The sequence below is a fragment of the Trachemys scripta genome, chromosome 5 (assembly GCF_013100865.1).
Source record: "Trachemys scripta elegans isolate TJP31775 chromosome 5, CAS_Tse_1.0, whole genome shotgun sequence".
In the NCBI taxonomy this organism is placed as follows: Eukaryota; Metazoa; Chordata; order Testudines; family Emydidae; genus Trachemys; species Trachemys scripta.
This window is the reverse complement of record NC_048302.1, coordinates 52,192,758-52,264,846: the sequence shown is the minus strand read 5'-3', so window position 1 is coordinate 52,264,846 and position 72,089 is coordinate 52,192,758. Positions and strand designations below refer to the sequence as shown.

Genomic DNA, 72,089 nt, shown 5'->3' with positions numbered 1-72,089 from the left:
GGAGCATCAAACTGATATGCTCCGGCATATGGTTGAGCTGCAGGAAAGGCAGCAGGAGCAGAGACCACCACTACAGCCCCTGTGTAACCAGCAGCCCTCCTCCCCAAGTTCCATAGCCTCCTCACCCAAACGCCCAAGAACGCGGTGTGGGGGCCTCCGGCCACTCCACCCCAGATGATTGCCCAAGCATCAAAAGGCTGGCCTTCAGTAAGAGTTAAAGTTTTAAAGTTTTAAACTGCAGTGTGTCCTTGTCCTTCCCTCCTCCCCCACCCCTCCCAGGCTACCTTGGCAGTTATCCCCCTAGTTGTGTGATGAATTAATAAAGAATGCATGAATGTGAAGTAACAATGACTTTATTGCCTCTTGAAGCGGTGCTCGAAGGGGAGAGGGGAGAGTAGTTAGCTTACAGGGAAGTAGAGTGAACCGGGGGATGGGGGGAGGGTTCATCAAGGAGAAACAAACAGAAGTTTCACACCATAGCCTGGCCAGTCACAAAACTGGTTTTCAAAGCTTCTCTGATGCGCACCGTGCCCTGCTGTACTCTTCTAACCGCCCTGGTGTCTGGCTGTGCGTAACCAGCGTCCAGGCAATTTGCCTCAACCTCCCACCCCACCATAAATGTCTCCCCCTTACTCTCACAGATATTGTGGAGCGCACAGCAAGCAGCAATAACAATTGGAATATTGGTTTCGCTGAGGTCTATCCGAGTCAGTAAACTGTGCCAGTGCATTTTTAAACGTCCAAATGCACATTCTACCACCATTCGGCACTTGCTCAGCCTATAGTTGAACAGGTCCTGACTCCTGTCCAGGCTGCCTGTGTATGGCTTCATGAGCCATGGCATTAAGGGATAGGCTGCATCCCCAAGGATAACGATAGGCATTTCAACATCCCCAATGGTTATTTTCTGGTCCGGGAAGAAAGTCCCTTCCTCCAGCTTTTGAAACAGACCAGAGTTCCTGAAGACACGAGCATCATGTACCTTTCCCGGCCATCCCACGTTGATGTTAGTGAAATGTCCCTTGTGATCCACCAGGGCTTGCAGCAGCATTGAAAAGTACCCCTGCTCTCATCCTGGTATTCTGGCGCTTCAGGGCAGGGGAAAGCAAGTCACAAAGTTCCATGAAAGTGCCCTTACGCATGCGAAAGTTTCGCAGCCACTGGGAATCGTCCCACACCTGCAACACGATGTGGTCCCACCAGTCTGTGCTTGTTTCCCGGGCTCAGAATTGGCGTTCCATGGCATGAACCTGCCCCAGTAACACCATGATTTCCACATTGCTGGGGCCCATACTTAGTGAGAGGTCTATGTCCATGTCAATTTCTTCATCACTCTCGTCGCCGCGCTGCAATCCCCTCCTCGCCTGGTTTTGCTTTGGCATGTTCTGGCTCTGCATATACTCCAGGACAATGCGCGTGGTGTTCATAGTGCTCATAATTGCCACAGTGATCTGAGCGGGCTCCATGATCCCAGTGCTATGGTGTCTGGGCTGAAAAAAGGCACGAAACTATTGTCTGACGGAGGGAGGGGCGAGTGACGACATGGCTTACAGGGAATTAAAATCAACAAAGGTGGCTGTGCATCAGGAACACAAACAACTGTCACACAGAATACCCCCCGCCCCCAAAGATTGAACTCAAAACCCTGGGTTTAGCAGGCCGTTGATTTCATGGAGGGAGGGGGAAGCAAATGAATACAGAACAAATCTGGTCCATCTATCTTTTACATCTTAGGCTGGCAGCAGACAGTACAGCATGACCGATAGCCATTGGCATCTTCTGGGTGCTTGGCAGAAGATGCTGCATTACGATTGCTAGCCATCATCGTCAAGACGGTTCAACAGGACTGCCGGCAGGACTGAGTCTCCAGGAGACAAAACATGTCTGCCCAGGTGCCTCTGACCGAACTCACTGAGGAATACAATGATGATGGATACCAGTCGTAATACACCATCTACTGCCAAAAGGCAAAGAGCCGCTGCTGTATAGCAATGCAGCCCCACGTCTGCCAGCACCCAGATAGCCGATGACGGCTACCAGTCATACCGCACCGTCTACTGCCAAAAAGCTATTAACTGCTGCTGTGTAGCAATGCAGTACCACGTCTGCCGGACCCAGATGACATATGGTGAGGGTGAGCTGAGCTGAGCAGGGGCTCCATGCTTGCCATGGTACGTCATCTGCACAGGTAACCCAGGTAAAAAGGCACGAATCGATTGTCTGCGAATCCATTGTTGCTCTGATGGAGGGGGAGGGGCCTGACGACATGAACCCAGAACCCCCCGCGACACTGTTTTTGCATCATCAGGCATTGGGATCTCAACCCAGAATTCCAATGGGCAACGGAGACTGCGGGAACTGTGGGATAGCTACCCACAGTGCAACGCTCTGGAAGTCGACACTAACCTCGGTACTGTGGACACGGTCTGCCGACTTAATGCACTTAGAGCATTTTATGTGGGGACACACACAATCGACTGTATAAAAACGATTTCTATAAAACCGGCTTCTATAAATTCGACCTAATTTCGTAGTGTAGACATACCCTAAGCAAGCACATGTCCACCTAAGTTATATTAATGACTATCATTTCTGTTCTACCACAAATCAGCACACTTTTGTAACTATTATCATGCCTGTTCTAGTTTTCACTCCCAGTGTATAGTGCTGATAATTCATGACAACAGCATATGCTAGCATTGCTCCAGCCTGCCTCACAGCAGGAAAACCTTACTGTTTCTGGCCATTACTGCAGCTTCATGACTCAGTTCAGTGTTTCTTTCTTCTTTCATTCTCTCTTAGGCACACTTACATAAGGCCTAATCCTGCCACCTTTACTCAGGCCTTGAATTCCTACCTCCCCAAACTAAGAAATGTGACATTTTATGACTTAGTTTGAAAACCTTGCAGACTGAGGCCTGGCCTACGTTACAGTTAGGTCAATGTAAGCCACCTTGTGTCGATCTAGTTGTGCACGTGTCTACACTAAAATTTGTCTCCCACCTATGTAAATGCCCCATTACACCAACATAGTAACACCATCTCCCTGATTGGTGTTGAGCCATGGTCAATGTACTGAGGTTGATGCAGAGCAAGTGTCGATACTGCATGACCTATCTTGACCCTAACAGTCCTCCAACAGCTGTCGCACAATGCCTAACATTGACTGCTCTGGTTGCAATTGTGAACTCCACTGCCCAGGAGTCATGTAGTCTGGAAGGTCCCCCCCAACCTCCCTTAAAGACCCTTGAATTTTTGAAATGCCTTTTCCTGATTTCCCAGTATGGTGAGCACACCTAGCAGCTCTCCATTGTTGTGTGTAACTGCCTAGCTAACCATACTGGCTACACGCTCCAGTTTGGAGTAGACAGGAGATATTGGATCTCCTGGGCTGTGGAGAGAAGAGGCTGTGCAAACACAGCTACAGGCCAGGATGCAGAAGGGGTATGATAAGGATCAGCAGCAGTGCCATGTGAAAGTCAAGATGGCTAAGCATGCCAGAAGGCTAGGGAGGCCAACAATCGATCCAGTGCTGAGCCGCAGACCTGTGCTTTTACAAAGAGCAGCATGCCATACTTGGTGGAGACCCCACCACCTTCCAGTCCACTGTCAATACCTCTGAGGAGCCTGAGCCACAAGCCCCTGGTGTGAACAGCGAGGAGGATGTGGAGGAAGAAGATGGAGGACAGGCGATGGAGGGGTCCAGTTGTGCAGGAAACCAGGACCTGTTTCAGACTCGACTGCAGTCCACTCAGTCCTGGCAGTTGAGTACTGATGAGCTTGATGTTGGAGAAGTATCTGTGGGTAAGCGTGAAAATTTATTGTCCATTATATTGATGGTACCCTGAGCTAAACAGTACACAGCTATCAACTTTTCATTAATTTACTTGTACTAGCAGAGGTAGCAGTACAACAAACAGAGGTAGCCTTGTTATCTGCTTTGCATTGCTCTGCAGAGTTAGGCAAGTGGGACCAGGCAGACCAGTTAGTTTATTTGCACAGGGATGTCCCTTGAATCCTCCTGAGAGATCTCGATGAAACTTTCATGGAGGTTCTTTGCTATCCTCTCCTGGAGGTTTCTAGGGATGGCAGCTTTATTTCTTCCTTGGTGGTAGGACACTTTCCCTCACCAGTCAGTGATAACTTTGGCAGGCATCATTGTAGTACACAGACTAGTAGCATATGGGCCCGGGTGGCTTCGGGACGCCAGCAGCAGCTGCGTTCTCTCTGCCTTTATTACCCACAGGAGTGAGATCAGCTAAAATCACCACCAACTGTGGAAAACAGTGTCAGTATCCAGTGCCATTGCCCTCTATTCATAGTTCATGTGACTGAGCAATTCCCTCCTCATTTTCCTCACCTCTGGTAGGCCATGCTCACCATGGCTGGTGCAGTGAGTGGCACCGTGCACAGGAACTCCCAAGCAGAAGTGCCAATGAACAGGTCTTGTTTAAAATTTTAGGAGAGCAAGGGAGGGGAGTTCTGAATCTAAATTCGCTTTCCGTTATGACTATACTGACAGTGGTACCTCTGTGTGTTTTATCTGCAGCGGCTGCTTTTATGGCCTTGAAGGGTCCCCCCTTTACCCCCGTGGAATGCCTGAGCCAGATAAGGAGGAGAAAGACAAGGACTTGGGATGACATGTTCATGAAATCCAGCAAGCCACTGCTGCATCAAACTGTGAGCACAGAGCCTGGAAGGTAAACATTGCAGACAGCCTGGAGAAGGACAGGAGTCCTGATGCACTTAGCAACCAGGCTCCAAATTGGATAGAAGCAGCCCTGAGTTTCTGCTGCCCTAGCTGAAACTAGGTTAGAAGGGACCTCATATATGGTGACAGACGTTGAGGTTTTTAGCAGGGATGTGCACTAATTAAATAGGAACTTTAGAGATTTCACAACAGTACAAAGAAAAGAGGCCCTGTGCACTTTCTTTATGTCCCAACTGGAGGCAAAGATATTAATAATAGCAATGATATGCATAGAGGAAGTCAGAGAGCTCTACCTACATACTATTTAAAAACGTACATGTGAAGCAGCTTAAATTAGTTCTTCTAGATTTAAGATGAGGAAATTGAGTAGCAACTTTTTTAATGGGCAACTGACTAACCCAGAAACCCAAACTCAAAACATGAGTGCCCCAGCCTATTCTAGCCTATTTTGAATGTCACTAGGCTCATCTGGAAAATAACAGTCCAACCTGACTCCTCCATTGAATCTTACTTTAATATCCAGTATTCAGTTACAGTAGTGACATTTCCTTAGGCAGTCAGAAAAAGTTGCCTTTTAAAATGCCTTTTATTATAGAATATGTCCTGCTGAGAATGGAATTCTTGGAATGTTTTACATAGAAAGATTCTATAGATCACAAAATGTGCCTAACACCTTTAAAGATATACTTGCAAACTGAGTCAGACTTCAAAGACATATCATTCACACTTCGAATATGTTGCAGCTGTTTTCTATGTCCCTAACTGCCTGATCAGGAGCAATTACTAAATACCTTCCCCTATAATTTCTAAGAGGAGCTATGATATAAGCATAGGACTGGGAGCCAGGAACTCCTGAGCTCAAATCCTAACTTTGTCACTGACCTGCTATGTGGCTTTGGTCAAATCACTGTACCTCCGTTTTCCCCAATGACAAGATTATTTACCTCTCTCCTGCTTCAGGGTGTTGTGAAGATTAATCAATCAATCATAGAATCATAGGACTGGAAGGGACCTCAAGAAGTCATCTAGTCCAGTCCCCTGCACTCACTTATAATGTTCATATAATACTTCAAAGATGAAATGATATAAGTGCTTACTATTATTAATTGAGCACCTCTGTCAAATAAACGGTTTTCATACTCAGACCAAGCATGAAAAGTGTTATTTTTACTAAAGCAATAACAGCTTAAAAACAAAAACAACGAGGAGTCCTTGTGGCACCCTAGAGACTAACAAATTTATTTGGGCATAAGCTTTTGTGGGCTAGAACCCACTTCATCAGATGCATGGAGTGGAAAATATAGGAGCAGGTATAAATACATGAAAAGATGTGAGTTATCTTACCAAGTGTGAGGTCAATCTCACAAGACAATTCAATTGACAGCAGGATACCAAGGGAGGAAAAATAACTTTCGAAGTGGTAATGAGAGTGGCCCATTTCATACAGTTGACAAGAAGGTATGAGTAACAGTAGGGGGAAATTAGTATTGAGGAAATTAGATTTAGGTTGTGTAATGACCCAACCACTTCCAGTTTTTATTCAGGCCTAATCTGATGGTGTCCAGTTTGAAAACAGGAATTTTGTATAGAACCTCTATCATCACTAGTGAAATACTACTAACTCTAACCTATTTTAATGGTTTTGTGTCACTACTTATCCCCAGTAAGGACTTTGGATTCAAGTGCATTTATGTTCGTACATGTACCTTAGATTGAAAGTCTGCTCTTTGTTGTTTTATTTGTACTCTGCTGGAGTCTCCTTTCTTCTTGTTTTTAGCAGCAGGGCTAGTTCCAGTGCAGCTGTCAGCCTAGGATTCCTCAGGTTTCTAACCTTCACTTGATCGGTTTTTCATTTCACTGTAAATTGGTTTTAAATTAGACTTTTCTGGTGCTGTACTTTAGGGTAGGCATTGCTCCAGTCAGACAATAGATTTCTGTCAGATAGTGCTGTTTGAGGTATTTCTGTTTTTTTGGGTGGGTATTTTTGTTTGTTTGTTTTTAATTCCAATTCTCATTTTAAACAAAACTATTACAAAGATTAAGCAAAACTTAGACAGGACACTTACAATGAAGTTATTCATACAAAAGACAAATACTATAAGAAGCTATAACCATATTATCATTATCCTTACCAAAAAATGAGTAGTTCTACCTTTCACTCAGTATCCAATGGTGATGGGCAGCTGAGACAATTTCCTCTATTACTGAGTAGTAAGTGATCAATTATGAGTCCCCCAGGAGCCCATTGTGGCAGAGTCAGCGGGTTACATTGTCCAACTATTCATTTATTGATGGGTTTTGATTTGTAAAATATTTTTATTCAGCACTTTACAATCCACCCTAACAGTAACAACAGAGCCAAAGGCCACACACACAGACACAGTTAAGAGTCAAAGTTAAGTATTTAAATCAGGGCTTATGCTTTATGAACAACAGATGACAGTCAACATTTTATTCAGTGGCATACAATATATGTGCTCTAAAAAAATAATTCAACTAATTTCCCTTTTCAGGTCAAGCCCAGAAGCTCATCTTAATGATTTCAGTTTGGTGAGCTTCAGACTTTTCTCGAAAGGCGAGGGACAATCTCTAATGTTATTCATGATCTTTTCTAGAGGCAGACAAGTGTTGATTCCATTAGCCCCATGGAAGAAATCTTTGCACCAGTAGTACATGATGAAAATTCTAGCTATTGCGAGAACAATGGCTAAGAACATTTTCTCTTATTTACTCAGGTAATGTGAAAACAGGCTGCTCAGAAACAAAGCTGTAGTTGTAACATACTCCGTACAGTGGCAGATTAGCCACTGGACCAATGGGACCTGCACCCAGGGGCCCCTGCCAATTGGGAGGGGGGCGGAAAAATGGGCGTCCCCACCTGCTCTGCCCGCCCGGCACCCCTGCTGGGGAAGCCCCCACACCCAACCCCGCTCCCCAGCAGGAGTGCCAGGCAGGAGGGCAGGGCAAATCCTGCACCCTGACCCCATTTCCCTGTCAGGAGTGCTGGGGATAGGGGGAGGGGAGAGGGGGGACTGCAGGCAGAAGGGGAGGGGAGGGGTGGGACCCCCACTTGCTCTGGCTCAGGGCCCCACAAAAAGGTAATCCACCTCTGACTCTGTACTTCCAGTAAATCTTCCAAGAACCTCGAAACTTTCCTTCAGAAAAACAGTTCCCAATTTCTGTCTTACCATATATCATAATTAACATTCCTTTTATGTAGCCTAACTGTTGCTATAGAAACTGAATAAAATGAAATAGAACAAATCAGTGTCTTGTATTAATTGAAGGTTCTTTTCTTAGTATCACCAACCCCAAAAGGCTCAAAAATCTTGAGACAGTATCCTGCCAAAATCATGGGATTTCAAAAATATATATTTTTTTTCTGCCTTCTGATTTTTGAACTGGCCCCACCCATTCCTGTGTCTATGTGACCATTGGTGTTGCCCACTCTCACAAACTTGAGTATGGTGATTTTAACAAGAGCTCTCAGTCCTACATCTGCCCGCAGGGCTGGGTTTAGGGGCAGGCAACCCAGGCGATCACATGGAGTGCCCAGCTTGGAGGCCTCAGGATGGGCTGGGCTCAGGATGCTGTTTTTGTTCTTAGTGACAAAAAGGGAAAATAGAATCCTAGCGTGCAAATTTATCATCTTATATGACAGGAATAAATCATGCATGCAAATCATGCAAAGTCGTGAAATGGGCTACAAATGCAATAAAACAGAAGGTATTCAAAAGTTTAACAAATGGAGGGGGGCTCTGAAGACGCTCCTCGCAAGCGGTGCCATTTGGTCTAGGGCTTGCCCTGTCTGCCCATCCCCCTCTCCAGCAATTAATTTTGCCCCCCCATCAATGATATCCCCCCATTTCCCACATCAGTTCTGCCTCCAAATCTGCTTGCCACATTGTTTCTGCCTGTCCCTCTGACCCCACATCTTCCCCTTGCCTGTCAACCTCACCTCTGTTTGGGAGCAGCAGGTCACCTTTTTGACAGGTGAGGCACAAATCACAGAATAGTTATTTCCACCCCCAGCCAATGTATAATTTAATAGCTATTAAAAGCTTATCTTAGTTTACAGTGAAGCAGCAGGAGATGGACCTGGAGCAGGAGCCGCCACCATTGGCTCCTCGAACACAGGGCCCATCCTATGAAGGAGGGACCTCGGGAGCCCCCGCAAACCCCCTGCAGTCCAGGCTTAATTGCTACAATCCTGCTGTGGCCTCACCAAGCTGTGATTACTGCAGCAACACCCCTATGAAGTGACATCTGGGCATGATAACTTGCCATGGTAACAAGGCAGCTTCATGAGGCACCATTAACTATACCGAGATTTGAGCCTCAGGCAGCACTCCATTCTTCAAACTTTCTGGTGTTGCCTTTTGCTACTGGAGAGAGAGGGAGAGAGAGAGAGGTGTGACACTTAAATCAAATCACAATTTGTCCTTAAATCTGTATATATTTATCAATTAAAATTAAAAAAAATATGCCACATGCCTTTGGTAGCTTTTGGGAATTCTTGGTTAGGTTGTGCCTCACTTCCCAGGGCTGAGGGAGCCACCCCTCCCTCTACTCCTTCTGCAGCCCCAGAGGCTTTACAGGTCCTCTGCCAGACCAGAGGGGCAGCTGCAGTGGAGTCCCCCTTCCCAGGCTGGGTGATGGAGGGAGGAGAAGCAGAGGAATAGTCCCACTGTCCACTGGCTAAGTCCTAAACTACTGGGCTCTTTCTGCTCCATCTGCCCTCTTCGCCTTCTGTGGGGACGGGGTCAGCTCCTGAAAGGACAGGGAGACAGATTTGCCTGCAGCAGCAGCCCTGTCAGGGGTCACTTTCAATCTTCAGCATCATCTTGTGGTGAAACCAAGTGATAAGCAAGTTTGCCTCAGTTTCCCTCCTTTGATGGACCGATCACTATCTAGCTTGCTTGTTGATTTTTTGTCATGACCTCAGCCCTCTGGCTGGGTCGCTGGTAGTCCTTCCCCATCTCAAGGTAGTATAGAGTCCAGTATATCAGGAGGTTGATGGCGCTAGATGAAGGCCAGTCTCTGGCCTCTTCAAGTTAGCTCGCTTGTTCAAGGCTCCATAAACCCCCTTTGCCAGGAATGGGAATCTAGCCCCGCCACTCTGCCAGGCTCCAGGCCAGGGACCCTGTATGAAGTAGTTAGCACTAGTTTTTCCCAACCCTTTACTGTTTCCATGGTCTGCTTCCTACTGTGCCTCCTGGAGATTTTTCTTCAGAGTCACACTCTGTGGTCCTCTCTTAGTGGCAGTCTGACTTCTCCTCAGCGTGCAGCTAAAGGGTCCTGCTCTCAGCCTCTCTGGCAGTTGCCTCACACATTTACCCTGCAGCCTTTTGTCTCCTCAGCTGTTGTGAGCCCCCAATCAGCTCCAGCTGAGAAGGCAGTCAGTTTCCATATTAATGGTTTCACAGCTGAGACAGCATGGGGCCTGTACACCCCTCCGGGTGACAAGCCCTGAATGGCAGCTCTTTGGGGCAGTAGGGAAGTCAGCCAACCTGAGGGGTTTTCTCCTAGGCAGAGCTAAAATTCCCAAAAGGACTGGAGCGTCTCACATCATTGCTAGACTGGCTCCAGCCCTGGCCAAACTAGCCATTTCTTCACATGTCACCCAATACTGTAATTTCTTAGGTAAACTCCCATTGAATTCAATGGGATTTTTGGATGAGTGAATGAGTGAAGTTAAGGGTCTATTCAGGGGCCCTTCATATGCAGATCTCTCCTTCCTGTCAGAAAGGAGCTTAGCTACCTTTGTGGCAGCTCAGTACAGGGTTGGGATCCACATGGGGGGAAGGGCCAAGCTGACATGCTGTGACAGAAATGGAGCAGCCCTGTGATAATTTATAAACACTTTAGTGACTGGTTAGCAGCAGGGCCGGCGCAACCCGTTAGGCAACCTAGGCGGCAGCCTAGGGTGCTAACATTTGGGGGGAGGCGACGGCCTAGGGTGCTAACATTTGGGGGGTTGTGACCGCGGTGGCTGGATCTTTGGCCACCCCGATCGTCGTCGGTATTTCGGGGGCAGGACCTTCTGCTGCCTCTGATGGGGGCAGCATTTTGGGGGCGGGACCTTCTGCTGCCTAGGGCGGCAAAAAAGCTGGCGGCGCTCCTGGTTAGCAGGGTTGTGTGTCTTGTATGACTATTCAACAGCAAAAACCACGTTAACACAGAGGTAAGGTTGCTTGGTGGTATGTCATCCCATGCAGAATGCTAAGTTGAGCAAAACTCAAAACTTCTAAAAACCAGGAAAGGACAGCTAAGGTTGCCTATTCAACCTTAATTCTGTCCTCTTTCAGTAATGCCCCAACACACATACCTTTATTCTGCCAACCCCATATTTTCTGAAATGTACAAGCTCTTCACCGCCTTTTACAACCCACTCATTCTCAGCCACAGGATTCCTTCTAACACTACCAAAGGACAAAAATGGGGGGTGGGAGTGGGAATAGTGGCGCATGCCACCTTACCTCTATTTTCCTAGATCAATGCTTCAATATGTCCCTGCTCCTATCCCCCCCAGTCCTTCTGCCATTCATCCCCACATCCTCCTTCCCACTGTCCTATCTCTCCACACCCCCTAACCCTCCCTCACCTGAGCCCCCAACCTCTTACCCCTCCCCTCCCACCCATCCTCATTTATCCCCCTCCCCATGCTTCAGTCCCAAACCTCTACTCCCCAAACTGATTCTTCCACCCCTTAATATCCTTCCCAGGAAGCATTAATATGTTTAATTTCCCCCTCAAAAATATTTTGATTACCTATCCCCCCAAAATAAAATTGCCACCCATGACTCACCAATTGTAGCAACCTCCAGGCACTCAGTCCAAAACTCCATTTGTTTTAGGTGGGGGCTTCTGATCAATTTATCCATAGTTATGTTAATTAAAGGGTGAGTTCACACCCATCAGTCTCAATGAGGTCTGTGATTCATCCAGTCATTAGTACCTCTCAGTTTAGGGTTGCCAACCCTCCAGGATTGGCCTGGAGTCTCCCTGAATTGGAATCGATCTCCCAGTAACTACTGAAAGCAATCCAGGAGATTTTAATAGGCTATTTTAAGAAAACGACATTAAGTCATGTTGGGGAAAATATCTCCTGGAATAACTTCAGTCTGAGTTGGCAACTCTATCTCAGTTTAACAGTAGAAGGCAGCAGAAAGAAACTATTTTGGGGCAAGGGGCTGTAACTTGGGAACCTCGCAGTCAAATTACTCCAAGTTTGGATCACTAATACAAGCCCCTTTTCCCGCAGGAGGCACACCAAGTTTCAAAGCAATCCAAGTCACTATTTGGATTTTAAACCACAAGAGTTGAGCTTTTAAAGCGTATAAAATGGCAGGAAAGGAAATCCTCGGGCCTCTAGCCATTTTTCTATACTGTCACATGAGCATAGCAAAAATCTACATTTTCTTAATTACCAGTCTCGGTTTGGGTCCCCCAGAGATTTAATGGGTGCCATGCATTACACTGAGATTCAGATCTTTTTGACCTGCATCACATTAATAGTTTGCTCTCTAGCTCTGAGCAAAACAAACACACAAAAACCCTGCACCTAAAAAATTGATATTTTTTCAGGGCTTTTATCTTATACCCCTAGCTCAAACGATCCCAAACTTAGGTCACTAACCCTACTCTGCACTCTTCAGAGACATGCTAAATTTCAAAGAAATCTGACTAAGCACATCAACTTTAGGGGACTCAGCAAGGTCACATTTAAACAGAAGTCCTGACACTATAATATTGGCTGAACTCAATTGCGGTTTGTTTGGATACAGCAAGGCAATGAGGAGAAGAATGGCTCAAGATAGCCACTTACCAGCAAACACTTAACAACTCTGTCAATGCCAGAATTATTAGCTTTGATGACTGTCTCAGTGCTGGCCAACCTCTGAAACTGGTTTAACCAGGAATGACCAAGGCAAACAAAGAATGAGGGCAGGTTTTAAGAGATACAGTCTCCCAGTGGGAGGGAGAGCAAAGTGGAAGCGGACTGAGACATGGGAACCCACTGGAAGTGTCTGGAGAAGCTAAGCCTATCTAAGTCACAATCAGGGGATAGTATGACTTTAGGTAAGATAGCCACACTTGTAGATTGCTTGTTGTTTTAAGATCATTTTTCTCTAAACATTTGTTCCTATTGCTAAATAAAAATTTTTGATTTAAGATGGCTGTTTGATCACCCTGTATATACGTTAGTGGTCAGAGACTCTCAAAGGGAAGAATTGCAGATGCCTGAATCCAGTCAGATCTGCAGAGTAAAGTGACTGGCACAAACAGGGTGCTGTTCCCAGGGCCCAGTCGAAGAGTGATAGGAAGTGCATCATTCCCCCCGAGACCTGTGAGGGGATGAGGCCTAACACAGGAGAGGATGCCCTCAGAGATACGAGAAGGAAGACAGAGGTATAAACCGCCTCAGAAGCGTGCAACGTGCCTTTGCTCCCTCCCTACGCAAAGGAGCTCATCGAAGAAATGGAACGGGCTGAGGCTGTAGCTGAGCCTGCGCTGCAGCAATAACATGGCAATGTGGCTCCTTGGGTATAGTGCTCAGTGCAGGTGGCCATGGCCACCTACCAATACCTTGTGGATCCCAGAGGCTTTCTGGGGGTTGCAGTAAATCCCATGTTCTGTTCCACTGGGGGAATGAAACACACACACACTCCACCTGTCTCAGTGGAACAACTCGGGGGAAAAAAACTTTCCACAAGATTTCCTCCCCTCTAGCACCTCTTGTAAGTTTTCCCACAGAAGGGGGTGATTATGTCTGAAGTAAGGACCTCAGGAGTTTGCTCTTTGTTTGCTTGCAAATATCCCTTCATTTATCTTCTGGGTACTCAGAATTAGCTCTTTCCCTAACTTGACTTTCACCCCCCGCCCCTCCAGACCAGTATATTTGTCCAATATAAGAAGGTGGTATAAATAAGAGATCTTCTTTTTCAGATGCACCATATTTGATACTCAAACAGATTAAACTCCAATTCTATTAAAGAATTAGTATGTCATTTTTCTAATAACAATATTGATATTATTTATTCTCTGTACTCGCAGAGTGCTAAAAGTGTGAATGGAGAATATGAGCCTGGAAAGATACAACTCATCTTGTTCAGTTTGTTTCTAAAAAGTGACAGAATATGTGGCCTGTGGCCTGAGGAAGAGGGGGGAATAAAACCCTACACGAGTAGATAGTGCTGAAGGTTCTCTGGAATAAGAGGGTGAGAACATAAGCCAGCAAAATTTACCAATTTGTCTTGATTCAAATGTTGTAAAACGCATCAATAGTACTATGCCAAGCATACTATACATATCTAGATGGGCTGACAGACAGACTAGAGTCCAGGGATACTGGAACAATTTGTATATTGGGGATGCTGAGAGCCATTGAACCAAACTGTAAACCCTGTATATAATAAGAACAGGAGTACTTGTGGCACCTTAGAGACTAACAAATTTATTAGAGCATAAGCTTTCAAGAAGTGGGCTGTAGTCCACGAAAGCTTATGCTCTAATAAATTTGTTAGTCTCTAAGGTGCCACAAGTACTCCTGTTCTTTTTGCGGATACAGACTAACACGGCTGCTACTCTGAAACCTGTATATAATGGAAACCACTTCAAGCCAAGGGGGGTGGGGCAGCACCCCCAGCACCCAAAGCCCCTAATGCTAAAGTCTAAAGAATGGAAACACTTTAGAGCAGACTGCCAATGTTTAAGGGTTTTTTTTTTTTTTTTTTTTGCCAAGTAACAAACGCTGCACGGTGAGCACTGTTCTTTGTCAGCAGCATTAGCTCATTTCTAGTTATCACAGAAAGAACCCTCTTGGGCTCCTATGGGTTGTGCAATTTACATGGCATATTAAAAATGTAGAGTCTTTTTCCCTGAAGCCACGTCACCAGCAACTGGAGGTGAGCGGCCCAAAAATAATATTTGAGAGCGATTGCTGCCAATCCACCACTCTCATGTGGAAGAAGTTACAACACCAAACAGCTCTGGGCAGTCTTTGTTTCCTGGTGTATTTTTCATGGTTCATTTTAGTCTGATGTGATGTCCTCTGCTATTTGCCAGGCTGTTGTAGAGCTTTGCTTTGATTAGCGTATTTACGCATGTTGTTGCTGGGCTGTAAATAATTCAGATTCCTCCCACCCCTCTTTCAGAAAAGGTTATTCTGCTTCTTTTACTGTTGCTGTCAACTTTTTTTGCTTATTTTAACTCCATCAAAATTTTTTGCATATTCTTTCCATTCCCTTCCCTTCCCCATGTGTCAGTCATTCCTGATAGGGAGTTTCCTTTTGTTTTCACCACTTCCATATAGTACCTGCCTTTATTCAGAAAAACATTTTGTCTTCATTGTCTTGATGTGTTCCATTAGCTAGATCTATTTTTACTCTCTGTTCTAACACTACCCTCCATTAGAAGTGTCTTCTAGGGTATAGGTCATTTGGTAACGGGAGCACTCTTGGCCTCTAGGATAAACTATCACTGCCTCTGTCAAATGCCCTATAAGGCCTGGGTTTCTTAATTGACTCCATCCCACAATACTACAGGAGAGCTAGAATGACTGACCGCTTGAATGAAACATTAAATTGAGGTACCTTCTGCTGGTCTCTGGTAACTGGCCAGATGGACATTAATAATGCTATGGTACCTTTTGAAAAGAGGAAGGAATACACCCATTGACCTCTCCAACACCCACTCTTCCAGTGGAGCAGGAGGACGGCTGCTAAGTGAGGAGGTGACTGTGCTGCTGGAGTTCATATCCTTTGAGTCAGAGTCAATCATCAGAGTTGTAGCTTTCTGCTAGGGTGACCAGCAGGGCCGGCTCCAGGGTTTTCGCCGCCCCAAGCAGCCAAAACCAAAAAAAAAAAAAAAAAAAAAAGCCGCGATCGCGATCTGCGGCGGCAATTCGGCGGGAGGTCCTTCACTCCCAGGCGGAGTGACAGACCCTCCGCCGAATTGCCGCCGAATACCTGGAACTGCCGCCCCTGTCCAGAACGGCCACCCCAAGCACCTGCTTGAGAAGCTGGTGCCTGGAGCCAGCCCTGGTGACCAGATATCCTGATATTAGGGGCTTTGTCTTATATACGCAACTATATCTCCCCAACCTCCTCCCTAAAAAAAAAAGTGTCCCGATTTTTCACACTTGCTATCTGCTCACCCTACTTTCTGCAGACTAAATTATTTATATAGATGTTAGGAGGAAGTAGCTGCATTAATCAAGGCCTGTAGGTAGATGCACTGAAGAGACCCTCTGCTGTAGGTGCTCCCATAGCAAGAGAGTATTATAGCCTACTATTAAAATGAGGTGAGCATTGACAATTGGTAGGCTGCAATAAGGAAGGCAGTCAAAGCATATGAAACAGAAGAAGTCAGTCAGAACATCCAGAACAACCCCATCTCATCTATTAAGCCCTAGTGCTCTATACCTGAAGCCTGCAACCCAACCTCACTATCATCAGATAACTCAAAAATGCCTGCAATCAAGTGATTTGAGCTGCCAACTTTCCTAAAGTGATTCAAGTTCAATCTAATGGGGATCTCTTAATTGTGATATGACCAGTGCTAGCCCAGTTCTAACAAACCCCATCAAACCTACAGTTCTGGTAAATCCAATACCTTTTAAAAGGAACAATTCTACCAAAAATTCAGCATGAGAAAAGAAACCAGTTTTATTGCACAAGAAACACCAAGCAAAGCAATTTTCACCCCCTATACTGCACCTATGGCAGCTCTGAAAAAAACAACATATGTTCACAACCTTCAATATATAACTGATGAATGATTTATGGGATTTTGTGTAACAGTACCATGCATCATCTTATCTTGATAAATCACAGAGAGTTTCATTATTGACATCAGCTGAAGTGAGAGGAGACCCATTTTGTTTTTAAAGATTTTTTTATTACGGTGCCTTATCAACTAATGCAAGTTTTCACATCTTGTTGCCCCCTCATCACTTCACTGTGTGATGTGGATATGTTCACCTCCTTAGCACAGTTGCCAACTTTTAGGTGGTAAATAAGCACCCCGACTTTCGCAATAAGCCAAAAATCAAGCTAATTTCATTTCAAAACAAGGCTAAAACAAGCCAATCCCTAAGAACCCCAATACTCTATGTGACTAGATCCCCGCAGCGTGCAATCTGGGACTGTGATGGGCCTGCTGTGCACCCCTGACTCTGTACCCTGTGTCCCTGCTTGCCAGAAGCCGATAAAAAAAAAAAAAAAAAAAAAAGCAACAAGCCAAAAACTAGCCAACAAGCAACTCACAAGCCAAAAACAAGCCCAATTTCTGCATTTTTTCCACAGGTTTGGCATGTCTGCCACTCACTATGTAGTAGGATTTTGCACCCCTCTTTTATGGGTGGCAATTTTACCCTCTCAGACAACACTACTCTGATCCAAGAAGATTAATAGTTTCCTATGAATAAGACTCTAGAGCTAATTGTTCTTTAGTCCACAAAGAAGGTTTACAGTGCCATCTAATTTTTAGTCAATAAGAACAGATCCCACAAGTCACTTATTTCCAAGATGCTTTCACTGTACTGTTCAACACTTAACTGTCATTATCTCTTCTAAAAGTGAGTTCCACAGTCTAGGTCCAGCTCCCACAAAAATTCTGTCTCCTATCCTCACTAGACTTCTATTGCTTGGGAGTTTTATAGTTGCAGTGGAACACAGCTGCTGTGGGAGGTCAGGGCCACCGGGGTAGAGGCAATCTCTTAGGTAGGCGGGCTAATCCTGGAGGGGGCTTTGACTATCAGGACAGAGATGATGTATTTAAAGAGGAGCCAGTGCAGAGGCTGGAGCATCAGGGTGATGTGCTCACAGTGACCTGTATTGCTAAGCAGGCTGGCTCTGGGATTTTTATAGCGGTTGGAGCTTTTTAAGGATGTGTTGCTTCATTCCTATTAATTGAAATACTCAAGACTAGAGTCCCAAGTGCATGGATGTGTGAGCAGATCAGTATGGGATAGGATGAGACTTAGGCTTCCTGCTGCCTGGCTATTTGGCAACCATAGCACTGAAAAATCCAAAAGGAGCTCAGTGCTGTAAACTGACAATCTGAGGGCATACACCCTCGAGAGTGGGGAATGTTACACAAGCTGCATTTCCTCCCCTCTTCTTACCAGTATCACCTCAGTCTCATCTGTGTTCAGCTTTTGCCAGCTGCTCTTAATTTAGATGTTCCCAAATAAGAGGTACTAATATTTTAAACACATCATGCTTTGTTAGGAGAGAATAAGCCCATAAAAACCTATTATGAAAACTTTGCTTTATTTTACAAAGCATGAAGTGAACTGCAGCCCACAGAATTGTATCTGCCCTTTTGAACGTCACTAAGTTCCATACATTCCAATGTAACAAGGAAATGATGTGTGTGTTCAAACTTGATTACAGATATAGGGTAAAGTGTGCACCTTTACAGTTGTTCCTTCACACTTACACAGTGCAAATTCAAACAATTGTTTTAAAAATAGGATTTTATTCTGTCTCGCTATCCCAAGATCAGAAGCCACATGCCTGATCACCAGCTACCAGTTAAAAATATGATTAGAAGATTGCCAAAGGTAAAATTACCAGATATCCACAAAGGTTCCTATATCACACTGCATAGGTTCTTTGCCAGCTGTAAAAATTGCCTATTGCCTCTTCAATCTATTACAAAAACAGTGCTAATGTGAATCTCTTTTGCTATTGCCAAGATAATGCCAGTTATCACTGAAAGCCATGCAATGGGAAAATGCCAGTCCTAGTAGGAGCTGACTAGCACCAGCTATAACTAGAACTATAGGAACTACCTTCCACCATGGGTTCTATTTGGGATATACCAGTTTGTGCTCTCATCTTACCTTTGCTGAAAATTGGAATTCTCCTTTGTTTTCCCCCATAAAAGGTTATTGAATTGAAGACATTTAGAAGATATTTGGTAACTGAATTTTTTTGAATGTGGTAGAGATTAGAGATTTTTTAATAACAAAGAATTAACATTTTGTCCTTCTAGAGCACCCTTCACCCAGGGAGCTCAAATGCTTTACAACTAACACCATCATGGCCATGTTGTGAGGTATGAAGTGTTATCCTCATTTCACAGATGGGGAAGATGAGGCACAGAGAAGTAAAGTGACTTGCCCAAGGCCACCTAGCAAGTCAGCATCAAAACGGGAAACAGAATACAGTGGTGCTGGCTCTCGCCCCTTGCTCTAATTCATACAGTGGTCTGTCAGAAGAGCTGTACCACTTTCTTTCTAGACATTTACATAGCTATAGTACCAGCTTTGTTATCAACTAGAAGTGAAAATTATAAGCTCTAGTTTATAGCTGTACGTTACTAATTTTTTAATGGATTGACTCCTCAGAAACATAACTGGCCAAACACATCCCTGGAGCAATTCCACTGATGTCAGTGGAGTTACACCTGGGATGTATTTGGCCCAATATTTTTTGTCTTAACATGAATAACATGCAAATATTCATTCATATTCAGCACATAAGTTTATACAAACTGTGACGAACTGGGACTGTTCTTGCTGGGGTGTGGGAATGCTGACAGGGGAGTGTGACTAGGATGGTCTGCATCGGGGGATGGGAGTCGGCCCGAGGGAACATACCTGAGCTTGTAACATGAGAACCCAGGAGGGGGTTGGAGGTCAGGTGACTCCGGGGCCCGGGAAACTGAACAAAGGCTGTGGGAGGGGTCGCTGAAGGCAGAGTGCTGGAAGCAGGCTGGAGAGATGGCTGGGAGGCAGAGATGGCTCTGACCCCCCAAAGGGGGGTGGGCTGGCATGCCCTGGGACCCCAAGCTGGACCTAACTGAGGGGGGCCCTGTTGTCTGTGCCTGCAAGACCTGTCTTGGACTGTATTCCTGTCATCCAAATAAACCTTCTGCTTTACTGGCTGGCTGAGAGTCATGGTGAATCACAGGAAGCCGGGGGTGCAGGGCCCTGAGTCCCCCAATACTCCGTGACACAAACACACTATCTCTTTGCCACACCCTGAATAACAATGGTCTTCCCTATAAGAAGTGTACCCAGGAGTGAAATCCTGCCACCACGTAAGTTAATAGCAAGACTCCCACTGACTTCATCAGGGCCAGGATTTCACCCCAGATTGTTCCAAAGGGTAGATTTTTAGGCCTGAATGCGCAGGTCTGGCATACAACTGAATTTGTATTATTAAAATTTACCAAGCACCAATCAACACACAACTATCTCCTCAACACCTATAACTGGCCCTCTAGAAATACAAAGACTGTTTGTACTGGAAAATATAAATTTGTGATTCTTCTCTCCAAGAAAAATGTTCTTGCTGAGTGGATTTTTTTATATACAAGTTTTAATGTAAATATTAAAGATTTGGCTTTAAAGAACTCATCCATTAGGTTGGAGATATTGTTGAACTGTTTAACTTGGCAGTTAATGTGCAAGCTTAAGTCTGAATGAAACATTCTGGTTGATGACTTCCCTTAAGCAATACACCAAATTTAACTTGGAATGTTTTCTTTGTTATTGCTTTTATTTTTAAATGAACTTTTAGATTTTTTTTAACTGAGGGTTTTGTCTACCTTAGAAATGAAAGCAATAGCATTAGCTATTGGTTTAGACTTGCATGAAATACATTCTTTTTCCATATCTAGGTACTGACACTAGGAATCTTTTTAATTAATAGGAAAGTAGAAAGAATAAATATGGGGAGTTTTGAAGGAAGATAATACTATGCTCTGAAGCATCACCCTCAACCAAACCCTACCCACTTGACTCCTCAAAACAAAATGCCACTCACAGTAGATTGTGCAGATCTTCATAATATGATTGTTACTCTTCCTCCTTGCATCCCTTACCAGCAATGAACTAGTTAATTATGTCCAAGACAACACCTTTATCAGTAGGCTTCAGAGTTTATACCCAACTGAGAAGAACTAATGTAAGTCACATATCTCTCAGTACTATTGTGTCAAACTGTCCCCACTTTTGAGGGATCTATTTACACTATTCACATTGTGAAAATTCTTTTGTAACCCTAAAGGCTATATTATATTTTTAAATAAAACCTTAGATTCTGGAGCACAGAGATGAAGCCACCAGGAAAAAAAAAAGTAACAATTAACTGAGCTGCTGGTAGCCAGCTCCATTTGACTGCTGGGCAGCAGGGTAGGAAGCGTTGTGCCTGAGACATGGATTTGAAATACAGTAATACACTGAAAAAATATACTAAAAATGGCATAACAGGGCTTTATTTTTTTAAGTCAGTCACGGACTCATTTAATTTGCTCAGTTTGAGTAATAAGATTGTTATTTTAAACGGCCAGCCTTGTAAAGTCAGATTGAGATCTGAAAGGCAAGTTTGCTCTTTCTGGCTCATGCTCCATCATATGTAATAAAGATTCTAACTTCAGTAAGATGACATTAACTCAACACAGCTGTCTAGTATCTGCAGGGCTAGCAGGAGTAAAAATAAAAATAAAGATATATTTGTCAGCAAAGTCAGCAGATACGAGTCAGACTACATACAAGTAGCAAATTGATTAAGATGTTGCCATATTTGCATAGCCATTTAACTGTAGTGTATTAAAATGAACTATAGTTAGGGGTTCTGTTTTTTAGCTTGAACCCCAAGAACAAAGATCAAGATTAGGATTAATCCCAGAAAGACAAGATTTTTAAAGCTTCCTGTATCATCAGCCAACATTTTACCTTAACTAGCCATTTAGACTGCAGGCTGTCAGTCAGCTTCTAAATTAAAGACCTTCAATTAACCATTGAGTATCCACCATAAATGAGCCACTTAATCTCCTGCTGCTGCCCCATATTGTATGCAAATATTAATATAACAATTAGTATAGACCCTGCTGTTTTGTGTTCAATTATTTCTGTTTCAAACTCTACTTAATGGAGTCTCAGAAATGCATTGATTTGGACAGGCTAGACAACTTCAATCCAAGATCCAGCCCAGTGTTCCACATCCTAATATTATAAACTTTAGAAATACAAGCAGTCAGAAAGGCAACACAGAATAGTTAAGGAATGTGGCTTCCCATGTTAACTAAATAGGTAAGCTTTAAGAGAAGGCAATGCCAGTAGTGCTCTCTACTGGAGACACATGTTATTACTACAGAATCAATACTTACTTTTAAAAGTTTTAGAAGGGCCTCAATAATCAAGATGGTGGTGATGTAAAATAATAAAATCCAAATGCGTAAAGATATCTCATTGGGGACTGAGCCTAGATTTAGTAAAGCTCATGTGAACTACACAACTGTCCCTGCTCCACTTCCTTCTAACTCCACATACAGATACATCTATTAATAGAAGGATCTGAGGATGTGGTGGAAACAAAGCATAGTAGATTACATCAGGAATGATTTGCCTGAAATGTTACATACTTGTCGATTACAGTCTGATTTAAAAGCAGGCCATATTTGAACTGTATAAAGTTTATACCTCTTTTAATGTGTCTTAATTGTAATTTTAAATATACACCTCTACCCCGATATAATGCGATCCGATATAACACAAATTCAGATATAACGCGGTAAAGCAGCGCTGCAGGGGGATGGGGCTGTGTGCTCTGGCGGATCAAAGCAAGTTCGATATAATGCGGTTTCACCTATAACACGGTAAGGTTTTTTGGCTCCCGAGGACAACATTATATCGGGGTAGAGGTGTATTTCTGTTGGAAACAATAGGAGTCCTCCTGTAAAATACCTAATGATGATAGCCAAGGTTTACCTGCCTCAAGTGTGTGCTGCTTTATAATTCAAAGTTGAAATTCTGTCACAATTTTTATTTAATTAAAATGTCTATTAATTTTTAATTGCTTTGATTGTGAATACAGTGTTTTCCCCCCATCAAAAACATTTCACCATCTGAAAAAAGTAAAGGCCCACACACACACACAAATCAGCCAAAGAAAAGTGAACCTCCTTAGAAGATAGCTAGCTATTTACACAAGCAAGCTATACTAATCAGAGCTAAGGATTACTTTGGTCCACACACAACACTTGCCTAAATTCAGTGCTCCCACACACAGATTTATGAAATTTAGGGAGGGAAGGAATTAGGTTAGCCCCAATGATAATAGGAGCACAAACAGGTTATGCCTTGTTTAGCTTGACCAATTATTGACCTTTTTTTTAAGCATACAAGACCTTTTAGTTTGGTGATTTTTCATTTTAAATATCCTATTCTTTAGTCACAAAAGTTAAACATTGCAAACCCACACACCATACTTAAGAAAGGCATAGCTGACATCCCCAGAGTCAAAGTGTCCCACTCCCTAAATGTTGGAGTCATTCTGGGAAGGCCAGAGATATTCCACCGCAACCACAAAAAAGTTTTAAAAATACCAAGATCCCCAGCACGCACTCACTCACTCAGATCTTCTCCTGCTTTCTCCCTAGCTCTCTTCCCACATTGCATTAACCCTCACTTTGCTGTTAACTCCCCCACCTTTCCTCTTTCCCCTTCAGGCTTCTCTCCATATGGAAGTCTTACCAGACTCACTTTCCACTGCCCCCCAAACTCCTGCAGTACCATCTCCTACACACAAGACCCTCTCCAACCCCATTTCCTTTCAGTCCCAGCCCTCAATCTTGCTTCATTCTCCATGAAATCCTGCCAGTTTCTTTCCCCCTTCCCCAATTCCCCTTCATACTGACCTCATGTCCATGTCCCTCCTCCCCCATAGCCATCCCCTAAGTGTGTGAAGGAGGGGGAGGGAGGAAAAGAGGCCACTACCCCAGCCATTATTGTTTCCTCATGTCCCACTCAGGTCCTTCCAGCTCAGCAAACCCTTAAAGCTGGTGTGGGAGGAACTATGCAATGTGGATATGAGTTAACCACAGATCTCCTGCCTCCCCACCAGGAAGTGACAGAAGCCCCTGCTGACAGGAGATTGCACAAGTCTCTGACTCCTGCACTTCAAGTTTATTATCTAAACAGTTCATCGTGGCAGGAAAAGAAAGAGTGTGCTGATCAGTTTAGCTCCAAGAAAACGCAGGCTCTCTTCTCAACACTGTTGTCTGCCTCCCTTCCAAGTTGAGGGAGGGAACAGCACCCCCAGGATGAAAGATGGCCAGGGCAGGGAGAAAGACATTCCCTGTCTTCCCACTATAACAGCATCTATGTTTATGGAGCACTAGTAGAGAAGGCATTTCAGTCCTAACCAGGGCCAAATTGCTCCACTTGCCCCCCCGGGCGGCCCTGGTCCTAACCTATGAACCCATCCAGCTGTTGCTGTTGCACTCTTTCCATCTTCATCTTACATTGACACTGTGGGGCAGGGTGTTGTCTCTGGATCACACCCCCTCATGGCACAGCATGGTACCAAACGCACCACTCCCAGTTCCCTTTTGCTTTTCCAGAATAACTTGTTCACAGCTCAAATTAATTAACATAACATTCCTTCATACTGGGGCCCAATTTATTAAGTATTGATATATACCCAGCTTCCCTTGATTTCCTCAGGCCCAAATCCTTTGAACTTCTTAAGAAACTCCACATTCCTCCCTTCTGAGGCTGTGCAGTGGATAAGACCAGCTTCCCCAGCCTACAAGTAGCCAGGTTGCAGGCCTACTTCACATAGCCTCTCTTCTCACCTGCCCTTTGGTTCAAGGCCCGCCCCAGCCTCCTTCTTACACAAACATTCTCCTTTGTCCTTTCCAAGCTAGCTACCCTCTCTCCCCAGACTCATCTCACAGCTGGTTTTTACCCCGCTCAGGAGGGAGCTCCCGGATTACCATTCACCAGCTTGTCTGCTGCTCCCTTAAACATCTGTTTCTTTAAGAAGCCAAATCATGGAACAGGGTGGGCTGGCCCCAACCCCCCTTCTTTCCTAAAGGAGCCAGCCCACCCCATTGCATGCTGCCTCTTATGCTCTGCCTGCTCTTCCCAGAGTTTCACAGGCTCAAGTTGAAGTGCTCACACAAGGTTACCTTGAGGGTTCTTGTAGCCCCTCACCCCAAAGTGTGGCTCTCATTTCCCTGGCAGGTCTCCTGCTCACCATTCCGTTATCATTGCTCTCTTTACAGCTGCACCTGCTGCAACTTTCCCCCTCATTTGTGCCCTGTGCATCCAGCTCCAATTCTCCAGATCCACCCTGACGACTTTCCCAGCAGATCTCTCTATTCTTCTCCTCAGTCCCAGCTGCAACTATGTTAGAGGCACCCAACTGTGCCTGGTGAAGCCATTCTGATGGTTTTCATTCTTGACTGTGGCAGAGTCCTTTTCCCTGCTGAATTTTGGGTGGCTGCTGTGCTCATGGTCCCACTGATACAGCAACTCTGTCAGCTTTGAGATTGTGCAATGAGCTGACTATCCAGCAGCTTCTACTGAAGCCAATGGGAGCTGCTGGCTTGACAGTTCAAGATCTATTAATTGTTTGAATTTCCTACATGCTTGTGTTCTCTAATAGGTTTCCTGCATTCAATTTGAAATTAAAGGAGACTTGGACAGAAATAAAAACATCCAATCTTGAGTTAAAAAATTGTCAGTGATGAAGAATCCACCACAACTCTTGGCAAGTTGTTCCAATGGTTAATTACTCTCATTTTTAAAAAATTATGCCTTATTTTCAGTCTGAATTTGTCCAGCTTCAGCTTCCAGCCATTGGATCATGTTATGCCTTTGTCTGCTAGATTGAAGAGCCCATTATTAAATATTTGTTCCCCATGTAGGTTCTTATAGACTGTAATCAAGTCACCACTTAACCTTCTCTTTGTTATGCTAAATAGACTGAGCTCCTTGAGTCTATCACTAAGGCCTTGTCTACACTGGCACTTTACAGCGCTGCAACTTTATCGCTCGGGGTGTGAAAAAACACACCCCTGAGCACAGCAAGTTTCAGCGCTGTAAAGTGCCAGTATAGACAGTGCACCGAGCTACTCCCCTAGTGGAGGTGTTCTTTTTATAGCCCTGGGAGAGCTCTACACTGCCACGACTACACAGACATGTTAAAGCACTGCCTCGGCAGGGCTTTAACATTCCTAGCGAAGACATAACCTAAGGCATGTTTTCTAGTCCTTTAACTATCTCATGGCTCTTTGAACCCTCTCCAGTTTATCAGCATCCCTCTTGAATGAACAAGACACCCGACTGGACACAGTATTTCAGCCAGTGCTAAATGCAGATGTAAAATATCCTCTCCACTCCTACTTGAGATTCCCGTGTATGCATCCAAGGATCGCATTAGCCATTTTGGCAGCAGCATTGCACTGGGAACCCATGTTCATCTAGTTATCCACCATGACCCCCAAAGCTTTTTCAGAGTCATTGCTTCCTTGGATAGTGTTCCCCCATCCTGCAACTGTACATTTACATTTAGCATATTAAATGCATATTTGTTTGCTTGTGCCCAGTTTACTAAACAATCCAGATTGGTCTGCAAAAAGAAAGCTGGAGACTTTGAGAACCTCAGTCTTTATTTATAGGAGGCCAGAATGTTCCTGTGCAAAATATTTACCCTGGTTTAGTTCCATTTTCATTTGGACTGCTGCATTTTCACTGGTGATAATTTTTTTCTGTAGCAATTTCATGACCTCTCTTAAGGTAATGTTTTTTGTGTGTGTGCAGCTGTATATGCAAGGAACTGTTTCTCATGCCAACAATGCTATTTATATTTTCATGGAATATAGTTTTAAGATTTATATTGGGATTTTTTTTTCATGGTAAGAAATGTATAGTAAATTTGCCAACATAAACAGAGAAAGCATTTAAATTAAGAAACACCAAAACCACTTTTAAATATGTTATTCTATTATTCACTGTGCCATAGGTAAGATGCAGCAAGATAAAACAGCTAAAGCAACACTATTTTGAGATGGCTCCGTGGTTTGAGTATTGGCCTACTAAACAAACCCAGGGTGTGAGTTCAATCCTTGAAGGGGCCATTTAGGGATCTGGGGCAAAAATCTGTCTGGAGGATTGATCCTGCTTTGAGCAGGGGCTTGGACTAGGTGACCTCCTGAGGTCCCTTCCGACCCTGATATTCTATGATTCTTCCAGCCCACTATCAGATGCACAGTATTGGGTCTGAAAGCTTTAAAAAACAAACACCATTTTGATTCAGTAGACCTGTGGGTTATTTAGTTAGAAGTTGCTATTTATGTTCTGTAAATTTAGATGTGCTACTCAATGAGAGATTTGAGAACATCACCACATTTATGCTTTTAAAACTGGGTGAAAAATAGCTGGGGAAAAACTGTCAGTACTTTCCTTTATCTGAATGTCTATCCTTGAACTCAGTAAAATCTTTAAAAATAGTATTAGAAATAGCTATTGAACCAGGAACAAAGGAAAAATTCTGACCTTTACCTACTTGTGCCTTTCAACATTTCTGTAATTCATTCATTGACTGCTTCCTGCCCTGTTCTTTATTTTTCTATCAGGAATATAATAAAAATATTTTATGTATGTTGTGCTTAGTGCTTACTTATAAGAATGCATATTGAATACAGCAGTACATTACAAAACAGGATTTAGTCAAGAGATTCTGTAAGCTGCTATACCAAATAACAGAAGCTATTAATAAAAAATTGAAAATATAATATATCATTCTTTTGGAAAAATCCAACCTTGAACATTAATTTCTAGCTATCATACTGGTTTCTTTAACAAGAACAGTTGGTTTTTTTGTGTGTGCAGGGAATAAGGGAAATGAGGACATGTAGCGTGGCTTTTAAAGAAGTGGGATATTAAATCATTTCTCGCTAGTGTGTGAAAAGTGCTCTTGCCACAGAACTGTGGGATGGTGCAATTTGCCATAATACAAATCAGACTGACATTTTTCTTTACATTATTAAAACAGCTAATATAAAATGCATTGTGGGAAAACAAGTTGTAAAAAAGTTAATAGTGCTATCACCAAGAGGTCTAATCAAAGCGATACTGCCCAACAGGATAATCTTTCACATAGTGTAGTGGTACACAAGCAGCACGGTGCCTCAATATGCTCTACTCCTTGATCAAAGCTGTTTTGCCTATTGGCAGACTAGTGCATGCTCTTGACACTAAGAAAGCCTGCTCTGATCAAGATGGAGAAATGCATGTCAGGACACATCCTCTTCATGAGCTGCGTCAGGGCTAAAGAGGCAGCTGCAGGTTGTACTTTGGGCATGCCTACTTCAGTGCTTTTCCAGCTAGTTCTTAAGAATTGACTAGATCACATTACTTTTGTTCAGGACTGGGAAGTAACTAGGAAATTGCGATGTCCTGTACCCATAGGCTCTAAGATGTGGGACCGATTCCCATCTTGTGTCGACAGTGGCAAGCAGCGGCACAGACTAGCTGTGCTAAGTTCATACCCATTGATTTCAGGTGGATTTTGTACTGAGGGCAGCTAGCCCACACTACCACTTGCCTCAGCCATGTTACCATGAATATGCTACTACAATGAGAACTAGAGCAAATAAGTCTATGTGAGCTGGGAATCATATCCACTAGTGCATAGTGTAGACGTAGCCTAAGTTTGTCTAGAAACCAAAGTGTAGCCTGCTTTAATTAGGAGAGACGCTCGTATTTTCTCTTTTAAAACGTTTTCCCCTTTCCCAGCTGTAGGTTTCCTTTATCATCTCCTTCACTCTCCCCTTCGTTCCTGACGTTCTTCATTTTTCATTTCTTGTTGCCCCACAGACCACCAAATCTTCCACTCAAGCCCCAAGGAGGCTGCTGTTGAAAAATATTTAAAGCCACACACTTGGTACAAGCTGACACTGTGCTGCAAATTCCAGATGCCACTCAGGAGACCAGTCTGAGCCTGTGCGTGTGCTCAAGGGACAAGTCAAATTGACATTACGATAACAATTTGCTGTAGGATAACTGTTTTTCAAGTGTGTGTAGGTTTTGTCCCTTACATAATCTGTTTTGTGTACTTTGTGTTTACTTTTTAGATCTTGAGGTTTTCTTACAAATAGCATCAGAAGTGCTTCACTGGTCACATTTGAATTAGCACTTTAGAAGCCTGTTAATTTCCTAAACCACAGTCACTCAAGCTCCATCTTAACCTACATTCCAGGAGTTTAAGGTCAGATTAGACCATAAGGTCATCTAATCTGATCTCCTGTATATCACAGACCATTAAATGTACTGAGCCCCATAACGTGTTTGGTTAAGGTTTATCTTCCTGAAAGGCATCCACTCTTGATTTGAAGACAGCAAGAGATGGAGAATACATCACCCTCATGCTTAAAAATGTGTGTGTCATTTGAACTTGTTTAGCTTCTACTTCCAGCCCTTGATTTTTGCTTCACGCTGCTCCACTAAAGAGCTCTTTAGTACCTACTATTTTCTGTGTATCATCTTTATATGCTCTTAGATCTATATATTTTAGTATGCACCACTATGGGGAAGCAAGGAGGCATGAGGAGAATCCAAATTATAATGAACCTTTAAAACAAGAGACTCCTGTGCCAAAGGGGAAGAGTAGCAAAGAATGCTAAGCGAGGTCATATTACTGCAGAAAATGGGATTCTGCCACATAAATGAGTTGTTTATTGGGTGCAAACTGACTAAAATGGCTCATCCCTAGAACTGAAACAGAAGTAATTGTTCAGATGAGATTCCTGTTTCATTTCATAGAGTAGCTCGTGCAAGAGGACAGGAAAAGAGGGGTGTGGGGGGGGGGAGAAGAGCAAGCTAGGAGAGATAAGTGGCTTGGCTTTGTTCAGTTACCTATGCCGGGCACCCTCTCCTTCATTTTATAGTAAGAATCAACTCCGTATCCAGTGCCACTATTTGTTACGGTTATACGCAACAGTCCAATACTACACTCCATTGGTGAGAAATGCACAGGACCAGATGTATCGAAAAAATAAGTTAAGGGGATAGCTATACAATCCAGTAACAAAATGACTCCTCTCTGCATTAAAAATTGATTTTTTTTTAAATGTGAAGAATAATCCTGATGCCTTAGTACAACTGTACATACTGCACTGAATCAAATAGACTGCAGGCCTCAGAAGAAATGTCCAACATTTTGTATCTTTTCTATAAGGTTGACTAACAAACATGGAAAAAGCACAGGAACAGAGTTGTGCAGACTTGTGAATAAACTATCAGAATATTTACTCATACTGCTCCACAGAGCAGGTCTGGGATACTGTGGAAGACAGTAATATTACCATCACTTCACTCCTTTTGACAAAGTTAGATACTTTGCTCTTAAAAGGCAGTTCTACTCTATATTCTCTAGTTTGAAAGATAAGGAGTTTTACTCCCACATATACAGATGTTAACTGGAAATTTTGGTCTTAAGTAGTTTTTAAAAAAATGAATCTCCACCTAGGTTAACAAAAGGTAATCAGGGACAAGTAACTGAGTTTTTTTCAACATGAGGTGTAACTTAATTTTATACTTAACTAGATCCATTCCCATTACTGTTACGTTGTTTAAAACTCCAGGGTGTTGAGACCCCATTCAGAGTAAGTAAACAAGAATGTGTAAACCTTTCAAAAACACACTAAACAGATAGTGAAGAGCAGCTGTATTCAGACATCACAAATTATTTTTAGAAAGTCAACAAGATTTATATTTTTACAGGACAAACAGAAAAACTCAAATGACCCTTCCAAAAATATTTCATATTTACACAGCCACTTTAAAAATAACTTCATTTTTTTTTAACCTAAAGTGTTTGAATAATCCAAGATCACTATAAACTGATCCAGAGAAACCAAACATTGCTCTTTTTGTTTACTTTGTGCATTAGATTGCATTACACGTAGTCAGCCAATCCCACAGGTAGGCAGTCAATTTCCTGTTTGTGTAGGTTTTCCCACACAGCAATGGGGGAGAAAAAAGCCATCTAAAAATATTCACCAGATAAATGCAACTGTAAAACAAAGAAAAAATGGCAAGGAGACCTAAAGGTGGGTGTAGTTTCTTTTAACCCATTTTCTGAAGGTAACTGGATTTTAAGTTTGTGAGAGATGTCAGTGGCAAAGTGAACTAGTCATTTAATCTTTAGAAAACCTAGTCCCAAACCTCAACCACATCATAAGTGAAATTACTGTTTGATCATTCTAATTTGTTCACATCCTTTGGAGAAGGTGGGCTTTTTCTGTATTTCTATTATATTTCTAGTTACCTGCTTGATATTATTCTGTATAACTACATGGAGTTAAGTGAAAGGAGTTTACGGGTTTACAAAAAGGACACTAAACAATGACAGAGGTGAGACACCTCCAGACAGAATACCAAGGATCCTCAACAGAATTATAGAGATATTAAATGGAAAGGCCTGGCTTCAGTCAGGCTAGGCTTATTTTTCCCAGGCCAAACACTAGGATCCAAGGAACACTAACCCATTAAACACCGCTGCCCTACAGTGGGGGAGTGAGTGGGCAGCTGGAGATAGAAAGAAATACGGAGAGAATGCTGAAGGGGTTGACTCTCCTGCAGTTCAGGAGTAGGGATGTCTAGGCTGAATAGAATTTATCCAAAACTTACAAGGAAAGAACAGTTGAAAATTAATGTGTGGAGCTTTCTTTGTTATTTTAACCCATTTCTCTGTGTTCCTGTTGATAAGAATATTATTTTATAAAAGGATGAGCTCTTTACTGAATAAATTTTCCAGTTCAAAATCCCCCAAAAGAGAAAGCTCTTGTAAGAAACAAAAACTAGCCCTGCTAAATAAGCCATGGCGAGAAACAGAGGTGCGGAAGCCTAGGGACACAGAGTGGTAGGATGATTCTATGCGCCACATAGAAGTCCAGAGCCATCACTAGTAAGGTGCATTCTTGAGGCTGCAGAAGGCATAGCATGCTCTGTGCTCCATGGTGCATCTCAAGTCTCCATGACCGAGAACCTGATGCAGAGGCCCAGAACGGGAATAGCAGAGGTACTGCAGACAAGCCAAGATATTATAAATTGTCAAAAAAACTGTTTGGAAGCTTGAATAGCATCTTCTTCCACTTTTCAAAGATCAAGATGGGTTGGTCTGACTCATGAGCACTAGTCATTTCAAAAACAATTTTTTTAAAAGTTATACTGTTCATTATTTATAATTTGACTGTCTGTTCAATTAGTCAAATAAAATAAAATAAGTCCTTAAAAATATACTTTTTTTTTTACATTTAAAACCAAAAAGGTATAAAAAAAGTTTGATTTGTCATGGGAGCAAAGAAGTTTTCCTGATCCACATTTGTTGCTTTTAGTATTTATTTCAAGTCTTTGCTATTGTTCACAAAAACACCTGAAATATGCACATTTCAAGGTCCTGGCACTGTCAAAGGAGTGTTTTGTTAAAACCAAGCACAATATAACGAAACATTAACCAAACAAAAAATAAATAATAATAATAAAAAATATCCTAGTTCTTACATAGTGCTTTGTAGTAGTAGCTCTCAAAGCACTTTACAAAGATTAGTACGAATATCCTCATTTTACAGATGGTGTAAAACTGGAACTTACCCTTCTAGGTAAAGTGCATATTTTAAAGACAAACTGGATTCAATTGTGCAAGTGCTTTACCTCTATGCTCCTCTTCATTGTACACCCAAATTTATATTTCTCTCGAAGAAGTTTGGTACTCGTTTATAATTTATCAACTCATTTGTTATTAATATCAAACTAATTAATGATGCAGATATTAAATAGATCCTACAGACTTTCTACACTGTGCACCTGAATTTAGATTATCCTATGAATGCTCTCTAGCAATTTTAGAGGTATGTGCACCACTAATCTATGCATAATTTTAAAGGATGTCGTGTATAAATATAAATCAGGAGGTAGAGATTAAGGCCCAGATCCACAAAGGTATTTTAGGCTCCTAACTTCCACTGATTTCAACGCAAAATGGGAGATTAAGCACCTTTGGGATCTGGGCCTAAGACACCAAAACAGAGTTTTTGTTTGTTTTTTTTAAATGAAGACAAGAGTCCTGAACTGCAACAGATTTCAGTATTAATGTGACTAAGAGAACCAGGCAGAAGAACAGACGGACTAGTGAAGGAGAAAGAGAGCTCAGGAACAGGTTTGCGGAGTTGGAAAATGAAGGGACACAGCAGGTGGTCGCTGAAGGTGAGAGGGCAAGGAAGAAGAGAAGAGCAGTTAGTCCTATAGGACAAGGGGAAGAGTCAATGGAGATAACACCAAATATGAGCCCCAGGATGGGATGGGTTGCAAAGGATTGCAAGGGACAATAAAAATCTAAAGGACTTGCAGCCAGAGGGAGCAGGGGTAGACCGGAGAATTGCACCATCACCAGGAAAAGGCAGGTCTACTTGATTGGGGACTCCTTACTGAGAAAAATAGACAGGCCTGTAACTAGAGCTGATCCAGAGAACAGAAGGGTGTGCTGTCTGCCAGGTGCTAAGATACAGGATGTGGACCTGAGGCTGAAAAGGATCCTAACGGGAGTGGGAAAGAATCCACTTATTGTCCTTCATGTGGGAACAAATGATACGACTAGATTCTCGCTGGAACGTATCAAGGGAGACTATGCCAGGCTGGAGAAGACACTTAAGGAAATAGAGGCTCAGGTGATCTTCAGTGGGATTCTGCCCGTTCCTAGAGAAGGGCAATAAAGGTGTGACAAGATTATGGCGATCAACAGATGACTCAGGCAGTGGTGCTATAAGGAGGGCTTTGGGATGTATGGCCACTGGGAAGCATTCATGGACAGAGGACTGTTCTCTCAAGATGGACTTCACCTGAGGAAGGAGGGAAATAGACTTCTAGGATGGAGGCTAGCACAACTGATTAAGAGAGCTTTAAACTAGGAATTTGGGGGAGATGGTTGGGAGATGTCCAGGTAATCTCTACACCGGAATTTAACATTGAAAAGGAAGAAAACAAAGTAAGAAAGGATACAGCCGTGGGTATGAGAATGGATGCAAGGAGGAAGAGTAGTGTAGATACCAGTCTAATAGGTGATACTGGCAATACAATGTCTGTGCCTAATCGGGTAAAGAATGTCAGTGAAGCCAAACGGCAAAGATTAAGATGTTTGTACACTAATGCGAGGAGCCAAGGTAAAAAAATGGAGGAACTAGAGCTACTGGCGCAGGAAGTGAAATCAGATATTATAGGGATAACAGAAACATGGTGGAATAGTAGTCATGACTGGAGTACAGGTATTGAAGGCTATGTGCTGTTTAGGAAAGACAGAAATAAAGGCAAAGGTGGTAGAGTAGCATTGTATATCAGTGATGAGGTAGACTGTAAAGAAATAAGTGATGGAATGGATAAGAGTCTGTCTGGGCAAAAATCACACTGGGAAAGAAAGCTACTAGAGCCTCCCCTGAGATAGTGCTTGAGGTGTGCTACAGACCGCCGGGATCCGATTTGGATATGGATAGAGACCTCGTTAAACTTTTTAATGAAGTAAACACTAATGGGAATTGTGTGATCATGGGAGACTAACTTCTCAGATATAGACTGGAGGACAAGTGCTAGTAATAATAATAGGGCTCAGATTTTCCTGGATGCGATAGCTGATGGATTCCTTCACCAAGTAGTTGAAGAACCAACAAGAGGGGATGCCATTTTAGATTTGGTTTTGATGAGTAGTGAGGACCTCATAGAAGAAATGGTTGTAGGGGACAACCTTGGTTCGAGTGATCATGAGATAATTCAGTTCAAACTAGATGGAAGGATAAACAAAAATAGATCTGGGACTAGGGTTTTTGATTTTAAAAGGGCTAACTTTAAAGAATTAAGGAAATTAGTTAGGGAAGTGGATTGGATTGAAGAACTTGTGGATCTAAAGGCGGAGGAGGCCTGGAATTACTTCAAGTCAAAGTTGCAGAAACTATCAGAAGCCTGCATCCCAAGAAAGGGGAAAAAATTCATAGGCAGGAGTTGTAGACCAAGCTGGATGAACAAGCATCTCAGAGAGGTGATTAAGAAAAAGCAGAAAGCCTACAAGGAGAGGAAGAAGGGAGGGATTAGCAAGGAAAGCTACCTTATTGAGGTCAGAACATATAGGGATAAAGTGAGAAAGGCCAAAAGCCATGTAGAGTTGGACCTTGCAAAGGGAATTAAAACCAATAGTAAAAGGTTCTATAGCCATATAAATAAGAAGAAAACAAAGAAAGAGGAAGTGGGACCGCTAAACACTGAGAATGGAGTGGAGGTTAAAGGATAATCTAGGCATGGCCCAATATCTAAACAAATACTTTGCCTCAGTCTTTAATGAGCTAATGAGGAACTTACGGATAATGGTAGGATGACAAATAGGAATGAGGATATGGAGGTAGATATTACCACATCTGAGGTAGAAGCCAAACTCAAAACAGCTTAATGGGACTAAATCGGGGGGCCCAGATAATCTTCATCTAAGAATATTAAAGGAACTGGCACATGAAATTGCAAGCCCATTAGCAAGAATTTTTAATGAATCAAACTCAGGGGTTGTACCGTACGACTGGAGAATTGCTAACATAGTTCCTATTTTTAAGAAAGGAAAAAAAAGTGATCCGAGTAACTATAGACATCTGTAGCATGCAAGGTCTTGGAAAATTTTTTTTGAAGGAAACGGTAGTTAAGGATATTGAGGTCAATGGTAATTTGTAAAACCATGTTGTATTTTGTCCCAAAGGTAGATTGTGCCAAACCAACCCGATCTCCTTCTTTGAGAAGGCAACAGATTTTTTAGACAAAGGAAACGCAGTGGATCTAATTTACCTCGATTTCGGTAAGGCATTTGATACGGTTCCACATGGGGAATTATTAGCTAAATTGGAAAATATGGGGATCAATACGAAAACTGAAAGGTGGATAAGGAACTGGTTAAAGGGGAGAGTACAACGGGTCATACTGAAAGGTGAACTGTTAGGCTGGAAGGAGTTTATTAGTGGAGTTCCTCAAGGATCGGTTTTGGGAGCAATTTTTTTTTTTTTTTTTTTTAAACTGACCTTGGCACAAGAAGTGGGAATGTGCTAATAAAGTTTGCGGATGACACAAAGCTGGGAGGTATTGCTAATTCAGAGAAGGACCGGAATATCATACAGGAAGATCTGGCTGATTTAGTAAACTGGAGTAATAGTAACAGGATGAAATTTAATAGGGAAAAGTGCAAGGTCATGCATTTAGGGATGAACAAGAATTTTGGTTATAAATTGGGGACACATCAGTTGGAAGTAACAGAGGAGGAGAAGGACCTCTGAGTATTGGTTGATCACAGGATGACTATGAGCCGCCAATGTGATATGGCCGTTAAAAAAAGCTAATGCAGTCTTGGGATGCATCAGGCGAGGTATTTCCAATAAAGATAAGGAGGTGTTAGTACCGTTATACAAGGCACTGGTGAGACCTCATCTGGAATATTGTGTGCAGTTCTGGTCTCCCATGTTTAAGAAGGATGAATTCAAACGCGAACAGGTACAGAGAAGGATGATCCGAGGAATGGAAAACCTGTCTTATGAAAGGAGACTCAAAGAGCTTGGCTTGTTTAGCCTAACCAAAAGAAGGTGAGGGGAGATGTGATTGCTCTTTTTAAATATATCAGAGGGATAAATATCAGGGAGGGAGAGGAATTATCTAAGCTTAGTACCAATGTGGACACAAGAACAAATGGATATAAACTGGACATTAGGAAGGTTAGATTTGAAATTAAATGAAGGTTTCTAACCATTAGAGGAGTGAAGTTCTGGAAAAGCCTTCCAAGGGGAGTAGTAGGGGCAAAAGACATATCTGGCTTCAAGACTAAGCTTGATAAGTTTATGGAGGGGATGGTATAATGGGATAGCCTAATTTGGGCAATTAATTGATCTTTGATTATTAGCAGGTAAATATGCCCAATGGTCTGTGATGGGATGTTCGATGGGGTGGGATCAGAGTTACTACAGAGAATTCTTTCCTGTGTGCTGGCTGGTGAGTCTTGCCCCCATGCTCAGGGTTTAACTGATCGCCATATTTGGGGCCAGGAAGGAATTTTCCTCCAGGGCAGATTGGCAGAGGCCCTGGGGGTTTTTCACCTTCCTCTGCAGCATGGGGCACGGGTCACTTGCTGGAGGATTCTCTGCACCTTGAGGTCTTTAAACCACGATTTGAGGACTTCAATAACTCAGGCATAGGTTAGGGGTTTGTTATAGGAGTGGGTGGGTGAGATTCTGTGGCCTGCGTTGTGCAGGAGGTCGGACTAGATGATCATAATGGTCCCTTCTTACCTTAAAGTCTATGAGTCTATGAATCAGCACAGCCAAGGGGTCAGTATGTCACTGGGATAAAGAAAGTGTCTTCAGATGTTCCTCGGAGAGGCTGGAAGTGCCCAAGAGGGACAAACTAAGTAACATCATTAGTGATTCTCTTCTAAGGCAAAGTTCCTATTGTTGGACAAGCATAAAGGAAAATAATCTGGATAGTGGGAAGTGCAGGCAGTCTGAGACACCTTAACCCATTTGGTAAGGGTCAACTCAGCAGCTTTTTGGACAAAACAATTTACAACTCTGCAACTATGAATCAGGGTTTATCATCAGCTTATTAATAATGTAGACCAGAGAAGCTGCAATTCAAAAACCACCCCACTGAACTGTAAATAATGGACAACATGAGAGGTTTAGAACCATCAGATTTTACTTCTGGAAAATCTAATAACTTTCCAAAAAATGTATTAATTTCTAATATTAACAAAACAATTTCTAACATTGTTCTTTAACTCTTCCACAGCCTCAGAAAGTTTTGTATTTAAGTTACAGTACTGCAAGGCACATACAGAACCTCCTCCTTTCAAATACAGAGCAGATATACTTCCTGAAATAATTTAAAAATGCTCAAAACAATTAGAAATACTACAAATTTAGCAATTTCTAGTTAAAAATTTTGTTCCTACAAGACCATGCACATTTCTTGAAAATGATTTAGCAAACGTGTATAAATGACTTTTTACAGTTTTACTCAAAATGAAAATATACTGAATCTGAATAACTTCTACCCTGGAAAGTACTGTAGCAGGTCATGTTTTAAAATTTAAGTTATTGCCTTCATTATAAGGGTGCATCCTCTCTGCCACCATTAAGATTTCCAGAACTTATGAAGGAAAAAATATGTATGCAATTATGCCCACCTGAAAGCATTCCACTGTTGAATAACCATCTCTCTTTTAAAAGATTATGAATGAACTCTCTCTTCCTTTATTCAGTGGATTGGGATAGTACAAACTGATTTAACTGCATTTATTAAATTTTATGCAGCATCATTACATATATATTTTTTTTCTCCTCTCTTTTTTGGAGAAGCACATCTTGCTATTAAAACAACAGGAATTTTAAGAGGTAGTTTTCTCCATGATGCACTTATTTATTTCAAATAAAACCAAAACAAACAAAATTAACATTTGTTTTCTGAACAAGGATTATGTCTCAAAAACAAAAGCTTGGTATGATATTGAAGCAGTTCAGTGATTTAACAGTCCTAAGCAGCAGTGGGAGCTGTTTTGGAACCAATGTATTCTAGGTCTTCCTCAAAACACTAGTCTACCAATAGTACTGAATCCTCCCCCACCCCCGCCACCAGTCGGTCCACAGCTTCCTGGGGGATCATTGTCATCAAATCCATTGGGTCGAAAAGAGCACGAGGCCGAGGCTGCTTGTAGTGCTTGTGTTCGAGCACTAAGTTCTTGCTCCTGAAATTAAAGAATAGAGGCAGTTAAAAACTCCAAAATTGAAACTTATTGCATTTGTATCTAAACTGGTTTTAAAAGCCACTTCAGTAAGAACTAGGTACATAAACTAGGGAAAATAAGAAAACTATAAACCATACAACGGATTCTCTATTAAATTGTTTTACTTTTTTATTTTCAACTTGAAGTGTGCCAGTATCCAGGGACTATTTCAGAAAGCGAAGCATTGCAGAAGGCAAGCAAGGATAAGAGAATCTGGCCCTAAGTAACTAACAAACATGACTGAAGATAAATCTTGGTGAGATTGTCTTCGAGTTTAGAAGTATGGTACGGAGCCCATCTTTTCACAGAACTTCTCATGTTCAAAAGCTAAATGAAACGCATTTGTTTTAGCTGCAATTGACACCTTTGACACTAAACCATTGCAGGATATTGGAATTGCACTGGCGCAAAAGGCAAAAAACATGGATGATGTATTAGTGTCTATTCATTCAATATGGTTTATCCAAGTTTTTCTTAAAGAGCTGTTGCATGGTAGCTCTTGACAGCTCTATGATATTACAAATCTCATGCAGGCTGAGATGCTAAATCAGAGTAAGGCTGGATATTGCAAAAAATAAAGAAATAAAATATCTAGGTTCCAGGGAACTTCTTTCTACCCAGCTATTGGGGCCACTAAGCATATCTTGCTAAAGCTGAGGGAATTCAGACAATTTCTTTTGCACGTCACCTAGACCCTTATAGTGCAAGAGCATGGGACAGAGCCAATGATTAAAAAAACTCGGATACCTTGTGTTACACTATCATACGAGACAGATGCAGTATATGTAATTTCTGTGATGCTAAAAATAGCTTGTGCATGTTTAAGTACTCGTACTGCCAAAAAATGCAGCCTTAAATTTGAAGCTATTTAACTCATTCCCTCATCATTAAACATGGACTGAATGGCCTACTTAATTCAGATTTACTTTGCTTTTGGAATTTGAAGGCAGTCACTTAATATCAGTAGGCAGAGTTTATGCTGGCTATGTCTGAGTGACAACAGTAAATTGTCTCCAGTCACAGGACAAGAATGGAATCCAAAGTTAATGGGAAATATTAAATTCCACATAACTTCTAGCTAAAGTGTTATTGAGAGATACTAAAGGAACGGTTCCCACATGCTCTTGCTAGAGCCTTTGTTTTAATACAATTCAGTTGTAATTGGAGTTTCTCATTATGAGCTGTAAATTTACTATAGATTAGCTATCCAAACATTCAGAAGTAAATGTGCAACTCATTTAGATTGCAAAACTTCTAGGCGAGCCATGTGCTCTGCATTATATTATATACGTTTATAACTAAGGATTTTTATTACAGCATTACGGCAGTCAACTGGAAGCATGAAGTTCCTATATAATTTGAGTTTGTCATGAATATAATATAGCTGGTAGTTAAACTGCTCCAGCTAGGACAAAGATTCCTCCCTCCCCCTCCCCCCCCCCAAAAAAAAGCCCCAAAGCATCTGCTTAATGTAAACTGCTTGTGCAAGCAGGTTAACACTATGCCAATTGTCGCATTAACTTTAAATCCTTTAATACATGTACAATGTAAGTTACAGTCATGAGAACCATAAATGACTGACTATTAAAAAAATCTCATCCATAACATTGTATTGCAGGTATTTTCCTCCCTTCCCTCTGTGGCTGTGGAGGTAGAGGGGATAAAAAGAAAAGAGAAATTAGTGGTTCGCCATTTAGGGTGATCAGATGAGAGAAAGAAAACATCAGGACACGGGGGGGGGGGGGGGGGGAGAGGAAGAGAAGGGGGGAGGTCTGCCGCCGGAGCAAAAACCAAAACCCCAGTGCTGCCAGCGGAGTGAAATATCGGGACAAACTGCGTCCCGACCGGTCTTTTAGGGACAAACCTAAATATCAGGATGTCTGGTCACCCTATTGCCATTCCTATGCTACCAGTAAAATTGTGCCTTTACCACTAATGCTCCATCAGTGTATCATCAACAAAGTGTCTCTTTTTCACTGTGGTGTTTCTTGGGAAACACTATTGGCAGCAGCAGAGGTATGATCTCCTGCAGGACCATGAAGTGCATTGTGTATAGGGGACTCCCATACCAAACTGGAACCCCAGAACAGTGCACTGATTTTCAATGAAGAGTATAGTAGAGTTACAAGAAAGACTCCCACCAATGATCTTGGGAGATACTGTTTAGCAGCAACTACAACAGGGCAAACTAGTTCCATTCATGTTCATAGCTTAGTTACTACATCATGTGCTAAAAAACCTTTGGTACTATGTATGTAAGTAACATGTACATACTATAAAATTACCCTTTTAAAGAGGCACAAAACAAGTATTTGAACACTTATCGAGTACATCTATTAAAAAAAATCCCTTCTAGTGTCATCAATGCTAAAAATAAAAACAGAAAAGTACTGTGTGGTTTCCAACAAAACACTTCACTATGTCTTGGCAATTTTAAGTGTTTGTTTTCTTCTGTCAGGCAATCTATTGGCACAAAATTCTACATGTAAGACTGTTACAGCTTGAGAATAGAGCTCTATGTTGAGAGAGTCATCAATACATACTCCTGCTTCCAGTGAGATAGACAATACAGAGAAACAAGTCTCATTAATGCAACTGTTCCCAGATTTTAATAATCCATGAGATTCTAGTGAAACACTCAATTTACTTGCTTGCTTTCCTATTTAAAATTAACATAGGAACATCCTATATCGAGTTAAGTACAAATAACTGCTTTCATTCCTCTTTCAGATAATCAGAAGCTAAGTTCCTAAGCAAACCTTTTAATTTTGAAGTAAGATCTCTCTTGCTAACGTACTCAAAACATCAACTGGATTGAAATGGACAAGTTTGAACATTCACAGTTTAGAGGATAGTGAAGTGTTATCCTTCAATCCTTCTGTACACTGTCCTCTTGCCTACGCTGCTAAATTCAATGTATTAGTTTGAGATGGATGGAAACTCAATATTGAAGAACGTGTTTTTGAAAAGGAAAGGACATGATCTTGTCCTTAACAGGATACAACTTAATGAAAAAGCACAACTGAATATTGAGAGGTTGGAGTTTGAGTGAAGGATAAAAGAAAAAAAAAAAAAAAAAAAAAGAGTAAAATAACCTCTAAAAATTTTAAAAACATGAAAAGAATACATTTGCTCTTTTTATTCCAAAGGGTAAGTTTCAAAAGAGCCATTAATATGACTTCCATCTGTACACTACCAATCGTGTGCAAAACTGATAGTTTACATGCACCAAACTCCATTTACACACAAACGCTGCTCAAAGTCATCATTTGGGTGATTGTCAAAATATGATTTTCATATACATTCACAATCTAGCCATCAGTTTATAATAGTAGGTTTACAAAGAGCTTTCAGTGCCTGAAATTCTGTAGCATGGTTCAAAATCCCCACAGAAAGGATGCAACTCCTTATTAAATTAGTTTTTAGAGTAACCTGTAGGGTTCTATAAAATGTCAACCCTATTAAATTCTATAGAACTTAATAGCAAAGATCTCATGTTAATTCTGAAACAAAAATGAGTGTAAATGTAATGAAATTATTCAAGTGCTAATCATTTTAGCAAGAACATCCAGCTATTGGGTTTATCTCACAATCCTATACTGCCTCTCAAGACCTCTGCAGATAAGAAAACTGCCCTCATTCAGCTGCTCAAACCACCTGCTTCCCCTTCCGCCAAAATTTTATGATGCAGTTGTGTAGACAATACCAAAGAAATCTATGACATAGCAAAACTGAAAGTGTGGACAATGTCAAAAACCCACGAATTTAATACCAAATGAACAGCAGGCTACGGTACTCAATGTATTCATTTTCATAATTAAAAGCCTCTCTAAAGAAGCTACCACAGACTTTCCACTCTGTCACACTGGAGTGCCAGAGTTTGGGACCATTGTGCCACAGAATACATAGGGGACAGATTAGATAGCTGCAAGTTTTCACCGAGATGGAAGCTAACAGAGCCATAGCAGTCTCACTCCACCAGGAGCAGTTTTACTTTCACATGGAAATCTCCAGTTACATAAAAATGTTATGGCTACAATATCTTAAAAGCCTGGAATTTGCAAGTGCTAAGGCCTGTGTTTTACTATATTACATCCTTGCACTTATTGCTGCAGTACTGCTTTGCTCCAGTAAAGGAGAAGTCTGGAGACCTGAGACTTAACTCAGTTGCAGTTTGTTCAGGAATTCTATGTCAACTTCCATAAATCTTGTAGAGGTTGTTAAATTATGATCTTACTTGTTGTAAGATATTTTACTTTATATTGTGAACTCTACAGAGCAAGGACAGATTTATTTGAGTCTCTGAAGCATCTAGCACACTTCTGGGCACTCAAAAGAAACAATATTCGTTATCAAACTATCTCTGTACTAAAAATTGTAAAATTCATAGTTGCATGTCAACAAAATAATCTTGGAACAAAATGTGTGGTTGGTCTGTTTTGTCGGAGTTAAACTATTTCCTATCCTTAATGTTATAAACCTTAAGAAAGCAAACTGCTTAATTGTGTCATCCTGCTACTGGGGCTGACAGTTGAACTGGATCTAATAGGAAAATACCTGTATGGGAGTGGGCAAAGGCCTTGTCCATCTACTGTGGCTGATATTTAGTGTTAGGACCCACCTTTGCTTCCATTATTTTATGAAGCTCTCTTGGTAACCTGCTATGGTTAAGGGATTTTTTCCCTTTTTTTCTGTTGGGTTAGAGATGTTAGGACATGGAATTATAACTCAAAAGGACCCCGATTGTATTACAGTCAATAAATACTTGCCATTAGCCTCCTACTAATTTTCTTTCTTCCAAATGTAACTGTCAGGTACGGCTAGGAACCCAGACTAGAACAGTGGGCCTGTATTTCCAGAAGCTTTTAAAATATGTCTATGCAAGATCAAGATTTCCATTTTACCTACATATTGTTACTATGCAGATATAACTTACTATTCAGTAAGTACCAATTATGGATTTACCATCATCGAGATTTTATTTTCCTTACTGTTGTGAAACAAATTAAAGGAGAGAGAAAGGTAAACAGATTGATGAAGAAGGCATGACAATCTTGATTCAAAAGTGTCACAGCTGCCTGAGATATAGTTGGTAAGACATTTAGAAGCTATATTCTACTCCTCTGTGCTTACTGAGCAGACAACAATCAGCATGTAAACAAAGACTGTCAATTTGTGGTAATGCTTTACCACACAAAGTTTTGAAAATAGCAAGCCAAGAATAGGTTACAACATAAACCCACAATTCTCTTCAGCACCTGGAGGTACCATAATAGTTCTTCACAGTGAGGGTTAGTTGTACTTTTCCAATTTCAGTTTAGGTTTGATAGGCAGGATTATACTAAAATAATTTAACCCACTGTAAAAAGGGTATAAATAATAAAACCTTACCATACTATACAAGTAGTCAGTGAACCCCCAAAAAAAACAGTGGTTCTGAAATGCTCTAGCATGGACCATATTTACTGGTATCACAAATATTTCCCTAACTTTCCTATGTAATATATTTTTAGCTTCTTTTAATGCAATTTAGCAGGTAGCAATAAAAAGAACCAGCACTTTTTGATCATCCAATCCTGGATTGATTATCACTGGGTCAAAGGACAGTTTGAGAACCTCTGCCCTAGAAATACAGAAAGAGGTTAAAACATGCAAGTTCTTCATATAAAACATATTTCACATAATGCTGTGCACTGGTAAATTTGATTAAAATTTTACTACTTAATCCATCAGTTGCTAGCGCATCAGGGTAGCAGGATTTATTTATGAGCTATAAGAATTTGAGATTAATCCCCAGAATGTTTAGAAGTAACCATTTTAGAAACAGCAAGCAAGTTGATCCACATTTGCCAGTCCTCAGGAGACTGCCACTCTTCACATTAGTTATGTTCTCATCTTACCTGCAAATACAGTTTATTATCTTTTGTAATAGCATCCATAAGCTCTTTCTGCAGAGGAGGGTCTCCGTTCACCCAGAGTCCATTTGCTGAATTGGCATTGAAACCATTACTACAATTCTGTTTTTTGTACAACAGCACATAAGCAGTGTCCTTTGGAAACCTACTGGTAATTTTCTGGACAGACTGAAATGAGGTAAACGTCACTCTGCTGTCATTAAATAGAAACCACTCTTTTGACATCTCATTAGTGTCCAGGTCATTTTCTATAACTGCATGGGAAATCTCCCCTGTCAACAAGCTGCCGTGGGAAGCTAAAGCCATAGTTTTTGATTGATGGCACAGCCCTAAGGAGGGCCCTGAACCAGTGATATTTCTGGCATAAGAATAATAATGCCCACTTTCAGAGGATATACCAGAGTGCACCACAACAGAGCTTAATACATAGGGTACCAATTCTGGGCAGCACACTTCTTCCGCACCCGAGGGCTTCAGTTTTTTAGCAAGATTTTCTCCAGTGTCAGAGAATTCAACATCCACAGACCAGCCCCTTGATACTACACCTAAAGAGGATGCAGTTCTTTTGACTGGTAATTCCAAAATAAGTGGTAGACACACATTGTCCAGGATTTTGCGCCTTATATGACACTTTGGATCATATGAAAATCTGAGGAGAGTGAGAATGAGGTATTCAGGTTCCTCCATGATTTGCATAATTTTCTCTGCGTTCTGTAGAGAGGCACATTTTTCACAATAATACTTGTTGTCTCCATTTAGAATCTCAGGTGCCAGAAAATAATTCAGTAAGTCAGTAACTGAGGGAGTATTTTCACTTACTGGCTTCTGAGACACATTCTTACTATCCTGAACTTTGTACAGATCAGAATCTGTAATATTCTCAGAGCTCAACTCAGCAGGAAGAAGGTCTTTCAGAATTCCTTCATTCATAACTGTTTCACAGCCATCACTTACTGCCAGAGATGTATCAAGTGCTGATTCTTCAACAGGACGGGATGCTACAATACTAGTTCGCACCATGCAGTCATCTTTCACTTCAGAAGAATGTGTTATGCTTCGCATGTCAACATTTTCCAAGGAAGTGGGAGGACAAAATGCCAGCGATAGATCCGTGAAGGCTTCTTCTTTTTGAGAAGTACTTTTGCAGTTCAAACAGCATATACTGGTCTGTAGTTTCCCTCCAAACATTCTCTGTATCAATGTTCTTTCTTCACCTCCTGTGCAAGGTTCCTCAGTAAACACTTGTGCCTTGTTGGCAGTTTCCTGTGCCAAGGACTCGTCACTCATCGTATTCTCAGATGGCTTTGCTGAAGACAAAGCTTTCAAGGTTCTCTCTTCTTCATGCAGTCTGGAAAAAAAAAATCCAACAGATGCATTGTTTCCAAACATATTTCTGAAAGTCATTTTATATACCTCTTAGGATTTTTTTCCTCATCTATACTAAACAATCTACCGTAGAATAAAAGAAGCTTGGCTAGATGTTGCTTAAATTATGAACATTTTTGTCAATGCCACCAGAAAAGCAAACACATTATGTCCATTACAGCACAACTCTCTATGGAGATAGTTTTGTCTGAGAATTGGAATCCGAAAGTACGTACTCATGTCACCAATTCTAATCAAAAGACAAGCTATTTGTTATTTATTTTAATATACATCATTCTGATTGAATGGCTCTGTACTTCTGATTCAGTAAGAAAGCTAAAAAATTATTTATATAGTGTCATATGACATGCATAGCATTTCCATGGCTACGAAGTTGATCCCATTCCTAAGAAACAAAGTTAAAATGAAAAAGGAGAGACATGGAGGGCCATAGGAGGCCCTTTGGGAACACTGTACTGCATATCCGGAGCAGTTTCCCCACAAAGTGAGAGGCAAGTATCTCTGCTTAAGTATCTCTGCCTGATTCTGAGGAGAGATTTGAATCCACAACACCTACCTCTCAGAGGAGTACTTAATCTACAGTGCATAGAGCTGTTCTCACTCCCTCTTTTTGGCCCAATGAGCATTCAAGTGTTTATACAAAGTGTAAGCTTCAACAGGGAAACAGAGGCCAACCCAAGAATAGCCTTATCCTTGAGGTCAGGGTGCTCACCTGGCAGTGAGGAGATCGAAATTCAAATCCCTGTTCCAGAGTGGGGACTCAAACCTGGATCTCCCACTTCCCAGACAAGTGTCCCAACCACTGGTCTCAAGGGGGATAGATGGAAACGTACACGTTTGCTGTCCCTGAAAAACTTTCCCTGGGCCAAAACTATTAGGCCAAATTCACAAACAGTTGAGAGTCAACCAAAACTATTTTTTGAAACACACACACACACACACACACACAAAATGTCTCTGAAAAATTTCACCCATCTCAACTCACAACATCTATGAGGTAGGTATCCAGATTTACAATGGATACACTGAGGCACAAAAGTTAAGGGGTACACACATTATGCATCACTTAAGCAGCAGAGTCAGGAACAGGACCCAGAAATCTTGACTCTCCATCTTGCAATGTAATCATCAGATGACCACTCAATTAAAATTAAGCATTCTACAAACCTAAAGATTACCATTAAGTTAATCATTACTGTACCTGTCTAGCAGAAACCTGAGATATTCTGAGCAGTCTTGCTGGGATCTAGGAGTAAACCATGGTGGCCTGGAAGCCTCAAAGAAAATCCGAGGCGCATATGCCTCTCTCTGTCGGCAGTAATAAAAAAACAATAAGGCAATATATACAAGTCTTACTAAATAACTTGGCTAAATTGTCTCATCACCTTTCTGACATCTGAACTTTGACTCCTTTTAAAAGAATTGAAGAGTATTTAATGTATGGAACACAACATTTCTTTAAAAAAAGAACTAGGGCTGTCAAGCGACTAAAAAAATTAATCGCATGATTAATCACAGTGTTAAACAATAAGAGAATAACATTTATTTAAAACAGTTTTGGATATTTTCTACATTTTCAAATATATTGATTTCAATTGCAACACAGAATACAAAGTGTACAGTGCTCACTTTATATTTATTTTGATTACAAATATTTGCACTGTAAAAACAATTATATTTTTCAATTCACCTCATACAAGTACTGTAGTGCAATCTCTATCATGAAAGTTGAACTTACAAATGTAAAATTACGTACAAAAAAATAACTGCATTCAAAAATAAAATGTAAAACTTCAGAGCCTACAAGTCCACTCAGTCCTACTTCTTGTTCAGCAAGTCACTCAGACAACAAGTTTGTTTACATTTGCAGGCAATAATGCTGCCCGCTTCTTGTTTACAGTATCACCTGAATGTAAGAATAGGCATTTGCATGGCACTGTTGTAGCCGGCGTTGCAAGATATTTATGTGCGAAATGCACTAAAGATTCATATGTTCCTTCATGCTTCAACCACCATTCCCGGAGACATGCGTCCATGGTGATAATGGGTTCTGCTCGACAACCATCCAAAGCAGTGCAAGCCGCTGTATGTTTATTTTCATCATCTGATTCAGATGCCACTAGGGTGACCAGCTAGTAAGCGTGAAAAATCGGGACGGGGTGGAGGGGTAATAGGAGTCTATGTAAGAAAAAGCCCCAAATATTGGGAATGTCCCTATAAAATCGGGACATCTGGTCACCCTAGATGCCACCAGCAGAAGGTTGATTTTCTTTTGTGGTGGTTTGGGTTCTGTAGTTTCTGCATCGGTGTTGCTCTTCTAAGACTTCTGAAAACATGCTCTACGCTTCGTCCCTCTCAGATTTTGGAAGGCACTTCAGATTCTTAAATTTTGGATCGAGTGCTGTAGCTATCTTTAGAAATCTCACATTGGTACCTTCTTTGTGTTTTGTGAAATCTGCAGTGAAAGTGTTCTTAAAACGAACATGTGCTAGATCATCATCCAAGACAGCTATAACATGAAATATATGGCAGAATGCGGGTAAAACAGATTAGCAGACACACAATTCTCCCCCAAGGAGTTCAGTCACAAATTTAATGAATGCATTTTTTTTTTTTTTTTTTTTAAATGAGTGTCATCAGCATGGAAGCATGTTCTCTGAAATAGTGGCCGAAGCACAAAGCGGCATACGAATGTTTAGTATAATTGGCATGCAAATACCTTGCAATGCTGGCTACAAAAGTGCAATGTGAACACCTGTTCTCACTTTCAGGGGACATTGTAAATAAGAAGCAGGCAGCTCGGTAAATGTAAACAAGCTTGTCTGTCTTAGCAATTGGCTGAACAATAGGTAGGACTGAGTGGACTCCTAGGCTCTAAATTTTACAGTTTTGTTTTTGAGTGCAGTTATGTAACAAAAAAAATGTTGTAAGTTGCACTTACAGGATAAAGAGGTTGCACTACAGCAGTGTTTTTCAAAGTTTGGGTCGCGACCTAATACTGGGTCGCAGCATGTAAGACACTTGCTCAGCGACCCAGCGGCTCTGGTCAGCATTGCCAACCGGGATGTTAAAAGTCCTGTTGACGGTGTTGCCCGGCTAAGGCAGGCTAGTGCCTACCTGCTCAGACACCACGCTTCCCCCCTGGAAGCAGCCAGCAGCGGGTCCAACTTCTAGGCGGGGGGCCATGGGGCTCTGTGTGCTGCTCCTGCCCCAACTCAGCACTCCCATTAGCTGGTCCCTGGCCAATGAGAGCTGGGGGGAGGGGGCGGTGCCTGTAGGCGAGAGCTGCACGGAGCCACTTACACGCCTCCACCTAGGAGGCGGACTTGCTGCTGGCCACTTCTGGAGCACAGCATGGTTTGTGGTGCCAGGACAGGCAGGAAGCCTGCCTCTGCACCCTGGCTGCACCGCTGACCGGGAGTCACTGGAGGTAAGTCCGCGCCCCAATCCCCCACCCCAACCCAGAACCCCTTCCTGCACCCCAAACGTCTTATCTCCAGCCCCACCCCAACACCGTGCCCCAGCCCAGAGCCCCCTCCTACACTCCAAACGCCTCATCCGCAGCTCTGTTGGGTTATGGGCATAAATTTTCTTCAACTGGGCCCCCAGAAAAAAAAAGTTTGGAAACCACTGCACTACAGTACTTGTATGAGGTGAATTGAAAAATACTCTTTTGTTTGCCATTTTTACAGTGCAAATATTTGTAATCAAAAATATAAAGTGAGCACTGTCAACTTTTTATACTGTTGTAATTGCAATCAATATATTTGATAATAAAAACATCAAAAAATATTTAATAAATTTCCATTGGTGTTCTATTTTTAACAGGGAGAATAAAACTGCAATTAATCGGTTATTTTTTTAATTAAGATTTTTTTTAGTTAAATCACAAGTTAACTGTGATTAATCGACAGCCCTAAAAAGAACTAATTTTGTATAGTAGGGAAAAAGGCAAATAGTTCATGAATACTACAGAACTGCCTTTAGTACAAAAATCAAAGTTCAATCATAGGCTCTTTATAGGTCAAAAAAAGTTACAACTAAATATTTAATGTTCTACTGTTTGCACTTTGCATGAAAAAACTATTGAATAAGACTAAAGAGATTATACATCTTAGCCCTATACTTTAAGCTTTTCGCCATTAATAAGTTTGCAGTACATTTCATCCATGCTTCAGGACAAAAAGACATGTTCCTCCTTTCTTTTGCTTTTTATCTTAATGTGCTTTTTAAATTAAGTTTAACTATACAAGTGGCAGAAATAAGAGAAGAAAATAGCTATATTCTATCTCGTTACTCTATTAGAAAAGTCATTTGCTGCCAAAAAAAATTACAAAGTTTCTTTAAAAATTCACCTGCAAGAGAATTTAAAGAAGATTATCACAAATTTGCATTGCATAGGGCCTTAGATTTTACTTGTGCAAGCTACATTACCCAGTTTGAATGTTTAAAATCATTCAGGGTCTATTTTTAGGGTTACAGTTTCTTAAGATACACCTTCTTAAGCCTCATCTCACCTCAAAAAGATTGCCACAATGAAATTTCCCTGACTGAGGAAAAGAACATATAGGCTTCCTTGAGCATATCAATAATATTTGTTCATTTGGTGGCACTGGGTACTAAGAGAGGTAATTTACACTCATTCTCCTCGCAGGTCTCAGTATCACATCTATACGTCAAGACAAACCCTGATCTCTCCCAGTCCAAGCACCGCCTCTGCACCATCAAGCCTGGTCAGTCTTGAGTATTACAGCTAGTCTTAAAAAAAGCAGATGAAGTTGACCAACACATACCTGAGTATGAGCCAAAAATGCAAAGAGATGCTGTAATTTTCTCATTAGTGAATTGCACCCATTTAGATTCAAAGATAATACATGCCTCCTGAAACTGAATGGACAAAGACAAGAATTTGTTTCCATATTAGAGTTTTAGAAATGACAGCAACAAAGTATCATTCATGCAAGGAGGATGGAATTAATTTGACAAAGAAGAGCAAAAGATATTAACACCTGCTTAAATGCTCAGTGGTTGTTTCTCTAAGAATTCTGTTTTTTAAATAGAAAAAAAAAAGACAACTCTAGAACAAGAGTTGACCTCTTGCAAAGCTGTTTAAATAAATAAATAAAAAGGTTCAAGAATGGAGGAGCACACGAAAAGCATTAAAGCAGACAAAGTATTATAGATAGTCTCAACATTTAATAGAGTACCACAAATAACTTCAACACTGCAGGAGGGAAAAAGACTTGTCTTGGGCCTGGAGCTTGAATGCAATATTGCAGCCCTAACTTAATTTTAGATACTGATGAAACTGATGAGTACCAACTAAACTGCTACTAAACAGGGTACATCACTACAATTTGATACCAACACTTCTCTCAAATGAACATAAAATATGTAATTTAGTTTTATGACCACCAAAATTGTAGGCTGGAAGAACTGTATTTTAACACTCTTTCCTATATGTTCAGACTCAGTACACGATTAGCTATTAAATGCAGGGAACTCCTATAAGGTTTTATTAGGAAATATGTAGCACAGGACAGTTTTAATCATTTTGTCTTTCACAAAATGTAATGTGGATTAATTTGTAATAGATACAGTTTATTAAAAGGACGATGGAATACTAAGGACTAAAAGGTTTACACTTACTCTGTGGCCATAAAAAGTGCCTGAATAACACTGTTCATATAACATGTATTTCCTAGGTTAACTAGACCCGTTTTCCCAGTTTCAGATTTTCCAGACAGTCTAGACAAACAAGATGGCAACGAACTGGATTGAGAAGTCCAGGCACTTTGATTGAGAATCAACTTAATCTTTTCTTCACTGGGTTTGGGCAATTCCTACAAGAGAGAAACATATTTAAACACCATTGGCAGTATGTTTTTGTTTTTACAACACACACTTCACCCAGCAACAGTCTTCTATATATTCCCCTTTCCTGCCATTTTGCATTCCCCCCTCCGGCTCTGGTCACCTGGTAGCCTAGAAGAAGCCATACAGTTTCCTTTGAAACTACTGACAACACGATTGTTTGGCCAGTCATCAAAGGCTCATACTGAGTGGCATGGCCAACATGAACTCCTCCTGAAGGAGAATTCTGTCAACTCTAATGACACTGCAGACCCATAGCTTTGGAGGTCACCTTTCATCTGTATGCTCCTGCTCTCTCTTTGCCACCAAAAATTGCCTCTTAAGTGTCATGTTAATAGCATAACAGAACATACTCTGTTCTGCCAAGTTAGAATCCCAGACTCAAATGAACGAAACTAAAAAACTCCCTAAGTGTAAGACACTGGATTTTTTCTCTCAAAACAGGAAGGAATATGTCCATACATATTTATTAATTGCAGAGGTGTCAACACAAATTATATCTGAAAGTGGTTTCTACCAACATACTTAAATACATCATTTGTATTGTACACTTTACATCAAAAACATGAAAACATACAGAATTTTAAGTAAAGACCACATACCAATGATCTACCCACAGAAGCATCCAAATTGAAGAGTCTTAGACAAGCGTCCAAGGTATTTTGCCTTTTTTTTTTTTGTTAGCTAGAGATTAATCAGCATACACTCCTCCCTTGTCCTACAATTATCCTCAAAGGTCAGACAGACACTGCCCTCATATCAGCAAAGAAACCCACTTGCCAATGAGGAACTTCCTCTCCTTGCACACTCATTCTTCTTTCATATTAAGTAGCTCCCTTTTTCTTCAGCCAACAGTCACTGCTTTCCTGACCTCTTTAGGGCCTACTTAGTATTTCAACTCAATTCCCCATATTCGAGAGACAATGCCCTGTTTAATCGCATTCTGTATCTTCCTGTAGACACTAGCAGATTGCAATGCTTCTTTTCAGTACCATGAGAAACCCAAGTTGAGTAACTGGGTTAAACTGGATCGCAACAATGGCATTTCACCTGGCTGGTGAACACAAAAAACCCTACTTGGGCATGTTTGTGTCCCTCAGGGGAAAATAAATAAATAAAATCTGCCAGCAGTATGTTTCACCATCTAACATACCAGAAGTGAATACAAACTGAGGCATGACTATGAAAGAATGAAGTCTAAAGTAAAATAGCACAGTTCATATAAAAGAAAATAAATGAATTATAGTCAAAGGGAAACTAACCCCCAGGGTCCAGAGACTGGGCAATACAAATTAGAATTAAAAAAAAAAAGTTATCATGGCTTGCATATTTTAATTACTCTAGTCTCTTCAGCCTCCAGATGAACATGCTTCACTCTCCCCCAACACCTCATCCCACTAAGCACTTTCAGCCAATCTTAATAGCAAAAAAATGCTCAATTTAGACTCTGGAGATTCCATCTGATAATTTAAAGTTGTGCAATCTGTTGATTTAGAGCCAGTTTGCTGACTTTGGTTTAAATTTAAGTCACTGTTTCTGTAAAGAAAAGTTTGAGAATGGCATGGAGATGGCACACTCAGCTCTTTGCACAATGTTGCTGAACTTAAACACCTTAACAATAACTGGGTACTAAGTGAGCTCTGGAGGCAGAGCAGTTTCTCGTTCCCACCTGGAGGATAATTCATTTAAACATACAACATCAACACAGGGGGAAAGTGTTTGCACATACAAAAGGGAAAGGATTCAATGGAATCATAGCCTCAACCTAGATTTCCTTCTAATAAAATAAATTAGAAATAGGCATATCTAATTGGTGTTTTCTATCCCCTGCAAGTACAGGATGCAGTCCCCATAAGAGAAGAAATATCAGATTCCTGATTTAAAAAACAAAAACCACTAAAACCCCAATCCATTCTGTCTTGAAGGGCAACTGTCTCTGTGTGCTGAAGATGGGGTTGTATTAGAGAGTTATAATAAATAGTAGCATTGGAGACTTGAGACTCCCAGTTTTGTAGCTCTTCCATATGAGCTTGCAATGAGATGCTCAACACTGACATTGGAACAAGAGTGTAGAGGTGGTTAAGTGAACCAGAAGAAATTAAATAAGCAGATAAAGATTTTCAAAAATAGGAGTTAAAAAATAACCTGAAGTTTAACACCGGTGTCTTAATTACTTCATATCTTACGGCCATTTTTATTTAAAACAATTATTAGCACACAATGCTCAAGATAGAATTTTCCCTGTACAAGTACATCTGCAGGTCATATACTAATACCGAGCTCAGCAACTTTTCAGAAGTGGTGTGCCGAGTCTTCATTTATTCACTCTAATTTAAGGTTTTGCATGCCAGTAATACATCTGAATGTTGAAGGTCTCTTTCTATAAGTCTATAATATATAACTAAACTATTGTTGTATGTAAAGTAAATAAGGTTTTAAAAATGTTTAAGCAGCTTCATTTAAAATTAAATTAAAATGTAGAGCCCCCCAGACCGGTGCCCAGGACCCAGGCAGTGTAAGTGCCACTGAAAAATCAGCTCACGTGCCACCTTTGGCACGCGTGCCATAGGTTGTCTACCCCTGTACTAATAATTACTTTCATCTTTACTAGTGCTCTACAATCAATACTTAACTATTAGATCAAAGGTTTCATATCTCAGAGAAAGCATTCCTTTAGCATTCGCATTACAATACCTTAATAGCTTCCAGAATAGGTTCATAGAGTTCTGGAAATCCCGAATAATGATACATCATACAGTGTATCAACTCAGTCAGCTGCACTAGGAAAGCTGCACTGGAAGGCAAGCCATTGTTTTTAAAGGAGTGAACCAAGTTGACCACATGTGGAACAAGCTACACAAACAAAACAAAAAAGAAAGAAAAGAAAATGAGTTACAACAATTGCAGCTCCTATTTTGGATCTTCAAGAAAAGAACTTTTACTATTCAATACATTAGATCAGGGGTCAGCAACCGTTCAGAAGTGGTGTGCTGAGTTTTCATTTATTCACTCTAATTCAGTGGTTCCCAAACTTTAATAACCTGTGAACCCCTTTCATTAAAATGTCAAGTCTCGCGAACCCCCTCCTAAAAATGACTATTTCCAGGGATTTTCTCCTTTATTACCTGCCTATAAATTATAAAAACAATGATCTTCGAAATATAAAATTTGTTTTATGACATGTTTATTACACACTATTTACTACTTATTATTTATCATTACAGTATTTTTATTACATACAGCTTGTATCACTTTGAATAAGCCTGTTATAAGACAAGGCTCCTATGTTCAAGGAATATCAGATGTGAAAGAATGAAGGTATTCAAGAAGCCAACTCAAAGAGTTCCTCCTACACAAGCATTCAGGTCTTGAGCAGTCCAGGCAAACAATGCACGTTACAACAAAGCTTAAACTTGTTCTTCATAATAATTTTAAAATACTAGCTGCCTATTTAATTTTAAAAACAGCAAAAAATATCCACCTCCCTTTCCATTTCTTATAAGGACTCTTGAAGTTTAAATCTCCTCAGTGTGAAATATGCTTGCTTGGAGCTGCTTAGCTCTTGGAAGTCCAGAGGCTCCGGGCTGCTGGCCCCAGGCTGCCCGGAGTCCCTAGGGACAACTCTTTCTGCCATTAGGGAATTTTTTCCCCCCAAGAACCCCCAGTAACATTTCGTGAACCCCCAGGGGTTCACAAACCCCAGTTTGGGAACCACTGCTCTAATTTAAGGTTTCGCGTGCCAGTAATATACATCTTAACGTTTTTAGAAGGTCTCTTTCTATAAGTCTATACTATATAACTAAACATATTGTTGTATGTAAAGTAAATAAGGTTTTTAAAATGTTTAAGACGCTTCATTTAAAATTAAATTAAAACGTAGAGCCCTCCAGACCAGTGGCCAGGATCTGGCCAGTGAGTGCCACTGAAAAATCAGCTCACATGCTGCCTTTGGCACTCATGCCATAGGATGCCTACCCCTGCATTAGATAGCTGGAAAATACTCATCAGAAAAAATACACACTATTCTATCCCAGCCCACCCAACATTTTTAAACGGTATTGTTTAGTCTTCAGTCTCCTCTTATGCACATTTGTTTCAAGTTTTGAAGCTTTAAAAGCAGGCATTCTGGAGCATCTCCACATTTTAGGTAACCATTTTAGCAATAAAAAAGATTAATCTTTAGGCTATATTTTAAAATGTTATTTTTTGAACGATGAATATATCTATGATCTTACGGGTATTATTTTTTTGCATGGTCATTCTTATTCCGTTTTCCACCTATATGTATCCTACATCTCAATCATTTTAGGAAACGGGAATTTTTACTACTTTTTAAGTCTGGGGCTGCTATCCATGGTTAGTCAAGGATGATACAATTGGAAGTAAAGTCTGCACTTTCTCCCCCCCCCCCCTTCCTTCAACATCATCGTTTACCAATCACTGGAGTCCAAATTCTGCCTGAATCAGTCATACCACTTAAGAAAAAGGTGACAAAAGAGTAGCTAAGAACAGAGTTTGGCCTGCAGATTCTTTATGCACATGGCAGTAAAAACCTTACATGAATCAGATTGAGTTTTCAGGGCCAGAAGATATAAAACCTGTTGACTTGTGAACAGAATAAATTTTGTCCAAAAGCACTGAAATAAACATGAAACCCTAATCACCAATTTTACAGTCATTTCCATTTAGAACCACACCATAAATATTACATGTGGCCCACTTTAACAAAACAGCTGAAGACACTCACAATTTAATAACTTACCAAGTGAAAAGCCTCTGGAGAATGCTGAAAACTAAGCAACATGTGAGAAAGGACAGCCAGAGCACCAGGCCTCACAAGCGGGAACCAAAGTCGATTAAAAACCTTAAATAAAACAAAACAGACATTTACTTGAGCAAGTCTAAAAAAATGAAGACTCTTAAAATAAGCAGAAATAGCTTCCAGGTTTACAAAGAATATTTTGAATAAGACAGGTTTGCTATGCTACAACGAACATCTCCAAGAGACATTTATACTCTAGTACACTGGATATAAAGGCGTAATATATTGTGGCACAAGGCATGCTCTGCAGCTGCACAGAAATTAAACACATCCCCATCACAGCATTATTATCCCACATACCAGTTCTATCTTAAGTAGAGTAACATCGATGAGAATAGTGAATTTCTGGACTGCAGCTAGTCCTTTCAGCAACGCAATCACCCATGTCTCCACATGCTGAGCCAGGGGCCAGGACAGCCAGTCTATCATTCTGAATGGTGAAGCAAAAGGACAAAAACACATTAAGGATATTTCAACTGTTTTTCTGATCTCAGGTATTCTACATACATTTATATTACCTATTTAATCACACGAGTTACACAAGGGTCTAAATGAAGCAAGTTGGGGCACAAGTTGAGGGTTAAAAAAAAAGACAAGATCAACTCCCTATTTAACTACATGAGGAACTATGCATTTTTAAAATATGCACATTAAATTGTAAATTTGACATCTAATTATGAACACAGCTTTTGCAAAAAAAAAAAAAAAAATTCCTGTTAGCATAATGATCTCAGTCACTTTGTGGTTGAAGTTCTTTTAGAGAGAAAAGAAAGCAAATTGATTATACTGGGGGAACCATTCTCTTCCAACTTAATACTGAGGCTACATCTACACTTATGGTGGCACACAGAGTTCAGGCATTATACACATAGCTACATGCTGCAATGGAAAACAGGCTGTGCCATATTTGCCACTGTAGTGGGTAGCATCATACTGCAGGGAAAGGTCCCGCGGGGCAAGGGGGGGAAGCAGCAGGATATTACACTGCTAAAAATGGCAGTGTAGACATGGGAGACACAGCTTGGGCACACAGAGAGCCCAAGTAGAGTATATACCCTGGGGGTTTTGGTGTGTAGGACACTCCACTCGTCAAAGCTCACTCTCTACACTGCTGTTTATACTCACGCTAGCTGGGCGTGTAGTGTCAGTACTCTACATACTGCCCTAAGTGTAGATGTACCCTAAAACCACACCCGAATTGCACCCATGTTGAATTAAGATTCTAAATTAATAGGCAGCCCTTGTGACCTCATGTGCTTCTGAATTACAGGAAACCAGACTCCCTCTAAGTAGGGAAAGAATGGGAAAATTGAGAATGGCTGCACACTTTACCACAGAAAACAGTGTACGTTGCAGCCTTACGTCAGCTATATGTTGCCTGTGTGCTAATAGGTCTTACCAGATGCAGTCATATAAACAGTGGAGAGAAAAATGTGCAAAGGAGTTTGGCAGCATCTGGGTAGTGTGATAAAGATTAACGGAGTAATGAAAAAGTAGGTAAGTAATGTATGTTTTTCTAAATCAAGATCTTTTCTAAACGAACTGTGAATTGATTATTTTCACTGGAAAGTAAGGATACAAAACATGGTGAGGACAGCTACACTGATTAAAATAACTATGGTCTAGGATCATTACAATGCACTGCCTCCTGAAAGATTAAAATTCAGGTTTTATACTCTGAGAAACCTTACTCTATGGTCCCTAAAAGAAAAATACATTTTTCTACTGCTCTTGAGCACCCATCCCTCTGACCAGATGGAAGATGACAAACGTTGGGGTGGGGGAGGAGGTTGTGGTGGAAAGAGCAGAGGGGAATGTTAAAGGCACACTGCCTCACTTCTCTCCTAATATTTTTCTTAGATGGGTGACTACTCCTTGTAATATGGATTTGGCCCCCAATGAAAAGCAATTTTGCGGTTGTAATCATTCACTGTCAACGAGCAGGTTAACTTCATAGGCTTCCTCTGTATTAGATCTACATTTGACAACGTATTCCAAACCAGTCAGCATGTATTTTACATAGGGTGCTGTACAGTGGTTAAGGCTTTACGCTACCCCTGCTCTAGATACTATGAGCTTTCAAATACTAACAAAGAAACAAATCAAGTATGGTTCAAAATGTAATTTTAATATTTAACAGATATTTTCCCAGTTTGCAAACCGAACACTGCAGAGTTGTTAGTGCACATGAAATGGAGTCATACAGCAAAGCAATAATTTTAGACTAGATATCCCATACTTTCAACAACAGTACACCCAGTGAAGTAGTACTTTTTACAACAGAGGACCAAACAAACACCTGTGAAGAATAGTCTAGCCAATATTTAGTCCTGCCATGCATGCAGGGGACTGGATTAGATGACCCCTTGAGGTCCCTTCCAGTCCTACTATTTTATGATTCTATATTAGATCAGCTGTAAAACTAAAACTAGATCCTGCACTATAATTGTAGAACAACAAATGAAGATCAAATTATAGCAGACCTTAAACACCACCACCTACCATTTAATTTCTAAGCCATTTCCAAGGGCTTACACAGTAATAATAAAAAGTCAAATTTGGCTGAAGTTTAGTGTCCAAGGTGTCAGAAGTTACTTCAGATACTTTAACACCTGAAAACTGGCTGCAGCACACACCATATGCTGTTCATAAAGTTGATAAACATGCACTGAAAGGGCAAAGTATATGCTCTTAAGCACTACAGATAAAAAGGATGATTTAAGCCTATATTGCCCAGCTCCTGATTTCCCTCTTTTCCCTAGAGGGCTTGCTATCTGTGGGGAACAGAAATGACAGAGCCGGACACCTGAGCTTCAGCTCTCCAGCCTGCAGTTGAGAAGACAGACAATACTGAGGTTATGTATTTGTATGGTGCACAACTTACTACCTACACCTTACTCTACAGCACTCTAAGAGCTTGTCTACACTAGAAATGCTACAGCAGCAAAGAATTCTTTCATTGACCTAGCACTATCTATGCTAGGAGTTAGGTTGAATTAATTACATCACTTGGGGTGGATTTTTAACACCCCAGAGTGATGTAGTTAAACTGACCTAATTTTCTAGTGTAGACCAGACTTAAGTTTTCTTTAAAATAAAAAACTCCATCAGCATTACCACATTAATGATATTGCTCATCAGTAAATATAGTTCAGAGCTGTCTCTATATATTCACATTTTTTGTGACAGGCTTCCTCCATGCTACTTAAATAAAAAAGCCTCCTTGAAAGTAGGCAGTGCAGACTTGCCCTAGTAGACTCCCAGGCAAATGTCAAAGCTGAGGCCTGGTAGACGAAGACAGATGTTAGGACCAATTTTAAGCTATTTAACCTGTTCTGTTAAGGTTCACACCCCCACCCACCTAAGGAGATAGATGCCAGGAGAGGATAGGTATGTCTGGTATCAAAAACAAAGATGTAATGTTACTCTTCCTCTGACCAAGATGAGTGAGCCTCAGCAGCCCCTCAGTGGATCTGGTATCTCATTTTCAAGACCCTAAGGATCTGGTCTTGCTTTTAAGATGAACAGATCTCCCCCCACAAATACACCCTGCTTCAGAGGAGAAATCCTTCAATCCAGTTCTATGCCTCCATTGTGAACCCAGAAGGCTTCAGCCAAGAACAACACTGTCCATGCAGGGGGTCATAAGTATCATAGCATGCACAGAAAGCAGATTTGGACACCATATTTCCCTCTGCAACAGTACCATTCACAATTTTTTTTATTCACACCAGGCTGACAGCATAAAAACAGAGGCATTCAGCCCCAAAACTGGTACCAAACCATCACTGCTTAGAAGTTGGTGACAAGTCCCCATAGTAGCAGAATCCCGCAAAATTCAATTTTTTCCACATCCTTTCCCACAGGGAAGGCATTGTCATGTTTAGAGCCCTTGATCTTCTCTGTAGCCAAGGATCCATAGATGGGGAGGTTAAAACAGTGCTAGACCCCTTGCTGAGGTACTGGATACAGGCACTCAGCCTTCTTTGAGCACACTGGAGCGGATGCTGGGTGCAGCTACATGTCCTGGGATAGGTCTAGTAATCCTCAACAGGAGAGTAATTTCCCCTTTATTCTTTGCTTCTTTGATGCCATAGAAATTATGACACTTCTCCTACATTACTAATCTCCAGCTCTAACGATTCTGCTATGTGTCCCAAACATTCACAGAACTCTACATTATATGATAGTGATAAAAAATGAGGCAGCAACACTGTCTTTAGATGCTGAGGACTTTCCAATAGCATTCTGATATTCAGGAGAAGATTTCTCTAGATCAGTCACTACACCTCTTCCCCTTTTAAAGTCAGAGAAGATATCAAATGCTGGCTAAAGGTGTGGAAGAGGAAGAGAAGCCAGTACTGGTTGGGGGTAACAAGGGAGAGGAACAGAAGGGAGAAAGGAGACTACAGAAAAAGCAGCAGCAGAAGGGGGACGGAGGAGCAGGCTTAGAAGTCTCTTGACAAAGTGTCTAGATATACAGCTAATCACCTAAAGGAATTAACTTAGGCAGCCCTTTAACAGCATGAACATTTGGTACTTTAAGAGAGTGCTTGTGCAACCCTGACAGGTACTGCTTCTTAGTTTATCAGAGCTCAGTAGTGCCTATTCCACAAGTAGAAATATACAAAGACAATTCTCAATGTATTACTATACCATCACATTGTGTTCAAACATTGCAAGCATTGCTCAAACAACAGGTGATCCTAACAGATGTAATACCTAGGCATAATATGCAATCTCTAGCACATTGTTGGCAAACTATTAGTGCTCCTAAAGAAGCTTTTTATTTTAACTCTGAATTTCCTAGCTTTCAGTTTTAGATTGGACACATTCTTTTTATTTGAAAGAAACTTGCTTTTACAAGCACAGCAGAAGTGTAGTCAGGTTCTTTTAAAAACCGGAAATCAGCACACTGGCTCCCAAGAAGTAGAGTAAAAATTTTATGTGTATGTGTATATATCTCACATGAAATCTAAGTACCCAAACTAAAATAAATCAATCCCTGAAATCTAATTTCTTCACACTGAAGAAACCAATTAAGCCATATTAATCAGATTCCTCTAAATAGTACTCAACTGAATTTATGGTTAAAGATACAGCCAAACCAGAAGGACTGAAAATAATTACAATGAAGATAAGTATCAAATACAAGTGTTTTCAGAAAAACTTCAGCACTTCACATTAGTTCTCTCATAGCTAAAATATGAAGGATTTTAGACATGCCCATAATTCAGTGTCTTTCTAGTCTATTCACCCTCAATAACAAGAGCTGCCGGGTTAGACCTTGTGAAAGAACACATTCAGAGGACTATTTTCTTACAAGAGCTAAAGAAACCCTTCCCTAGTACTGGCAGTTTTCTAGATCACCATTTACATTTCTGTAACTACTAACCAAGTCTGCAATTCAGTAATATGGCATGTTGACATTTATAGTCCTGAGGATCCCCAATGCTTAAACTGGTGACAAGAAACCTGGTGGGCAAATGATTCATGACATCCTTCCTTCTTTCCTACCTCCATTGCTACAATACCCAGTCAACTCCAGCTGCACAGTATTTGGAGACTTGAAGAAGATGAAGCCAGGAGCAGCCCACTTTAAATCTTCATGAATTTTCAACAGGATATCACAGTGGAAGTCATTAACTCATCCTCCAAACTGTCTGTCCTCCTCAAAAGAGGACAGGATACAGATGGGAATGGGAAAGAGAAAGCAGCAATGCATCTAAGGCCTTGGCTACACTCGCGGATTCACAGCGCTGCCGCGGCAGTGCTATGAAGCGCCAGTGTAATCGCGCCGCCAGCGCTGCGAGAGCCCTCTCGCAGCGCTGCAAGTACTCCACCTCTCCAAGGGGAATAGCTTGCAGTGCTGCGAGCGAGCATGCAGCGCTGCAGGCGCTGATTACACTGGCGCTTTACAGTGCTGCACTCGCGGGGGGGTGTTTTTTCACACCCCTGAGCGCAGCAAGTGCAGTGCTGTGAATTGCCAGCGTAGCCAAGGCCTAAAAGAGGCTGAATCCATGAAAATGAGGCCTGTGTCCTGTGAGGTTTACAGGTTTAGCTTCTTTCCCCCAAATCTATGGCCTTGGCTACACTTGCAAGTTACAGCGCTGTAAAGCCTCCCCCAGCGCTGTAACTCACTCCCCGTAAACACTGGCAGGGAACTTGCAGCGCTGTATCTCCCTGGGTACACCGCTGCAGGTACTCCACATCTCCGAGAGGAATAACAGCTGCAGCGGAGTGGCTACGACTCACGGGTGTGAGTGTAAACGCTTGCAGCGCTGTACTACCACCTTGTCAAGTGGCCAATCCTATCCATTGTTGTGACGGGCTGCAGGAATGCAGAAGTGCCGGTTTCAAAGCTCGAACCGCAGAGAAAAGCAAACAGTTTGCAGCTTGCTTTGAGTGAGTAAATGAATGAGCAGGGGGCCGGGAGTTCGGAACTTGCAAAATAGAGAGCTGACATGCTCCGAAAAGCACTCTCCACCCCCTCCCCCACTCCCTGTCACAATCCACGCCCCCCGTTTTGAAAAGCACGTTGCAGCCACATGAATGCTGGGATAGCTACCCATAATGCACTGCTCCCAACACAGCTGCAAATGTTACAAGTGTGGCCCCACCACTGCACTGGCAGCTCTCAGTGTGGACAGACTGCAGCGCTTTTCCCTACTCAGCTGTACGAAGACAGGTTTACCTCACAGCTCTGTACAGCTGCAAGTGTAGCCAAGGCCTAAAAGGAGCACAGCAAGCTTCCTCTCATAATTTCCAGCTGACATTTTACCCTCCTCTTGATTTTGCCATGGCGAAGTATGATCAGGCCACATTAGTGAATAAGGCAACAACATTTCACTGAAAACTTGATAGTGTCATATTTGTGGCATTAGAACTACAAATTCATTTAAAGTTCCAGGTAGTGCAACATAAGATTCTTAGATTTTCAGTTTAGATTTTTATGGAATTTACGTGGCAAATAACTTTATAAAAGGCATGAATTAGAAAAAGGCTTATCCCCCTTTCCAATGAGAAACAGTACCTGCAGAGAGCTTGAGTCATACTTGCATCTTTTACATTTGGATCTGTGGTAAGGCTCCGGATGAGTACTGTAATCATCTGTAATGGGATATGCTGCACAAGGCTTGCCAGTGCAACAGAAGGCTCAAATGAAGTATCTATAATAGTTGAACATGACATCTTGTAAGAAACAAAAACACAGAGACAGCTATCTTTTACTCCTATCCTAGATAAGTGTTTCTGTAAACTGTTAAAATTGCTGCCATGCCCTGCACAAGTTATTTCAGCATGTACCAAGATAAAAATCAAATTGAAACTAATGTTTGAGTGGAGGAAACACTGACCCTGTGAGAATATTTATTCATTTGCTTGACAGATATGTGCAGGAAAGTGACATGTTGCTCAACACATCATTAAAGGCCTAATTTATTTTGATAGGCTAAGACAACTGAATCATGCTCTTGAATCCAAGAATAAGCCACAGAACTAGTTTAAATGAGGATTTGTTGAACTGGGTGTTAATAGTTAAGAGTCAGGTTTAGCTGGTACTCTGCAATATGTCGTATCACCACTTCTCTGTTGGCCACACCAATTTCTGCAGAAAAAAAACCCACTCTTAATTATCAAGGTTCTAGAACTTTCAATTGCAAACACAACCTCTGCATGTGAGCCAATATGCAAGCTCATTAAAAAAGTATTACATTAAGTTTATAGATTTTAAGGACAGAGGAGACCATTATGATCCTCTAGTTTGATCTCCTGCATAACACAAGTCATTGAACTTCACCCACTAATATATGGCTTTATGTATGTATGTATAATACTTTGTGTGTGTCAAGCTTTCTGATGAGCAGTCGCACAATGCTTTGAACAGCTTTATGATCTTAGCTATCAGAAACCTTCAGCTAAACTGGGATTGAAGGCATATCTTGAGATGAGTATTAACACTTTCCATCCTAAACTGACCTATGAGAGGTAACAGATTGTTAAAAGTTAAGTCACTTTGCTGAAAAACATTACAATTAACAATTAACTTTTACCCATAGTATAAAAAAACAAAACCACAATACACCAAGCCATATTGACCATAGTAATGTTACATTTATAAGAGGGTGTACGTGTGCTAGGGAAAATAAGTTTCCTTTTAAAATTTTGGACAGATTAAGCACAAACTTTTTACATTAGAGGCTGTCATCTGGATACGAGAGGATGAGCGTGAGCTCAGCCTCAGTAAGTGACCAAATCCCAAACACAGGCACATGTGAACACATCACTGTTTCTCCACATTCATTCTACTGGTCACTTCATAAGGGATCCTCTTATTTCTCCCCCACCTTTGCTATGACCACCCACCCTACAGACTCCATTATTCTAGGGCAGACCACTTTATATGGGCAATCTCTTCATTTTAATAAGTGGGACCATTACAGTGGTATCCAGCATTGCCAACTCATGATTTTGTCATGAATCATGATAATTATTTTCCTTAAAGCCCCCGCTCCTGGAGTCAAGGAGATGTGTGATGATTTCTGCCTTCATTCTTAAAGAAAAAGTAAGTTTCTAGTCCTCACTGCTAAGGAGAAAGCTTCAAAATGTGACCCCAGTACACCCTAAAGGCTCAAAAAGCAGAAGGCAAATAAAAAGAACACCAAATCTATTATTTTTACATAATCTCATGATTTTAAAGCCACTCGTGATTTTTGGTGAGCCTGACTCATGATTACTGAACATTTAAGGTTGGCAATACCGGGTATCTGAGGCCTGCCACGGCAGCACCAGGCAAAACCTATGGTGCCAGCACTGGGCAAACAGATTGTGCGTTGGGGCTTGCAATACCCATTCCAGTTTCGTACTGTGCCCATTCCCCAATCCTCCCCCACAGCACAGCTCTCACCTGTGGAGGAGATGACGGCGAAGAGCTCTTGCAGGGAGGGCAATAGGGTGTCGGGCTCCGCCTTCCAGATGCTGCGCAGGAGGCCGCTGACCTGGGTGACCTGGGAAACATAGAGGCGCAGCTCGGGCTCCCGACTGCCCTGGCTCTGGAAGTGGGCCATGCTACGCACCAGCTGTTGGCAGAAGGCGAGCGAAAGCTTCCGGCCGCGGGGCAGGCACTGCGGGAAGTCGCCCAGCAGCTGGCACAGGCGGGCGCAGAGCGGGGGCGCGGGCCGCTCACACACCATCCGCAGCGCCTCTACCTGCAGCAGGGCGAAGAGCTCCAGCACTGAGGGGCAGCTGATGATGAGGCGCAGCCCGGCCTGGACGTAGTCCAGGATGGCGGGGTCGCGGCTGCCCAGCCCCCCGTAGCCGCGCTGCAGCAGCCCCAACACCAGGCCGCAATTGAAGAAGGCCTCGAACTCGTCGCGGTGGAAGCGGGCGTAGGCCTCCAGCACCTGCCGCCCCACCTGCCGCTGGAAGGGGTCGGGCCCCTGCAGGATGAGCCGGGTGCTGAGCGCGAACATGGCCCGGCACTGGGCCTGGCTCAACGGCGTCTCCGCCGACTCCACCACCCGCCGCACGATCACCCGCTTCACCGGCAGCGGGTGCGACGAGCTCACCAGCCCCTCCAGGATCTTGTCCATGGCGGGCGCCGGGGCCGCATCTACCGGGCCCAGACCGCACCCGGGGCCGCCCGCTCCCCAGATCCCTCCCTAAGCCCCGGGGCAGCCGCTCCCTCCTGCCCCCCGCGCCCGGCGGCTGCTCAGCATCGGCCCAGCGGCCGGTGTCGGGCTCCCCGGCTCGGAGGCCCTGACGAGAAACATAGACTCTCCGCGCTGACCCGGAAGCAGAGCGGTGCAGGCAGGAAGTAAGAGTGAGAAGGCCACAGGGACCTAGCAACGCGCACGCGCCATCCTGCCTATGCGTGCGGCGTCATTGCCGCTGCGCTGCCCAATCACAGGGGACAGAGGTTGGGCGGGGTAGAAGCGAGGGGGAGGAGCCGTGAGGTGGGAAGAGCGTGTGGGCGGAGCTGGGGAAAGTCGCACGTGCCCTTGTCCATTGCTTGGGGCTGGGTGAGTACTCAGGTGCTGGTGGAGCAGTTTTGCAATGAAGTCACGGGGAAGGTGCCCAGCTTCACCCAGCCTGGACTCTCTGCCCAGGTTCACAAATTGCTCGAGCCAGCTTGGGCCCGACTTTGAGGCAGCTGCGGCCAATTTATTATTTTGTAAAACTGCGAAATTCACACCTCCCTTTAATTTTCCGGCAAAAAGGGGTGAAACACGTTGGTGTTAATGAAGCTCCACTGTCAAACACAGCCAGAACAAAATCTAAGAAAATGTTTGTTCAACTCTGAAGTAATCCTGCCAACTGTTGCACAACTCTGGGTGCTACATCACTAAAAGTCCTTAAAAATTATAAGTTCTATTTTGTTGTTGTTTTTGGTCTGTAAAGCATTAAGCCCATATCATCAATAGGAATGTAAAAATAAATGATGGTGACAATGTCATTACTATTATTTTAGAGCACCAACCGACCCCCTAAATGACATAGCAAGAATTTGATCCTATAAGAACTCTGCACAAAGTATTGTAGAATTTATTGTCCCAAAAGGATAAAAAACACAAATGATTTTTTACAATGTTTAAACCAATATTTTATGCCAGTTGGCTGAATCTCCATTTATGCTAAGCCCACCACTATATGATAAGCTGTTCCATAACTGCTGAATTCAAGCTGCCAAGTGCTAAAACAATCTGAACAGTTGAGCTATCCCCCCCCCCCCCCCCGCAAAACTGTATTAAATGCCAAATTCTTACCCCAAAAAATAAATAAGGAGGACAAATTATTTTTTATGTGAATTGAATGTAAATAAACAATTTTTCATGTTAAAATCTTGATATTTTTCAACCACACACAACACAACACAGCACAGCACTGAGGTCTGGTTTGTTAGAGCACAGGATGGAGCCACAAATAGCTGCATTTTTTAATCCTGTCTCATCCACTAAAACTCTGTGGCTTCCAGCAATTCACAAAACATCTCTGTCTGTTTTTCCTGGTCTGTAGAATGGTAATAATAGGGAATGTGAGGATTAAAAACTGAATGCACAGTTGGGATAATATAATACAGGAAACCAATGTGACTAATGTTCTACATGACTCCAAGTTCCAATGATGCTACTAACCTTTTCAGCTTCATTCTTCGTTTATTGTAGTGTCTTCAGAAACCTGTGATGTGAAGTGCTGTATATCAATATGTAGTGTGTACGTGTGTATATATGTGTGTGTTAAAAGAACATAACAGTTGCGAAGTCAAGCACTCAAAAATTAGGAAATGCCAGATTTAAATTTACCCATGCTACTTTAATTCAGCCCCTTGTGCGTATGCATTATGATAGAATCTTTAATTACATGATCCCATAGTGTTTGCATTGTCACTAGCCCCAGGTGTCTTACACTCAGTACCCAGAGAATGAGGAATGCCCAGTTAGTGGCCAGCTATGAACATTTTCCTTTGAGTGACTTGTTCAACATCACCAGAGCCAGCTCTACCATTTTTGCTGCCCCAAGCCAAAAAAAAGCCACCCGAACCTGCTCGGACTGTGCCGCCCCAAGAATGGACGGAATGCCATCCCTTAGCATGTGCCATCCCAAGCACGTGCTTCCTCCGCTGGTGCCTGGAGCAGGCCCTGAACATCACATAGGAACTCTGTTGCAGAGATAGGGATAGAATGCAGTTCTCCAGCTGACATTCAATGTCTTTAACCAGAAGACCATCCTGTACTATAGACAACAACCTCCTTCACTATAAAACTCTAATTCATTCCATGAACATCCATGCTGCTCACTGAATGAGGCAGGAGCCTTGTGAAAACAATAGTGTTGTTATGTAATTAAAGACTGTATCATAATGGAGACGCATAAGGGGGCTGAATAAAAGGTTACATGGATAACATTAATTCCAACATTTCCCAACTTTTGAGTGCTTCACTTTGCAACCTTAATGTTTTTTGAATTTCGTTTTTTTTTTAAATGTAATTTCCTACAGTCAAAAAAATGAAAAACAAATTTTCCATCATGTGGAATCATGCTGACCACCCAACTTGGACCCTCAGATTCACAGTACAGACCTCTGCCTCTTGAACTAATGCAGTAACTGGTAGCAGTAGTAGACTGTTATCCTGTCATTGGATCAGGCACTGGAGGTGGGGGAGAAATATACCTTGCCAGTGGGTTTCACAGCTATTTACTGACAGGAAAGGAATGTAGAGATTCAGGACCCCTGAGATCAATTCCAAGTTTGTGAGGGGAGTTTGTTATAGTGGTTATAGACCTTTCTCACTTCATGCCCCTACCCTGTCTCTGTACTTGTATGTGCCTATCCATCGCAGTTCAGCTCCTATCAAAACACCCCCATCCTGGTTCCCACATCCCTTCTCCTATCCAACCTAACTCACCTTGGCTTCAGCTCCACCTCCACCTCCTACTTTGTTCGTATTCAAACCCTCTCACCTCTGCTCTTTCCCACCCTCCCCTTCTATTTTCCAACCCTTGAGGCTCCCCTCTGCTGTCTGACTCCTGTCCCTTTCTTATTCCTCTCCTTTCCCTCCCTCCCACCCCCAGTTCCTGCAATCCCCACTTCCTCCTCTACATTCCAATGTAGCTGCTTTCTCCTTTTCCAAGGAGCCTGAGCACCAACAGGGGAGAAATATTGAGAGCACAGGAGAGACGGGCTCCCTGATCTCAGTTCCTATGTCTGGCACTGCAGCAGCTGGGAGAAGTAATTGCAGAGAAAGTCCTGCCCACCCTCAAGATGAGGCATGATCAGTGCAGACAAAATCTGCAGAGAATTTAGCTGCAAAACTATAGCAAGTCTCTACTGAGCATGTGTGAACTGAGATTTTTTTCCAGAGGCCTATAACTTGGCCAAATGGGAGTGAATGTTCATGAGGACAACAAAAGGCACATCCCTGACATCAAAGCAACTTCTGTGTTTTATTTCAAGACCCTGCTCCAAAGCAAGAAGCACAAGAGCTTCTCAGTGAAACAGTTGCAAGAATATTTTAAGTGGATAAAATAACATATTTCTACCTAATCTTGATCTTAGAAACAGCTGGACTATTTTATCTGAAACTTCCCAATAAATGGCTGTTTCCCAAACAGCCAAAATTTGCTTAAGTTATAAACTGAAAAAAGGGTCTTATAATGGCAAGTGTTAGGCAACCATGAGTTGTACTACCAGCTCTGCCTATACTAAAATTATCAACTTTCCATCACCTGAGACCCTTCCTAGTCAATGTTATATCATCAATCTCCAGATGTAGGATGTCCATCCACTAACCCTTCAAACACATGGATAAACCTTGTCCAATTATTAGAAAAACATTCTCAATCAAGGGTTCCTTCACTATTATTTTTCTCTCATTGGTCTTTTATCTCATCTGCTCTTGAAAACTTTGCTTTTTAAAAGAATATCACTGTCCTTTTAAAAGACCATCACCATGATAGTATAGTGACCACCTTAATATCTTCAAAACCTACTCTTCCAAAACAATCTAGTCATCTTAGATCTGAAACTGTTCTCTGAATAACCTTCTTTATCTGAATCTTGCTCACAATCTTTACATATCCCTCTTGATCTCACACTGCATTTAAGACCATTGACTATGACATCCATGTTGTTTGCCTAGCAACTGTCTCCCTGGTCTCAGGCATTCCCCCCCCCTCCAGTTTTGCTTCTTCATCCTGTCCAGTCAGATGGGTGATTTATACCTTTTATCACTAGTTCTTTTCACTAAGCATACAATCTCCTTCTATTGTTTTCGCCTCTTCCCTGGCCAACTCTTTCCTTCATTCACAGCTTATGATATATGTGGAAATGATACCTGAACCTACCGTGAAAGTATTCCCATTCCCATTGCAGCTTGTTCTTCACTCTCTCTCTCGTCTGGCTTATATCAAATTTTCAGCTTTAACTCTTTGTTTATACAGCTTGTATTTTAAAACCAGAATATATCCTTGGCAGCGGTGGAAAAGAAAAGGCTGTACAGTACTGAAAGTACTGAGAATGTCATCTCCAGAGAACCACTTAACAAAGTTCATAAACCCACTGATTAAAGATATCTCCAGTGTTAAACATCCTAAAAATTATACCCCACCTCCTAATTAGAAGAAACTAACTCAGGCTGACTTATTAGTCACTTGGTCTGCATACACTGGCAGGAGGACTTCTATTTGGCTGTGTATTATTTAGTATGAACACATACATTCCACTGTGAATCATGCCTACATTTACCTAATTAATCTCTTGGCAATATCTGCAGTGCAGCTGGTGCAGAATCTGAACTGGAGTTAAGTTTGAGAGTAGATATCAGTAACTTAAGGGTAAAGGAAACTTACAATAATGTAATAATGCTGTAGCTATCAAAAAACAAGCAATATGGACCCATGAAATTCAGAGTTAAGGTTAACCTTTAAAGGAGGTCTAACATTTATAGAAGTATGGATATGCACAGTTAAGATGCTGAAACAACCTAAACTCTGCCCTTCCAGCCTCCAAACTTCCCTTTTTGGTTCCTTTCATACCTGGAGCCAAATTCTACAAACCATTCTACACACAAGTGAGAGTTTGCAGCATCATTCCATTCCAAAATGTATGGGTTTTAGATCAAGACCTTGTTTTGGAGGACTTTATGAAATTCACAGACAATGGCAGTGAATACCTAAAATATCTTAAATTTGTAAAATACACTGTACTGGAATAGTGACCATACCACCCACTGCTATCCCTTTGTCATCCTTTTTTCAAAGGGACATTGAAAAGTTTGTAGTCTATGCCTGTAGAGATCTTATAGACGGTACAGACCATGTCAGTTGCAAGTGTGATACTTTGGCTCTATGCTAAAGCTGCTTATGTAAGTGCCATATTTTCATGGTGTGGAACTAGGAATTTTGTATTCTCCAATACACTTGTTCTGTATTTACATTTAGAACTATTCATGGTACCCTAGGAGGAGATGGAGTCATCAGGGCCTACAGTAAGAAGGGGAGCCAGGGTCTGGAGTTTTGGTGTCAAGGAATCAAGGTGTCAAAAATATATGGGGGGCAGAGACACGTGATGATGTGGGAGTCAGAGATACATGGGGTTCAGGGGAGAGGGACATGAGTGGTGGGAGAGGTCAGAGGCACGAGGCACATAAGAGAATGCAGGTCACGGAGGAAAATGTGGTTTACAGGCACATGAGGACACTGGGGGGAAGGTCAGAGGCAAATGGGGGGGTTATAAGCACATGGGAGGATGAGGTACAGGTCAAAGGCACAGGAAAAACATGGGTGGGCAGAGGGTACATGAGCAGCTGCAAAGCAACAAGGTGTGTAAGATCACCTTCATCAATCGGTCCATCAGTCCTCACAGAGAGAGCGCCGATCACAACACATCATTTGTGTTGTTCTAGGCAGTCCTTCAGCCACCCGCTGGCCAGGCTGTCAGTGGCACCGGACTCCTGATTGGCATAGTGCACTGCAGCCCAGAACCTCTGAGCGATCCGCCAGCCTCAGCCTCCCAAGTAGCTGGGATTACAGGTGCATGTCACCGTGCCCAGTGCGGGTAAGATAATATCTTTATTGGACCATCTTCTGTTGGTGAAAGAGACAAGCTTTTGGGGTTACACAGAGCTCTTCTTCAGGTCTGAGAAATTGTGTCACAGCGAAATACAAGATAGAACAGATTGTTTCCCATAAGTAGTTAACACATATTTCAAGGGACCATTCACGGTGAAGTGGCCCATTAACACCTCTCTAATCATAGGGAGGAAAGGAAGGGAGGGGGAAGCAGC

The 72,089-nt window shown here is 41.7% G+C and overlaps 1 protein-coding gene across 1 annotated transcript; it reads right to left on the bottom strand.

Moving 5' to 3' along the window:
• Positions 1 to 37,205: 37,205 nt before the first annotated feature.
• Positions 37,206 to 66,136, bottom strand: USP38 (ubiquitin specific peptidase 38). The gene is made up of 10 exons (XM_034771557.1): positions 65,213 to 66,136; positions 63,341 to 63,476; positions 56,608 to 56,737; positions 56,248 to 56,349; positions 54,180 to 54,338; positions 51,261 to 51,454; positions 50,405 to 50,498; positions 46,813 to 46,919; positions 44,211 to 45,573; positions 37,206 to 38,271 (listed from the first exon to the last, which is right to left on the bottom strand). The coding sequence occupies exons 1-10, from the start codon at positions 65,895 to 65,897 to the stop codon at positions 38,110 to 38,112; spliced, it is 3,132 nt and encodes a 1,043-aa protein (XP_034627448.1). The 5' UTR covers positions 65,898 to 66,136; the 3' UTR covers positions 37,206 to 38,109.
• Between the last annotated feature and the right edge of the window lie 5,953 nt (positions 66,137 to 72,089).

What these genes read in the sequence shown, in the direction of transcription:
- USP38 (XM_034771557.1), bottom strand. Translation starts at nt 65,897, where the DNA reads ATGGACAAGATCCTGGAGGGGCTGGTGAGCTCGTCGCACCCGCTGCCG. An exon ending in CTATTCTGGAAGCTATTAAG is followed by an intron (nt 51,455 to 54,179) that starts GTATTGTAATGC and finishes TCTCTCTTGTAG; the next exon opens with GAATTGCCCAAACCCAGTGA. An exon ending in GCACTTTTTATGGCCACAGA is followed by an intron (nt 50,499 to 51,260) that starts GTAAGTGTAAAC and finishes TTGTCCATTCAG; the next exon opens with TTTCAGGAGGCATGTATTAT.